Source organism: Pezoporus flaviventris, unplaced genomic scaffold, assembly GCF_033815535.1.
Source record: "Pezoporus flaviventris isolate CSIRO_AGI_PZ_B2104156 unplaced genomic scaffold, CSIRO_AGI_Pfla_v1 ptg000036l, whole genome shotgun sequence".
NCBI classification, from domain to species: domain Eukaryota; kingdom Metazoa; phylum Chordata; class Aves; order Psittaciformes; family Psittacidae; genus Pezoporus; species Pezoporus flaviventris.
This window is the reverse complement of record NW_026892584.1, coordinates 11,360,971-11,425,836: the sequence shown is the minus strand read 5'-3', so window position 1 is coordinate 11,425,836 and position 64,866 is coordinate 11,360,971. Positions and strand designations below refer to the sequence as shown.

General features: G+C 52.4%; 4 protein-coding genes and 1 long non-coding RNA gene across 5 annotated transcripts; 2 read left to right on the top strand and 3 right to left on the bottom strand.

The window, feature by feature from the left end:
* Positions 1 to 8,068: 8,068 nt before the first annotated feature.
* IFITM10 (interferon induced transmembrane protein 10) lies at positions 8,069 to 18,905 on the bottom strand. The gene is made up of 3 exons (XM_061463143.1): positions 18,204 to 18,905; positions 16,886 to 17,300; positions 8,069 to 8,338 (listed from the first exon to the last, which is right to left on the bottom strand). Exons 1-3 carry the CDS (start codon positions 18,227 to 18,229, stop codon positions 8,189 to 8,191), a joined length of 591 nt encoding a protein of 196 aa, XP_061319127.1. The 5' UTR covers positions 18,230 to 18,905; the 3' UTR covers positions 8,069 to 8,188.
* A 3,565-nt stretch (positions 18,906 to 22,470) lies between these two features.
* CTSD (cathepsin D) lies at positions 22,471 to 38,483 on the bottom strand. Its single transcript, XM_061463133.1, has 9 exons — positions 38,275 to 38,483; positions 37,648 to 37,804; positions 35,362 to 35,485; positions 33,610 to 33,728; positions 29,402 to 29,601; positions 28,130 to 28,252; positions 26,799 to 26,943; positions 25,783 to 25,881; positions 22,471 to 25,145 (listed from the first exon to the last, which is right to left on the bottom strand). Exons 1-9 carry the CDS (start codon positions 38,337 to 38,339, stop codon positions 24,984 to 24,986), a joined length of 1,194 nt encoding a protein of 397 aa, XP_061319117.1. The 5' UTR covers positions 38,340 to 38,483; the 3' UTR covers positions 22,471 to 24,983.
* Positions 38,484 to 38,520: 37 nt separating this feature from the next.
* LOC133274235 (uncharacterized) lies at positions 38,521 to 45,696 on the top strand. The gene is made up of 3 exons (XR_009745077.1): positions 38,521 to 38,661; positions 42,975 to 43,061; positions 43,335 to 45,696. It is a non-coding gene; the product is annotated as an uncharacterized LOC133274235 (long non-coding RNA).
* Positions 45,697 to 46,023: 327 nt separating this feature from the next.
* LOC133274704 (cytosolic 5'-nucleotidase 1A-like) lies at positions 46,024 to 51,106 on the bottom strand. The gene is made up of 6 exons (XM_061464241.1): positions 51,025 to 51,106; positions 50,677 to 50,906; positions 50,171 to 50,300; positions 49,504 to 49,626; positions 48,257 to 48,435; positions 46,024 to 47,724 (listed from the first exon to the last, which is right to left on the bottom strand). The coding sequence occupies exons 1-6, from the start codon at positions 51,104 to 51,106 to the stop codon at positions 47,422 to 47,424; spliced, it is 1,047 nt and encodes a 348-aa protein (XP_061320225.1). The 3' UTR covers positions 46,024 to 47,421.
* A 4,231-nt stretch (positions 51,107 to 55,337) lies between these two features.
* SYT8 (synaptotagmin 8) lies at positions 55,338 to 60,127 on the top strand. The gene is made up of 9 exons (XM_061463105.1): positions 55,338 to 55,556; positions 57,172 to 57,306; positions 57,672 to 57,829; positions 57,976 to 58,071; positions 58,316 to 58,483; positions 58,699 to 58,866; positions 59,049 to 59,166; positions 59,548 to 59,681; positions 59,771 to 60,127. Exons 1-9 carry the CDS (start codon positions 55,346 to 55,348, stop codon positions 60,002 to 60,004), a joined length of 1,422 nt encoding a protein of 473 aa, XP_061319089.1. The 5' UTR covers positions 55,338 to 55,345; the 3' UTR covers positions 60,005 to 60,127.
* The last annotated feature ends 4,739 nt before the right edge of the window (positions 60,128 to 64,866 follow it).

Genomic DNA, 64,866 nt, shown 5'->3' with positions numbered 1-64,866 from the left:
GAGAAGGACTCCTCTTGCCTCAGCTTAGGGCTGTTTCCTTCCCTGCTCAACACTCCTTTTCAGGGGTAAAATATTAAAAAAGAAGGGCAAAGGAATGAGTTTCAAAATCCCAAAGCTTCCTCGTAAAAGCTGTTATCTAGGCAGAGAGCCACGAGCTCTTGAAGCCTGCTGAAGGGAGAGGATTTAAACAGTTTCTTTCCAAACCCCAGTTAAAATCAATGTTTCCAACCATGGGCCTGGCATGCTGCTGCCAGATGAGCATCCCAGATTGGCTCTTAAGAAGATTGCTCCCTGGCTGGACGGTGGCATAGTGCAAGGGAGGAGTGTGAGGAAGGAGATGGGAGCAGGATCCTGGGCTGGCTATAGGCAAGGGATGGGGAAGTGGTGAGGAAGAGGCAGAGGATGAGGTGTCTTGAGGGACTGCCAGACACCTGCCTTGGACTGTTCATTCCAGAAAGAGGCCAAGCTGAGCTGCCTCTTGAGCCTTCATCTCCAGCAACGTCTCCTCAGCCACCCATACAGTTCCCCTGGTGCATCACTCTGTGATGGGGACACAGGAGAGTCAATCCATACAAAATCCCTAATGGCAGCAAACAGGAGGAGATGTTCCATCAGGACTGGGGATCAGTGTGATGCGGTTCTCATGGCTGGCGGTAGCAACTCCAGCCCACGATCCCGGCATCTCTCCCATGCCTGGTGCATCTGCACAAGGACTCACTGCAGCCAAGTGCCTGGTGGGGAGAAACCAAAACAAATGATTCACTGCAGTTAAACTGCTCCCAGGATTGCAGGGGATGGGAGCAGGTGGTGAGGGAAGCTTGCAAAACCTCACCTGCCTCCCAGCGCTGGGAGCTAACCCTATTTAGATCCCAATCCTGCTCAACCTGAAATTCTGGCACCTGGGTGTGGACCTGTGGCTACACGGAAGAGGGCAGCCAGCCTGAGCACGGGCAGAGCGGGGAGGACCCGCGCTTGGCTCTGGGTGGCTCGGGCGCACTGACTGGGCGAGCAACATCTCTGTTTGCCCAAGGGGAAATTAAGCAGGGACAGCCAGGGTGATGCTGTTACGGTCAGGCAGGCAGAACAAAGCAGCCTCATGCTCTAAGCTCCTATCTACCAGATGTGAATCTATTGTCTCAGCCCCAGGGCCAGCATCCTCCCCCTCCCCATTACAACCATCATGAACCAACCAAAAAATTATGCAGCAAGTGGCTTACTGCTACAGGAAAGTGCTTTATTTCAGGTAAAGCACTTAAAAAATAATTTGCCCTACTCTGTTTTTTCCTTTCCCAGATTTTAGGCACATCCAAAGATGGATTGCATCCCAGCTACATGTTTCAAACGCAAGTTACGCTTGTACACGTAATAGTTCTTTTTAAAACGTTTTCCAGACCCTTAATTGCCGTGGCAGGCCAAGTGCAGAAGAGCACAGTGGAGCCTCCTGCATCCTACAGGGATTAAAATCGGAGCCTAATCATGAAGGAAACTGAAACTAGGAAAAAGGAATTGCTGTCAAACCAACTTTCTTACCCGTCACAAAGGACAAACTTTTTGCTAAACTGCAATTACTTTAAATGGCCAAATAATTTTGATATTTAACCCTGCCTGATGTTCAGATGCAGTTGCTTGAGCTACCAGCTGAGCCAGTCTCCTGTCAGCCTTGAGCTGGCAGCACTGGCTGTGGCACAGGGCACTATATTCTCACTGAAGAGGATGCTGGCACCTTGAAACTGTGCTGATGGCTGATCCCAGCATCGAGACTTGGGCTGACATGGCTCCACTTCCACCAAGTGCAGTTGTTTCTGCCATGCATGTGTCTGTCACCCTTGTAGTAGCATCCTGGAGTGGGGCATGGTGAGGATGGTGTTTACCAGTCTCTGTATCACCCTGTTTGTAAAGAAACCTATTGACTATGGTGAACTGTGCATCCCACCGAAGGAAGGGATCACTTCCCTCTTTGGCTCCTGTCCATGCAGTCTCTGGGAGGCAGGTTTCCAGCTGTCCCACCCCAATGGCTGGGATGGAGCCCAGCAGATTCCTGGTGAATCCCAGCATGCCACCTTCCCCCTGCAAAGCCCAAAATGATGTCACTCCATTAGTGAAGAGAGCTGACGTGCTTGAGCAGGCAAAAGGCACTTGCAGCATCATCAGGCAGCTGTGTTTTTCACAGAAGGGGCTGCCCTGGATCTGTCTCCATTTTCTCAACAGAAATACCTGCCTGTGCACAGTGTGGCTCAGCACTCACACAGAGCTGCAGGGCACAGAGCTGCGCGTGCATGTCGCAAAAGCAGCTACCATGCAATTAATTGCAGAAGTAGCAGGCTGGAGGGCTGCGTGCTGTGCCATTCAGCTCAGCACATGCTGCAGAAGCATTCATTCTGGGGCTCTGACTGTGCCATGAAGAGCTCCTGCCAAAGGGAAAAAGGGAAGAAAAAACCCCGTCATACACTGAATAAAATCCCTCTGATTCCCTCTGCCCAGGGCAAGTCTGAAAAAAGCTAGGCAGGAGTATGGAGATGTGCCAGATGTGAGGCATGGCTGCTGAGTACCAACATGATGGGTCAAAGTCAGGGGACAGGAGGGGTGGAGGAGCAGGACCTTTGCACCAGCACGAAGTGATCACGCTGGAGGAGCTGAGGTCAACGGTAGCAGCTAAGCTGCGCAGAGGCTTTGCAGTAACACCCCTCAGGTGCAGGGAGTGTGCCTGCTTCTTCACCCCAGTGCTGAAACAGCATGTCATGTTGGCTCATATGCCGGTTTGCCCTGGGCAGTGAGGGTGGGCAAGTGGCTTTGCTGTGCTTAGAAGCCGTCTGGGGTCACATTCACTCCTTTGAAGGCAGTGGGAGGGGAACGAGAGAAAGGACAGGGGCAGGGGAAAGGGAGAGACACCAAAGGGTTTTGTTTCAGTGCATCCAAGTCTTCAGAAATAATCACTGCCCAGTGCTCTAGGATGAGGCACGGTCTTTCTTCTCCATATGTGAATTGAGGATGGGAAAACATTATCCTGGGCCAGAAGGCAGCACAGAGTTAGGCTCCATGCAAGGGTCCTTTCAGTCTAGACCCCTTTTCTCTACCCCTGTGCTGTTTTTTGTTAGGCTGCTCACCAGTTGCTAGGATTTTTTTTTTGTTTTGTTTTGGTTTGGTTTGTGTTTTGCTTCAATCATTTCCACTGATGAGAGCATCTGCTGCCATCTGTGCCTCCCTCTCCTCCCCCTGGCAGGGCTGCGCACTGCCGTGGTTTGCCTGCAGAGCCGGGCTCTCTTCTCTGCCCAGCCTGTGGCACGTATCCTGTACAGTCCTGACAGTGTGCAAGGATGGAGAGTAGGGGAGAAGCACCTCCAGCAGTGCCCTGCTCTTCGCCTGTATCCACTGATTGTATCTGTGCACTGCTGCAATTGCACCACTTGCAGGACCCCCATGGTGCCAAGGTCCCAAGCAAGCCCAAGACCTGGTGTCACTGAGCAAGACTGCAGTTCCTCCTCTGACAACCGATGAGACCGTTTTTGAGGGGAAAATATAGAGGAGAAAGGACTTTAGTAAGGTCACCCAGGACATAAGCACATGGGTGGGAAGAGGCCAAAGCTGCCACTTGCTGGCAGCGTGACTCTGCCTCCTGCTCCACGAAGTGCCTGGGAAGCAGGGTTTTGAGGCTACATCTCAGTGTTGGATTTTGCTGGTGGCTCACACGGCCCACAGAAGGATAGAGGTTGCCATTTACATCTCTAATTGTTAGTTTGGGTATCCAGGCTGAGTGCTGCTCCAGCCCTGACTCACCGTGCTTTGCCTGCAAGCCCTGCAGCTCACCCATGGCATGGGAACTGGTGAATACTGGTGCTGGGCTGGAAGGTTGTTACCTGAATTAACTCCAGCTCTCCATTACTCTTCCCCTAGACTAGGAAAGCTGCGGGGTTGCATTTACCGACCGAACAGAACCCGCCCACCCCCGTTGGGATTTCGTGCGCTGCTGTCTGAGAACTGGCTCGGCGGCGTCCCTGAGAGCTGCGGGGCAGCGGGTTTGCTCTCAAGCACGCCGACACCCGGCCCGCAGCCACCTCTCCCGGCCAGTGTGGAGGGTAAATGTGTAGCGGCGCCAGGCCCTTGCGTGATGCACGCATACCGGCTGGCATAAGGGGCACGTCCCTGCAGGAGGCTCTTGCCCCCACCTGCCTCTGGATAGTTTTAGGGTGCCGGAGCCAGCCTCACTCCACGCTGCCTCTTGCCCCGGGTAGGGGCTCCCATCTCCTCTGCGGTCGGGTTTGGTGGGGGGCGAGTGCCTGCTGCCCGGGACGGGCGGGGATGGACCACCGCTCCCGGCAAGGGACCAGAAGCTTTCTGGTCTGCCCAGAGGCCGCGGAGATGGGCTGGCGGCGTTGCGGCGAGCTGCTGGGTGCACTGGAGCAGTGTAAGGGGGCCCTCTGCCTGCCTCGCGCAGCAGGGCAGCTCAAGCTCGGAGCGGGCGTCCGACTCCTTCCTTTCCTCCCTAACCTTCTCCGAGGTGCTGGCGCTGCCGTGAAGGAACTCCGAAGCTCTTTCCTCGCCGGACTGAACGAGCCCCGCTCCCACCCCATCTCCTTCCCAGGCACGCGTGCCCCTCATCAAGCTCGGTGGCCTTTCACCGCGCCCACCCCGAACATCTTTCTTTACCAGGGGCACAAAACCAGCAGCAGTATTTTAGGCACAATCTCATAATGTCGACTAAAAGGGAACAATCACTTCCCCCTTCTCCATTTTTTCCCATCTACCTGAAGAAAAAGCAAACCGAAATCCTCGTCAAGCTGTCAAGATCAGTTTCCTGAAGGAATACAATTAAATCTCTATATGGCAACGTGACCGTCAGTTCTTCCCCATCAAAAGATGCTTCTCAAGCAGCGTTTGGCTGTTCCTCTCTTCCACCCCCTCCTCTCAGTTTTCCTTCCCGCCGTCGAGTGCAACAGAGGCTGTGGCTTCGCAGCCAAAAAAAGGTGTGATTTGGAGAGCGCTGCGTGACGTGAGTGGCAGAAGTGAAAAGGCAGAGAAGCAACCTTTGAAAGCCTGCCTTCTGCTGCATCGGGTGTCAGCCTTGGCAAAACCTGAGCTTCTGGAACCTTCTTGCAAAATTAAAAAAAAAAAAAGAAAAAAAGAGAAAAGGCAAAAAGCACAAAGCAGTCACAGGACCTGTCAAGATTCGGCTGCTGCTTTTCTTTCCATCATTTCTTCAGAATGAACAAAAGTTCATTCTTTCACGTAACAGCAAGGTTGGTGCAATCTGGGATGTACCTGCCTGACAGTATATGGAGATGCAGTTTTGCCATCTTAATTTGGGGTTATCAAACAATGGCAAGACTAAATGAATATTTGGAAATCTATCTTTCCCCCTCCCTTTTCCCCATTTGGGGGTGCTTTCCTACTGCATGATTTTGGAGGGACTCCATTAAAATGAAAGGGACAGGAGGGGAGAGCACAGGGGCTTTGCTGCTCCTGGCCCAGAGCTGCAGGTGGAGCTGAGGTGAGGGCTGTGGTGAAGCTGAGCAGCTGCCTGGAATCAATCATCCCATCCTCCAGCCAAGGGGTTACTGCATGCTCCTCTGCTACCCTCTTTGTGTCTAAGGCAGGTTTGGGTGGGCCTCTGACCTGCTACAACACAGCAATTTCAGCATTCACACCTCCTATAATGTGTGCAACAAATAATAAATGTGATTGTTACTAATACTAGCGCACCCTCTCCATCCCTGATGGTTTATGCATGCAAAAATGATGCAGAGTCAGTTCAGAATTCCCCCTGGTTCATTTACACAGCATCCATTTTCCTTGCAGATAAAGACGGTCCGTCGGGGGAAGGGATGATGGTAACTCATTTGTCACACTTGTTAAATGTAGGAAAGGCTGGCTTTGGGGTACTTCCAATTTTGTGTCAGCTCTGCCTTTAGCTGAGCAGACCTGTGCCTGCATGCCAAGCAGGGTGGCTCTCTCCTGTGTGGCACCATCCCTTCCAGATTTCATAGGTTCAGAGGGTCTCTGAGAACAAAAGTACTTGCTCATCCTACCAGGCTTGTATTTGGGCTGCAAAGCTTGCGAGGTACAGTGGGCATCTGGATGGTAAAGGACACTGAGAACAAGATTTTGGGAACTGCCAGTGTGAGCTCAGTGCAGGTACAGGGAAAAGGTGATGCAACCTCTCCGTGCTCCTCCTAACCCTTGGAGGATTTCGGGGTGACTAGTCTGGATCTTGCCTAAACTAGCACTGTCCCAGCAGGCTTTAATTTGCTCCAATCATCAGGTGCCAGCACAGGGTGGCAAGTCATTTTGGCTGCACCCTCTTTGGAGGCATTGCCATCGAGAGGCCACTTCCTTCTTCTGCTGTGGACAAGGACTGGATACATCCCCTAGAGGTGTTAAGATGGAAAAATGCTGATGGCTATGACCCTTCAGATCTTGTTTCAGGGAAGGGAACAAGAAATAACCAAGAGAAGTTGGGAAGAGTCTTGACCTCCAGATGGGTGATCATAGAGCAGTTCATGGTCGAGATACTTCGCTGATGGAGGACTCTTAAGTGCAAACCAGCCCCCTGATCTGGACTGGTATGGAAATGCCCTCCAGTGAGTGGGGAGTAGGTAGGACTGCAAGTCCTTCTGCCCATAACTTCCCCTATAAATTAAGCCCGGATGGGGTTAAGGTGTAGAGAGCTGGGCAGGAAGGGTGCTTTTAGGGAAGCATCCTTATGGTCTGTCCCCACAGCTTGCTGTGGCAGAGCCCAGACACAACACATTGATTTAACCTCACACCCAGCAGGGCATGAAGTGTCCTGTGACGGCCTGTCTGCATTCTGTATCTCTTGCTGCACCTCTGCTTTAGTGGTGGGCACAAAGGTGGGCCCAGTCTATGGCTGGTCTGCAGCAACTGGTCTCCATTGGCACAAGGTCATCATAGAGCTGGAAAAAGATGAGACAGCTGTTGCAGATGAGATGAAGCGAAGGGACAGAGGGGCTGAAAAGCTGTATTTTGGTCCTGGTCTTGCTATTCACTTGTTGTGTTTCCAAGCCAGGACGTGTTGATTTGCAGCACCGCAGACAGCTATCAGGAAGGGCTCTGAACTCCTGCCTTGTTTAGCAGCAAATGCGTGGTGCCTCTGAAACATGGCTTTCAGTAAAGACCCTGGGAGGTGCTGCAGTAGCAGCAGCTTCAGGCTGCAGCAATTCATTTCTATCTTCAGCGCTGGTCCTAGCAGGGGAGGGGGACCTGCCTGTTCAACTGCCTTTGACTCCTTGCCATTGATCAACCATTGCAGGAGTCGCTGAGGTCTCTGCTCTTAAATCTGGATCTGCACTGTCCTTCAGGGCTGCATGCTGCCCTGACCTGCAGCAGCATCCCTCACTCCTGCTTCAAATCTCTTCCAAGCAGGCACTGGTGACATTAGCATTTTCTCTTGTCAGCCTGTAGGGACCTGGAGCACAGCCCTCCTAAGGAAGAAATTAACCCAGCAGCACCAGTTAGCAGAGGTATCTTTTATTGACTGTTTACAGAATACTGTAATACAGAATCTGTTTAGGGGACTTAGGTGAGTTCTCCAGAAGGTGCCTTCCTTCTCAGCATTGCCAGGAGATCCTGAGGAGAAGCCTGCTCTGTAACATATTGGGGCTCCCTAGCATGAACTTCCTAGCACCCTCAGCTCTCCAGGGGTTGGGGGTTGTTTGAACATTGGATGAAATTCAAGAGAGGAAAAGGAAAAGAAACCCCCATACATCAGGAGGTGGTGGGGCAGTCTGAACACACCCGATATGTTGTGAGCCAGCCCTGCTGTGGAACCCATCCATTGCTGCACATGCCTCCTGCTTGACAAGACCCCCACTGCTCCCCAGAGCTCAGCTCTCTGCTGCTAGGCATGCGTGGCTCTGGGCTTTGCACACTCTTGTCACATGGCTTGTTGACCATAAAATAAATATTTCTTGGTCTATTTTTCTTCCTGTACATGTGTTAGAGACCCTTTCCTATAGCAGTTCACGTACTGTTTTTGGGAGCAGGAAGGGTACGCTCACCTGGGCTGATAAACTCTTTTCACTTTTATTTATGTATTTATTTGGCTCTTCTCTAATTTTTTGCAATCAAGGTGGAGTATTGTTTTTATTCTTTTGCGCCCTTACTACAAGAAACAACTGCAGACACTTCTGGCATAGAGGCATTTTGGCGGCGGCCACTGCTGTTGGCCTCACTCTTAGTAATCAGTGAGGGGGTATCGCAGGAAGATGAAGATAAGGATTATACAGAAAGTGGCAAGGGCTGAGCTGGTGATGTTAAAAAGACGGGCTGTCTTGGCATCTTCAACAGCTCCATTTAAGTCATTGAGGAGTTTCTTGTCCCGGACCTGAGATACACACACAAAAAATAATTAAATAAAAGAATTGGAAGACATACAAAAGACAAAGCGTTTCAAACAACACTCACAAAAAATCAATTCATTTGTAGGGCACCTGTATAGCAGATGAGGACTGAGCAGTGCCTCTTTTCATTTGGAAATGTTCAAAATGTTCAAAGCATTCAAGGATAAACACTTTAAAAGTGTTCAAAAACCATGTAGATTATGTGGATGAGGCCCTTAGTAACATGGTTTAGTGGTGCACTTGGCAGTCCTGAGGTAAAGGTTGGACCTGATGATCTTAAAGTTCTTTTCCAACCTTGCTTATTCTATGATTTGAATGCGTGGGGTGTCATAAAACACACCAAGGTGTGGTTTGCATTCCAGCTCTGCTATGGGTTGAGCCTGTGAAGCCAAGGATTGTAACACCTGTGGGATGGAAATCTCTGGAAGCAGAGAAGACCCATTGCTGTTACCAACCAGGCAAACCAGGTCCCTATGGCCTCTGGGGTGGGGCAGTGTCTTTTGAGCCTGAAGATGCATAAAGGAACTGAGATGCCATCATGCACCCCATGCACATGGGCACTCAAGCATCCTTCCCACCATGTCATAGCCCTCTGGCCCTGAAGCCCCAGAATTCACCTCACCCAGGCCACGAGCAAGAGGGCTGGCTGCAGTTCTGGTGTGCGTCCCCATGCCTCTGTCTGCACTGAGGGGCTGAGTGGGTGAGCGCTGGCAGAGTATCCTACTACAGCTCCAGGGCTGTGCACGAGCCTCCAGCATATTAAGCAGTCCTGGGTTAATGAGTTCCTTTTGCAGGTCTGATGCAGCTCGTGCAGCGCCTCTGCCACTGGCAGTTTTCAATCCTGACAGCGCATTCTGCTCTCTTCATTACCCTGAAGGCTGGGACATTCATGGGCTTGCTTTGGGGCAGCTCTGCAGTGGGTAAGGACTGTGCATGCCTGTGTCACTGGCCTGTCCCCGCCTCCTCCAGGCAGCCGTGGCACCAGCAGGCAGTGGATGGCACAGCTAGGCAGTGATGCTACTAGAAGGCAGCAATGGCATTGCCAGCAGTGGACGGCACTGCAACTCAGCGGATGGCAGAGCTGGGCAGTGCTTGGTATGGCTAGGCAGCAGATGGCACAGCTAGGCAGTGATGCCACTAGGAGGCAGTGGATAGCACAGCTGGACAGTGGATGGCACTCGCAGGCAGTGATGGCATCAGCAGATGGCACACCCAGGCAACTGATGGCACTGCCCACCAGCAGCACTTCATCTGCTTTTTGCTCAGGCTCCATCTCTTCCTAGTAGATATGTGTCCTTGTCCCCAAATTGCCCCTTCAGCCAGCACTCAGCAGACCCAGGCAGCTGGAGCCACAAGGGTTTTGGACAAAGGGACCGGGAGATTCGACCCCTCTTCCCTTTCCTGTATCCGAGTGGGGTACCCAGGGACCATATGGCACGGCACGGCAGCTCCTGCTATGCTGCCTGCTTTGTGGCCAGAGGGTCAAGGCTGCGGGCCCTGTCCTTTGGTGCACTGCCGGCAGGGCGAGCGCCACCAGAAGCTGCCGACCTAACACTAGATGTCGGTGTCAGGCTGGGAGAACCAGCCCCGGTGTCCTACCTAGAAATACTGAAAGGCTGTTAAGGACCAGGAAGCTTTCCAAAAAGACTGTGATGGATTCAGACCACGTCCTAATGACTTTTTCTCTCTCCCTTCTGCAGTGCTTACCCACGGGGCTGTCCTGAAAGCCTTCTGCTTGCTAGGTATTGGGAAGGGCTGATGAACCCCTTCATTTCCACTGAGCCATGCTGGTTCGTGGGGCCTCCAAAACCAGATCTCAGACCCTCAGGCAATGTCCTCTCCTCTCACACCAGTGAGGACCTCTGCACAAGCACCCTCTGCTCTTCACTAATCCTGGACTGTGGGTATGGAGGCTGCATCTGGCACGAGGCCTGCAGGAGCTGTCACTGGCAGGCACATAGGCAAGAATGAGAGCTCTGTTCTTCTCCTTGTATTAAATCCTGCAGTGCCATGTCCTTGGCCTCTGTTACATCCCATTCCTGGGAGCCTACAGCTGGAGCCAGGGCCATCCATATAGCTCCATGGCAGGCTTGGCTGTTGCTGCTAGCAGTGGGGATGACCCCTGGGAAGGCAGCAAGCTGTCAGCCTGGGAGCCTGCATGCCTTTCTGTGTCAGCTGTGTCCAGGGTGACGCACCTTTGAAATTATCCATTGGTTTAGCATCCTCCCAAAACCCCCGGGGCACAGGAGTGCCAGGCAGCTGGCACATCCTCACCCACTGAGAAGCACAGAGGTCCCTGCAGCCAGAGACCCACAGGCACTGGATTTGGGACAGAAATCCCAGCCGCTTCTCACAGAAGGCTCTTTAAAGCTCTCTCATGTGCTTTCCTCTTCTCGGTGGCTGCCAGAGGCAACTATGCAGAGCAAGTGCCTTTTGACCCTTCCTCCACTGTAAGCCACCCTGGAAGAGGTTGCTCTCTGCTGCAGGCAAGCCAGTGTTTGCCATCAAGTGTTTGCCAGGCAGACACAGGTTTCTCCAGCAGAGCAGCATAGCCAGAACACCAAGCTCTGCAACTCTTCCTGCAGTGAACCGCTTACTTTGCCTTTGCGGGGCCAGTTCCTCTTGGTCTCAGGAGCTCTCCTACTCCTCACCTCCTGCTCCTCCTGACCCCAGGGCACCCTGCCACCCTAATTTCCATGCCCTACCTTCTCCCAGCAGCCTCTTTCACCTGACAGTGGCTCACACTCGTGACCGATGTTGTAGCTCTTTCCCATGGCATGCTTCAGCAGCACCTGACCTACCCTTGGCCCCACTCCAGTCCTGCTGCTGATAAGCATCCCTAGCGAGGGGTGCCTGGAGCTGCCCCCTCCCCAGTGCCCCAGTTTTCTTCCCAGTTCCTTTTTTTTGTCCTTCCCATCTCTCCTTTTCCCTCCTGTTTGGGCCCAAATGATGGTTCAGACAGCCACCTTCCACTCCCACCAAAGGGCATCTAGCTGCCTCCTCTCTCTGCGCCACCAGCTGGTTCCACCTACCCCTGCCCAACCCTACATTACACGGAACTCTGTCTCTATCTCTCGTCTCCGGCAACCCCGTCCTTTACCTTTCCTAGCTCTCCTCTGTCTGCTCTGGCCTTGGCCACCAATTCCTTGGTCCCTTTCTTCTCCTCCCTTGCTATTTCCCCATACACATATAGCTTCAGAAGTCACCGTCATGCAAATCATCCGTTATTGTCCATTATCATTTATGTTGCAATGGGGCCTCTAAGCACCAGATAAGTGCCAGGGTCTCTGCAGCACACAAGAGCAACATAAAGGCGTTTCTCCTTCCAAACCACTCGCAGCCCCAGCCTCCCACATCTCTCCAGTGCATCCTCTCAAACTCTTGCCTCTCCTTGCACCCCCAGATGCTTCCAGACGTCTCCCTTTAATGTCCCACTGCAGCATCTGAGCCAGATTCTGGAGGAGGAGCTCTTCTGGAGAGCAGGTAAGTTTTCAATCTCTTTTCCTGCTTTGACCTAAAGGAGGTGCCACTGTCTCTCTCATAGCCCAGGCTCAGCTTTTCCTATATTCATGATTCCGTGGCCACCATTACCATAATGTGCTGGCAGCTGGTGCGCAATCCCAGGGAGCTGCTTCCTTCCACAGGTCTCCAAGGTCACCCCCTTACCCCAGACCCAGGTGTGGTGTTCCTTAGTTACAGACTCTGTTCCCATCATCACTTTGACCCTTCTCACCTTTCCTACAACTAGATGGGGGCTTTTGGCCCTGCTTTGCACTGAGATACCTGGTGTAAGGATAATTACATCTGCTGGCTGCAGGGCTTCCCACGCACCCCAAGCCTTGTGTGGTGGACCCTTTGGCAATTCCACCTTGGGCAGTGCAGAGCTTACCTCTGATCCAGCTTGGCAACTTCTACAGTTCCTTTCCTCTTCTGTGTCTGGCCTTCCATGAAACAGCCTGCTTTTGTGCTTTAATGTGCAAATCTTTCTTCCTTCCTGCACCAGCAATGGCCTTTCCTCCCTCCCTGCTTGCCTGTCACCTCCTGGCTGCTCACCTTGTCCTCCACCATCTCCAGCATGCTGATACCAAAGAATTCTTTCTCTCCTCCCTCTCACCACCATCACCTGTCCTTCCTCCCTTTGGGATTTTGCCTTCAGCTTTCCCTCCAAGCCTTCCCTACTGCCTGCTCCTTCACAGCTCCTTCCTCAGCAGCCACCTCCCCTCTCTCTGCTCTGGGGCTCAACCCCTCTCATTTTTAGGAATAGGGAACTTCTGTGAATAAAAAGTGCTGCCTCAGCTTGCAAGAGGAGACAAATGGTTTGTTGATAACGATCCTAATGAGGCTGTATTTAAGGCAGCCTGGCTTTTAGCATGCAGTCGACAGCTGCTTGTCTGTAAACTGATTTCTGTGCAGAGCTCAGTGTCCCTAACATAAGGAGCTCTGGAAGGCATCCTTGGGTTTATTTGCTCTGTGAATCGGTCAAGAGCTCTCCACCCTGCCTGTGCCCTTGTCATGGCGCTGTCACCCCTGCTTTTCACCCACCTCCATAAGCCATCGCTCCTCCTGAAAAGCAGGCTGAGAGCTTGCCTGAGAGGCCAGGTGCCACAGCTTCTCTGCTTCTCAGGGTTAATAAATAGCTATGGATCTGTGCCCGTCTGCTTCCTCTTGAAACAGGGAAGATCAACAAGTGGCAAGAGGGGAAGGCAAACAACCGTGCCCACAGCTCTGTGCTAAGGGCCAGGCAGAGAACAGGCAGGAGAGCTCATGTCTCCTGGGGTGCTATCACACTGTGTATTTCTGTGGCCTTGAGGGGCAGGAAAACTGGAAGCAGCCCTGCAGGCTGCTGGTGGGGCTTAAAAAGCCAGTGGAGCTTCGTGACATCTTTGTCTCCACACAGCTGCAGCAAGGCATCTATACCACTGCTTGTCTCAGATCCCAGCTCCTCTGGCATAATGGATACTGAAAAGGATTTGGATCTCCCCAGACTGGACCTCGTAATGACTGAAGTGAAATCTCCTGCCACCAAGCACTGATGCATCATTTGTTACTGCTTGGAGCTGGGAAAGAGAGAGGCAGAGAGCTGCCAAATATCAGGCCATGGCATTTACTCCTGATCAAAAGCAACCAAATCCAAAGCATTGCCATTGGAGCAATCATTGCACCTGTATTGGGCTGGGTTTAAGGTAACTTTAGAGTTTCTAACTTCCCTGGTCCTGCTATTTATCTCTTCTCCACCAGCACCAACACACTGTTATGGCTGGTTACATGTCTGTGCTCAGGCTGACCTTGAGAAGCCTGAGATGCCAGAAATCACCCCTGGGGGATATGTGAGTCAGTGTGACTCTGCTGCAGTCCCACAAGCTGCGTCTGCTGAGGATCTGGTTTAGCTACGAGTGTAAATGGAGATGCAGTGTGCCATTGCATTCTTACTCAGAGCACTTGGCTGGGATGTCTGTCACACAGAGTACCTGGCTTGGGTGTCACAGTCTCTGACTTCGTGTGTTTCTTTGAATAAGTGCATATAAATTCTTTGACTCTGGGGTGGGTTTTTGGTATTTTTTTAGTAAATGTTGGTCACCATGAAATAGCATTTCTTTGCAGAAGAGATCTAGAAGGCTGCAGCTCGTGCAAAAGGCCAGGCAGACATGGAGGCACTGAAGGGTCTAAAACCAATAAAAGTGAGCATGGGGAATGAGACAGCTTTACGGTAACATTCAAGTGTACCAAGGCATACATCTGTCTTCCAGTGTGGGCTTTATGCTGCCGAAACTGGTGGAGATACTACAGTGTGCTAAGATACTTCATGAAACCTCTCACGGACTCGGAGGACGAAGGATCTACTGTTTTATTAACAGCATGAATCTGGCAAAAGCAGATGACATTTATGGCGGGGTATCGAAAAAGCTATCTTTGATAATGAAATGATTCCTGAGGTTGCTAGATGCTTCAGTTATTTAAAGGAAATGTGAAAACCATAACCCAGGAACCTTTTGATGCCATCAGCACACTGATGGCCCTTCAGCCAGGAACCCTGTGCTAAACCAGTCAAGGACTCTGCAGTCAGACATCCCAGAACAGGCTCAGGGAAGGGAAGAGGCTGCTCCCCTCCTCTCCCTCCCACAGCACCTTACTCGGCCTCTGCAGAGCACAGGCATCTTTGGAAGGCTGCGACTTAAGTATCTGCTGCTCAATTGTCCTTTCATTTAATTACAGAAGAACAAGAAAAGTCTGTTTAAAGGGACATTTGTCCCAGGATGTTTCTTGCTTCTGCTTTCTCCGAAGTTCTGGGAGAAACCTCACTGACTATAGAAGAGATGAAAACAACAGGCTCCTGGAGGAATAACTCCAACATCCAGCCTAGCCAGGATGTTGTGAAGGTTTTTGCAGTAGCTATGAGTGAGGAAGGATCCTGTCTTTCTCAGCGTCCCAGTGGTTTTCCCCAGGGCAGATCTGCTGCTTCCCCAGCATCCCTGTTGCTTCCCACCACCGATCCTGATGGCAGCCCATGAAGGCACCTGCCATCCTTTCAGTCACTTGCTAGCTCTGTCCTGTGCCTCTGAGAGACATTTTGTTTCCATTTCCCCCACTGCCACAGGGTCACAGATACCGGGGAGCTCCAAGACCAGAGCAGGGTTATTTCTACCCGCTCAGCATTACATCTGTCTGGGTACCGCCATTATATCCAATCAGCTGCCACCACTGCAGTCCAAAAGCCAAGGCTGGGTTTTGACAGCCATCTTATATTTTCCTTTCTTGATTTGGAGCAAATTTGACCATTTGCCTTCCCTCACCACTGCTTCTTTTTTCACAGTGGAGTTTATATCCTCTAGACCTTTGCAGCCAGATGCTGAGTTCACGCCTCTGCCCTGGCGATCCCAGATTACTTCTGGGCTTTGTTCTTCCTTCCACCTCGTGTCAAGGGTAGTGAAGGGTCCAGCCTCTAAAAGCTTTGTAGGTGGTAGGCCCTACTTCATCCTGTCCCCTGGATATTGGATAAGTTTGGTCCTCAGGCTGTCCTGCCCCCCCTGCTAGCTGCAACTAAGGGACCACGTCTACCCAGATAATAGATATCTGCTGTAGCTACCGCCATGTCCTGGTGACATAACACTATTTCTTAGCCTGCTGCAACCATGCCTCTTGCACAGGAAAGATACTGACTGTATCTCAAAGGCAAATTCAGATGAGCAAAGACATGAAAAATATGGAGGAAGCCAGTTTCTTCCATAAAGGGCTGGAAGAGTGGGGGGGGTGTTAAGGGATTCTCCCTCCACTTGTGTTAGTCTGTCGCTGCCTGGATTTGCCCCTGGGTCAGTCCTGTTTGTGGTGATGCTCAATCCCAGTATGACTTAAGCTATTAAGGGACTTACCCAGGAAGCAAGGTCCAGTGAAGCCTGCTACATGGGTGGTGAATGTGTGCTCACCTCCCATCTTGGGGAGGGGGAAACTGAGGCAGACACCATAGTGCCAGTGCTGGGTTTGCCTAGCTCACGGGTCTGCAGACTTGTCCCTGAGCCTTTCTACCAGAAACCGTGATGGGCTCAGGAGCAGCCTCCTTGCAGCACTGGGCACTGGCTGTCCAGCTTGTGGGAGCTGGATGGGGTTAATTGATCTTCTGTGATGAAGCCCGTCTGCGCCCTTGCCTTCCTCTAAATGCTGCCTGCCAAAACAAATCAGCTCGCTCCTGTCGGGGCCACCCAACTGCCCCGGGCTCTCTGCACATCCATTCAGTCAGTTTTGCTTCTGTCAGGCCGGGAAGGGAAGGGCAGCCCTGGCCCTTCTCTCTGTCAGCCACCCAGCCTGTTTGCTGGGTGCCATCCCTACCGGGCTGCTCTGCCCTGCAGCTACCAGGAGTAACCTGTTCCTATTCCCATCATGGGCTGTGCTCCATGCCACCGCCATCAACACAGCTCTATTTCCCTCTAGATCTGATGCTCTGTGAAGACCCCCTGCACCCTCTTCCACCTCCTTGGCAACCTGAGGCTTGTTCTGATAATGCTGGCAGGTCTCCAGGGCTTGCTTTGGGATTTATAGGCGTCGGAAGTGGTGGGGGAAAGGAGCTGGCTGGTGTTTTAGTTAGGAAGAGGGCAAGAATTGAACAGGCAGGATTGCCCTGCACCCTGGCAGCTTCTCCCTTGCTGCAACTTGCCAGGCACCAGCTGATCACTGCCCTCTGCTTCTTACTGCTTCTGCCCGACCGTTTGATGCTGCTGGGTCCTACCCTGATGATCTCTAACTGACAAGGAAGGGACCGAGTTCTGGGATACCTGCGGGAGCAGCATGAGCCAAGCCAGCCCATCAACCTGCTATTGCAGTACAGAGGAAACTCCGAGGGTACCCGAGCAACTCAAAGCACCTCTTCCCCACTCGAAGCAGCATCCCTATCTCCAAAACACACCTCTGCTCTTCCCATCCCCAGCGAATGGGACCTCTCATTTGTGTGGCAAAAATGTGATTTACATCAGGCGTGACCACCAAACACTCCCCCGCTCCTCCAGCCACCCATTACCCTGTGCTGCATGCTCAGTACTCACTTTCAGTGAATAGGCCAAGGCGATGAAGCCGAGGCAGCAGAAGTTGAGGTATACAAAGTTGAAGATGGACCAGAGATAGTAGTCGTTCACCTCGGTGGTGTCAGGGTAGATTTCAATGACAGTGGTGGGGTTGGTCATCGTCTTTTTCTCCACCGAGTGCTTGCAAGGGACCGCCGGTCGCAGGCTGTCCCCTTTGCAGCTCTTGCTCTCCATGAGATAAACGGCAGAAGAAGGAGACAGGACCGGCGAAGCTTGCCGGAGAGCCGGGGGCTTGGCGATGCAGGCAAAGCAGCCCTGCGGGGGGTCCTGGGGGTGGCGCGGGGTCCAGGCCACCCCTTCGAAGGGGCACGGCGGGCCCAAGGGGGGATCCTGTGTCCTCTCCGTGGTGGCTGCCGCGGAGTCACCGCGCTCTGCCCTGGCAAAGCAAACCCCCTCCGTAAAAAATGGGGTTGAGGGGATGGAGAGGCGCGGGGGAGTGGGGGTGAGGAGAGAAAGAGGGGGTAAGAAGTGGAAAACGAAAGACGCAGGGGGGAAGGCAGGAGAAAGCGGGACAGGGAGACAGAGGAGAAAGCAGGGAGAGGAGCGAGGGAGTGGGGAGAGGAGTGGCGGAAGGAGCACCGCTGAGTCCGGGGACCACGGAGCCGCCGCCACAGAGCGGAGCTGCCGCGGGGCGGCTGAGGAGCGGGCAGCATCCCTCCGCCTCTCCTGCGGCCTCCCTCCTCCGCTGCCCGCTGTCCTGCGTGACCCGCCGCCGAGCCATGAGTGAGGAAATAAACAAAAACAACATAACGGAAAGAAATACAAGCAGAAGGAAACACTTGGGAAGAGCCGGGGGGGCTCCGCGGGAGTTGCCGGCTGAAACCGGGCTGCACCCCCAGCAAGCCCTCTGTGTCCGCCTGTCTGTCGGTCGGTCTGTCTGCCGGGGCCTCCGGCTTTCTGTCCCATGTAGGGATAGGAGCGGGTCTCCCGGTGCGGCAGAGCAGCCCGGCCCCTCGCTCTCCCTCCTTCCGTCCCTTCTAGGGGGATTTTTTTTTTTTTGAGGGATTTCCCCTCCTTTTCGTTTTTTCCTTTTGGCCGAGTCTCTGCGGGATTCCAGGTGGGATTGCATTTCCCGAGTCCTTCCACCTGCCAGCAGGTTTCATTCCCGCCACCCCGTCCCCTTATTTTTGAAGGGGAGAATATCGTGCCCGGAGAGGAGGAGAAGGAGGGGTAAGAGGAGATGAAGACAGAGGATGGGGAAGGGGATGTGGGAAGATGTCGTGTGCCCCCCCCCCCCCCCCCTTCCCGCCAGCTTTGCAAATAGGAAAGACTAGTCCACCTCTGGCTGCTCGTCCGTCCGTCCATCCGTCTCCTCCGAAGGCATCAAGAGGAGCGAGGGATACTCACAAGGAGGGATGCGGGAAGTCGCTGCATATCCGGCTCAGCACTGCCTCCGGCTCGGCTTCCTCGGCGCCGGAGTTGCGGAAGGAGGGGGGGAGGGAGGGCACCCATGGACTAGCGGTGGGCAGTGGGGGTGTTAGGGAATGGGAAGATCAGCCTGCAGCCCCTTTCCTCCCCCCAGAACATGCTCCACGCAGGAGAGCTCCTCCGTGTCTCAGCCCCACCGGGACGTCACCTCCTGCTTGGAGCATCCTGGTAATGCCTTACTGGAGAAGGGCATCTTCTGGGCCCCGGCCGAGCGGCTTCCCTGGTCTTCTGGAGGGGATGCTCTGCCCGACTGTCTCCTGCGTCACTCACAGAGACCTTTGCAGTGGGGACTCGCTGCGTGTTTGTTCCCATAGGCTCGGTGAAAACCTAAAGGAAGAGTGGCACGGGCGTGTGGGGACGATTGGGACTGCGCGACAAGGGGAGGTGACAGCAGCACAGCGGTCGTGGGGGATGAATGGAAAGGGGATAAATCCTGCGTGTGGTGTGATAAATCCTGTCTGCACTGAACAAATCCCAGTGTGGGCAGGGGCGGGAGCACCCTGGAAGCAGGATGCAGGGCATGCGGCTGCTTTAGGGGAGGGAGGTGGGGATGTCATGAAGGATGGACAAGCGCAGGAGGATTTGGCCGTGCCTGGGCTTGGCACAGGATCAGGGAAGTGCTTGCTGCCTCCCTTTGCCAGCTACTCTGGGAGCTGCATGGAAATGCAATTCTGGGGTGCTGTGGTAGCATTCCCCCATGGGATGTGATGCTGGAGAGCAGCTGGTGCCACGCAGGGAGAGCTTGCAGGTCATTCAGGAGGATGCAGCTGTGGCACCGGGAGGGTGAGGATGTGAGGACACGCTGTGTCATGCAAGTGGCAGAGCCCGGCCCAGCTCAGGTGGCCTTGAGGCAGCAGCTGGTTCTGCTGTGGTTCTAAGGAAGGGGAGCAGGGGAGTCCCAGAGCACTGGAAGCAGGCTGGGTCAAACAGAAGTTCGTGCAAGCAGTACCTGCAGGGGAAGGGAAATCCTCTGGCATTGCCTTAAGACTACCCACAAAGTGCTGACCTAAGAAATAAAGATGGTAATTTATTCAGCTGTTCACAGGCAGGTTTGGCTCCTGTGTAGGTGCACACACCCTGTGTTTATCCCCATGGGTTGGTGTGATGCGAGGGGACTTCTTGCACATCCGCAGCACGCCCAGACTGGAGAGGGTCCAGTCTCTACAAGGCCGGTTTAATCCCGCTGTCCTTTAACCAACCTGTGCTGGTTAGAAAAGGACAAATTGCATCTGGTTCAGGATTTATCACTGCTGAAGTGCTGCTGGGTTCTGCCAAAGTAAAGAGGGTTTTATTATCTGCCTGTGACAAGACCCAGGTTTCTCTCCAAGAAGCTTCTAAGAAGCAGAAGCAGTGCTGGGGTGAGAATGATGCTCCTGTGGGATTAAGAGGTTTGCAGGAGAGGCAGAACTGCAGCCAGCTGCCACCAGCTTTTCTGAAGGGCTTGGACAATCCCAGGCAACTCGCACCTGTGCAGAGCTGGTTCAGGAGGAGCAACGAAACTCCTTGGATGCAGATTGGTGCCTATCATAGGAGCTACTGATGAGCCTGCTGTTCATTTGCCTGGGGAAAGTTGTGTAGGTAGGGCTCCTCCTCTTCTTAACATCAGGCAGGGATGGAGAGTGAGCAGAGGAAAAGGTCAAAGAGGGCTTCTGGAGGAGGCAAGAGGAGGCAGCAGGGTGGTGTAGGGGATTGTCAGATCAACAGAGGTGGACACATTTCCTGCTGCGCAGCAGACAAAGTTCAGGGAGGCTGCATGGCTGCTTTTTCTCTTCTCCACGTACCAGGTCAGCCCTATAGTTTGCAGAGTGCTTTTGGGTCTTTGGGTTGGTAATTCATCATCTTTCTTGATGTGAAGTGTGAGCAATGAGAGATTTATTACTGTGTATCACAATAGCATATATCACCATACATCACCAGTTCTAAAACCATTCATATGACTCTTCAAAATCAGGCAATAGGCTTAAAAAAAATGGCTCAATGAATAAAACCCCTCAATATTCTGTATTGTTTTAACACTCCTCCAATTTTCTGGGAGTCCTTCAAGGTCATGCATGCAAGCCCTCAACCATAAGGTTTAGGACCACTTTCCTTTCAAATAAAAGCTGGAGTGACTATGAATAGTCATCTGTATTACTGTGGTGTCAAGGCCCACATCCCTTTGTGCTAAGCATGAGACAAATAGAACATAAGGGTGTTTCCTGCCCCAAAGCAATTCTCCTGTAATCTTGTTAGAGACATGTGGGCTGTAGCATAACCAAGTGCTGTAAGACCCGTGAGAAAGTCTTCCATATGAAAGCCTGCTCCAGCTCTCTGGGAAACCATTACTAGGACTTGACCCTGTGTTTTTCTGATGGAGAAAGCCCACAGCCTCCTGAATGTTCTTTCCTATACCTCCTATAAAATTCCTCAGTGTGTTGCTAAGCCCTATAAGCAGTAAGGTAGCCTGAGGCTTGCAGGGGAAAAACCCATCTCCCCACTCTCCCTTGATCTCTGTCTCCTGTCCTCTAAGCTTCCAGTCTGCGCTCCACTTCTTTTCCTTCCCAAAGGAACCTAAAAATAAATAAATCCAAGAAAGAGCAGAAAAAGAAAAAAGCCACCAGCACCCAAACCAATGTGCTTAGTCATTCATGGTGAGTAAAAATAGTTTTCCAAATGAACGTACTGCTGAGGCAACCAAATGAGCAAGTCATCTCCATAAGAGAGGGGTCTCATTCTCCCTCTACCTGGGCAGGTCCTTGTCTAGATGGGCTTTTAGCAAAGCAGAGCTGGTTGGAGAAGGATCAGACCCATGAAGACAGACCTGAGGGTCAGGGCCAGGTGCCCTACTATTCAAGGGGACATGTCATGAAAATCTTCTTTGCATCAGTGGAGACATTTAGCAGAGTGACTTACCGAACTGTCTTGTGCATGGGGTTCTGCAGAGATTGTGCAATAAATGGTGTCAACCTGAGGATCTGCTTGGTAAGATAATGTGGGGCTGTCTGCAGGCTGCTCATGGGGTGGGTTGTGCCTTGCTCCCTGCTGGAAAAGCATGGATGGACAATCCTGGCTCTTGGCTTCTCCAGCTCTTGGCCAAGACCAAGCCTGTGGCTGTTCTCACTGAGACATAATGTTCAGTACTCATGGCATGATTAAGGGCTTAAGTACAATCCCCCCACATTCCCCCCAGCAGAAACAACACTCTCATATTCCGGTAGATAAATATTTGGCAGTGGATGACTTGTTCTACCCTTGGGCTATTGAGGAACAGTGGACTGCATGACTGGTTTCCAGGACCCAGCCAGCCCTTTTGGGTTAAGTAATTTCCTTAACCTTGGAGAACAGCTGATTGTGGTATTAAGGCATCCTGGGGGAGCAGAAGCTTGGGACATGCCCATGTGCTTAGATCTAGGCTCAGAAGACTGGATGGGACTTGCCTGCATCTGCCTTGCTTATGCAGATGATGCTTTTTTCAAAGAAGGGATTAGCTCTTATCTTATACCTGGCACATGGGGCCTTCATTCTGCCTGGAGTCTCCAGCTCCCGTACAGCAGCACTAGGGCTAAAAAAATCACATAGCAAGGCAAAAGGGATGGATTTTTCTTACATTAAAAAAAAAAATCCAAACCCTGTGCTCCTCATCACCAGGCTCTGGGAGCATGAACTCCACATCCTAGTTGGTTTTAGGCTGGACTTAGAAACTGGAGTCCCACTTTGGCTGTTGCAGGACCACTCTGTAGCTCAAGTCAAGTAGGAGCTAGTTTTGGCTGGCCCAGAGGAGCCCCTGTTGGAGGACTAGCCTTCGCAATACTCAGCCAGGAGATGTGGCCCCAGGAGAAGGCTGTAGGCTAGGACAGATGCTGGGAGTGCCTGCTGCACCAGTAGCACTGGGTCAGGCTGGTAACACTGCTATGTCACCCTGCAGAGGCTGGGTTATGTTTTAATACATTGAAAAAGACAAACCCAACAAGCTCCCAGCACAGTTCCTTAGCAGAGGGAAGGATGGCCTTCTGCAGCACATATGAGTCTACATGAGTGGGGGACTAGACATACTGGAACATCAGGTTGAGGAGACAGTCTCTGGCCACTGAGGAGGAGTTTGGCATCCCAAGCTGCTTAAGAAAAGACCACTGCCAGAGTTAAGGGGGGAAATACTGTATTTTCTTTTCAATTTTCTACAATGAGACAGTAATTCTGACAGCAAATTAGATTTAAAAAATACAGTCATGTGGTTAGAGTTTGGTTTAAAAATGCAAATAAAAGAACAAGGGGAGGAGGCCCATTCAGGGAAGACTACAATGAACTGCTCCTCCAGCCTATCTGAAGGTATGTCACTCAGGGAATCACTTTGGGCTGTGCTCATTCTCTAGGCAGCAGCCTCCTGCCTGCCCTGCAACAGACATAGCTCAGCCTTGGGTTACTGTGGAGGCTATGACTCAGACAACATAAGGCATTGCAGTGCACCAGAGCTGCAGCCCAATGGCTTGTTCTGGGGCTGTGCTGCACGTCCTGCTTGGATGTGATGCTGAAGACATTCAAAACCCACTGCCAGCTCCATGTCAGACTTCCCTGCCCCACATTAGGTCTTGATTAGCGGGTACCCAAGAGGCTATCTCTTGTCTCGCCATGCTGAAGAAATCCTGCAGCTGGGAAATGATGCAGCAGGGCTTGGAGGCGCTCTGGGCACTTTAATTGGTGTGGAGCTGGGGCTCTCTGGAGAGGTGCTGAATATCGGCTGATTTTCAAGTACCATTGATGATTTCTTTTTTTGGTAACATGCCACTGTTCTCTAGCCTGTCTGCAACAGATGTCCTTCGGCACCCAGATGCAGGTGAAGATTATAAGCCAACAGAAGCAAGGTTTGGGAGCAGCATTTGTCACATCCAAGGTCGCAGGGGACAATGCATGTGTCCCAGGTGCGCCCAGGCCTGACTGCACTGCTCACTCCAGACCGCTCCAAGGTGTGTGGCACGGTTATAAAGCCAAGCTGCAGTGTGTGGGGACAGGGGATCCATAAACTACATACGCACTGTTCAACCACAGTGCATACGTACCTTAGGACCTCTTCCCCAGTGGTGCCTCTGATGCTTGTGGAGAATTCAATATTGGGGATGATGTATATCCATTTTACCAGGCATAACCTATTCACCCACTGTCAAAGACCTTTCCTGGGAACTTCCTTGACCCCACTGGTACTGCTGGCAGGATTATCAGTGAATTCTGGGAAGCCAGGATTTTACTATCACTTTTGCCTAGTCTGGGGTCACAGCCATGGCTGATCTGGTCCCCTTGCCACTCCCAGCTTTACCCCTCACCTGCTGCCACTCCCTAACTTCAGGACCTTATCCAACACACTAGGAAAGTTAAATCAGCTACAACCTCTCTGAAGCAGGACTGTGCCTCACTTCATGTGCAACACAGGGTGGACATGAACAGGGCTCTCACCAGCACTAGTAAGGTGGAAAACAGGTTAAAGGCAGTTGGATTTCACAATGGGGTGGCAGGAACAGTGAATGCAAGCCCAGCAGCTGCCACAGCACCCTCCTGCACAGGAGGCTTGCTGGCTCTGCCAACTGTCTGGTTTTGGGCAGTTCAAAATGCTGAGAATAATGTTTCCAAAAGGTCCTATGTGGCTGACAAACACCTACAGAGTTTATCCATGTGATTTAGGCTTGTAGATCACTTAACTGCTTTAGGAAACATTATTCTCAGCTCACTGGCTGCAGATGAGGCTGGGGAGATCTGCAGTTTGCAGAAGCTGGCAGAAGTTCACCAAACTAGAGAGAACCTTTGTCAAGTGACTTTGCTCAGCAGAAAGCCAGGCCTTTGTGGCTATGAGTTCAAGTGACCTCTACTAGATCCTATCTTGACCCCCTTTATATTTGTACTCCCTAAAGATTCCCACTGGCTGGAGCTCCCCTTCAAATTCCTGTCCTGCAAGGTCAGGCATGGGGACGTCACATCTCCAGCTCTCTCACTACTGTCATCACTACACAAAAGCACACAACCAGAGCCCTTGGGCATGGTACCACAATCCCCCATTGCTCCAGCACGGGACACGTTCTTTTAGGACCAAGCCAGTACAAACCCATTGAGAAATGACCTTGCTGTCGCTGCCTGAATCTGTCATGGAGGCGTGATGAAGCCATCCACTCCCCCACTTCAACAGTGATAAAGCACAAAGTAGTAAATCACTTGCCAGCAGCCTGCCCTGTCCCTCTCCCCCAGCTCAGAAGCCCAAACCCAAGAGCAGCTGCACAGCCTCTCTGCAGGAACAGAGGTGTCAGGGGCTGGCTCCAGCCAGCTGCCCCCCAGGAAGGAGACCAGGGCTGGGAGACATGAGAGGGCCTTGTTCAGCTCTGAGAATCAGTCTTAAAAACAGATACTGGAAGACCTAGCAGTAAAGCGAGGGGCTACTCCAGCTGGAGTCATCAACTAGAGACCTCCCAGCACCACCTACTCAACAGAGGGGAAAACATGGCCAGCAGGACACTAATGACTATTTTCCATGTAATTTTAAACCTAGTTCCATTTCTTTTTTTTTTTTTCTTTCCACTCCCTGGATTTCTAATCGTGGTAATCTTTCTCCATGGCTCCTGTGCATGTGTGGAAGTGTGTGTGTGGCAGAGGCAGTGGGAGGTGGGTCAGGCGTTTAGGCACATTTGGCAAAGCCAACAGAGTCATTATCACGGTCAAATACAGTGTAGTAGGGACCGATGAAGACATCTCCCAGGATCCAGAGTGGGCCCCCAGGGGGTGGGACGTCCAGGCCTGAAAAGCCGCTCAGGCAGATGGTCTCTCCTTGTACAGAAACCTAGACAGAAGGTTGAAAGCTTCAGTCTCCCTTGGTCTTCCATTTCCCTCACCCTCGCAGGCTTAGCAGTAACACCTGACAACGCTGGCTGTGCTTCAGCCTCTCCCACCTTGAGATCGAGTGCTTGTTGTGAAAGTAACTCCCAAACCACTGTTCTCTTGGCTCCAAACCCAGCTCCCCCTCCCACAGTGCTTATCGCAGCAAAGCATCAGGTAAACCTGCATGTGCCCATAAACTTCCCAGCCTATGCAATGCTGAATTAGAGCCATCACTGAAATTCTGCACAAGTTGATTCTGATGGCTTAAATGCCAGGCTGGTGGCCTCTGCTACGATAAGCTTCATGGCACCATAATCCAACAAGAAAGAGCAAAATATTTATAGAAAGTGATGCAACAGTTTGCCTACCCTCCCTCTCCCATCCTCCCATCCCTCATGAGCATCACGCAGGGATCTCATTCCTGCAGGACTTTGGTGAGGTTGCCTGGCTCCATCAGCAGTGCCACCTCCCCAACATTTCAGACTTTTTCCACAAGTCACTGCCCTTGTGTTTTAGATTTCATGGTTGATGACTGAGTGGAGGCAAAAGTTAGGCCTTAGAGGAGAAGCACAGGGCTGGAAAAAGCTGCCTGGACATACCTTGAAGACATACTGCTCTCCAGTGAGCTGGTAGGGCTTCCCTCCTAGCGTTAGTGTGATGACAGGCAGAGATGACACTTTATCACAGGGAATCACATACTGAAATAGTAACAGTAAAGGCTTTAGATGGCAGCTCCCACACCCTCAGGAAAGGTCTTCCTCGGATACAATCACATCTTTGCTGTAGTTTTCCCCCAAAACCAGCTCATCATGCAGAAGAGGCTTGAGATGGGGTAAGCAGGTTGCTCCCTGCCCAGGGCTGCAAGCTGAGGGGTCAGAAGGTTTTAGGGACAGAGATGGAGCCAAAGGTTCAGCTTTTGGCTCTGCTGAGCACCAGGGCTTAGCATCCGATGCGGCAAGGCTGGGGGTCTTGCCACAGAAGGCAGAGACACGGCTCAATACAGCCTAGAGACATAGACAGGGTGTGATAAACAGACAAAGCCAGTTTAATTAACACTGGCAAATCTTGCAGAGGTGACAGGTCTAACTTACTGCAGCATGAAGCAACACTGCAGAAAAGACCTACAAGTGCTCATGGCTCTGTGATTTGGGAAGGGTTTTGGAGAACAGAATCTTTCCTAGAGGCACCATGAATCCCTGTTTCAAGGAGGAGAGATGACCTTGTGAGATTAGCTGCGATGGTTAAAAACTTGGCAGGGAAGGGTTGTCATTTGCATTAAATAAAGCGCCTTTGGACTCACATTAACAGAAATCCTTGACCTCAGCTGCAACTTAGACCCATTGTCCCCTGCCTGCCAGGGATGGGTGGCAGAGGTGACCCAAAGCCTTCCAAAGTTCATGGAACCTGGCACTCTGACAGCATGGGCAGGAAGGTGAACACTACATGGGCTCAAAAGACAGAGGGCTTCCTGCTATGCCAGGGGCTTTTGTATGAGCACAGGCTGGGAACGGCAAGCAGAGGGAGTAGAAGACCAGGGTCTGTAGAAGGATCTGGGTGCAAAGCAGTGTGGATGACATAATGACCATGGACTCCCACTTTCCCAGCCTGACCTCACCTGGCCTTTGATGAGTGGTTTTGCACCAATGGCTGTCTGCAGCTCCTTCACTTCCTTAGTGGGGCCAGTGATGAGTGAAGTTCCTGTGTCCACGATGGCCTCGCAGCCCCCTTTGCACAGGGTCAGCCCATTGGCAACATCCACCCTGGGGAGAGGTGCCCAGATAGAAGACAACTGTTAAGAGTCATCCCAAAAAAAGGCTGTGGGAAGCAGAAGGCAAAGAGTTGAAGATGATTGAGTCTAGGCAGTATGGAGGCATGGAGTGGAGGGCTGCCACAGATGCCCAGGAAGGACAGATGCTCAGAAATACTGATGCAGCACCAACTTAGTGCACAGAACCCCTAGCTTCCCCCTGCCTGCTCCCAACTGAGCAGGTGCCTTGAGGTGTTACTGCACTTCTGCAGAGAGCCTGGACTGCTGCCTCTGTATCCTGCCTGCCACCTCCGCTCCAGAGCGAGCATCACAGATAATGGGCACATGAGCGAGCTCAGGGCAATGCATTAGGGAATTGTATTACCTGTGCTACTGCAAAAAGCAAAGGGTTAAAGGGGTGGTGTGACAGCTGAGTGGGTCACAGGCAAGGGAAGGGTTCTTGTACGTCAAAGAGGCAAGACAGGAGCTACTTGGCTTCCTCTCCTGCATCGTTTTTCGCAGCAGTGCAGATGGATAAAACCTTCCAGCCAAAGGTCTGCCAGGCTTTGCCAACAAGGCAGGGCTGGGGGAAGATGAGAACTCAAACGCCGTGCTGGGGTGGGATGCAGTCCCTGGGAGAAAGACACACTCTGATCACAGGCTGCTTTTAAGTTCCTATCACGTGAGAGAGCTCAGAATAGACCGTGGGGCTGCTGGCCAGCAGATCAGCCCGCTCTCCTCCCCTCTGCCTCCAACAATGCACACTGATTGCCGCGCCATGCCCTTCAGTCAAGGGCTGGCTTCCTGAGGCCTCATCCTGCTTCTCCAGAGTGTGCAAGTGAGCCTATAGATCAGGCCTTGCTGAAAGCTAAGGAAAACTGGGATTTAACCCGTGGGGCTCATCCTGACTGCAAGGATGACATGCTAGTGTTTTATTCCTGCTTTGCAAGGATGCAGCAGGCATTTTCAAGGGTCAAAGATCAACAAGAGGGAAAGATTTTGCAGAACATCTCCTGGTGTTTTCTGCCTCTTCTCCCCTTCCAGCAACAGCTTTAGGGTGGGATTTTAATCTGTTTTTTGGTGTGGATGTGTTTCAGGGATAGAGATGATTCCTTTTTGGGGAGGGCCTCAGCCCAACCCCAAGTGTGAGCTTTCTGCACATGTCCTCACGCATGTAGCCGGGTGGAGGAGGGACTTACGCATCCATGTGGACCTGCCAGTAAGCCTTGCGTGTGACATTGACCCAGCTGAAGTCGCCACTGTAATACTTGGGGTCGGTGCCCCCCAGGAGCAGCTCGCCACCAGGCTGAGCAGCAGGATCTCTGAAAAATAAAACAACCAAACCTGTGAACATCAGGGTCAGGGTGGGAACAACCCCCTCTGCATGCCCCCAGACTACATGCCCAGGTGCTTAGTGGTGAAGCACAGTGTTAGCAGCATTGGAGACAGATGATTTACATTGCACTATTATACGTCAATATAAGGACGGATACTGTGAGATAGGCTGGGGTGAGGAAATGGGAATTTTTTTTACCCAAAGCATCCTGCAGCTTTTTTGACTAATGCTTTCTCACAGACACCTGCAGAAACTTGCTGTAGAGAAGTAGGACAGAGAAGGGGAATGGCAAATGGGAACTGAGCACTGACACAAGGGACCCCTCAAATAATCAGCTTGTAACAAGCACCCGTGCCAGGGCTGGACATGGCTGATACAGCATTAGGTTATCTTCACTCAACTCCGTGCCAGCCAGGAGCCTCAGAAATGAATCCTCAAGGTTACTGTCAGATAAAAGCTCACTGCCAAGCAGATGGGAAGAAATATGGTGATGGGGGAGGGCTGGCTTTGAACAGGTCAGAGCAGCCTCTCTGCTGTCCCTGCTCCTGGTGTGCTACTTTTTGGGCTGAAGTACTTCAGAGTCCCCCCTGTGGTGCCAGGAGGGTTATGTGGTGTCCTGGGGGAGCAGCAGTGGGTGGGAAGGCACTGGGAGGCACAAAGGATGATCTCCCTGTGGGTGAGAGAGTGTTAGCCCCATCATTAGTGATGACTGGTGTGGGGCATGCTTGCCTGGGAGGTGACACTGCGGTGGCCATGTGTGTCATGGATTTTGACAACAGACTGGGGCTAACGGGAACTGCACTAGCAGCATGCAATCTCTTGATCACAACCCTGCTTATTTTCATTTCCCTTTCCTCTGAAAACAGCCCCTGTCTCTTCATCAGTTAAGAGATCCAGTAGCAGATCTACCCAGCTTTTTATCAGTAAACTTCTACTTCCCTTCTTGTTTCAAAGCAGACAGCAGAAGAGATTTTGGCCTGACCGCTCTAGCATGGAGACCTTACTGGAATCTCCCCTGTGGTGCTGGCCAGGGTGTGAACTGGCACATGGCAAGAGATGCTACCAGAAGACACAGAAAAATGCCCATCTTGGCTTGCCCTCGAAATGATAGGTCTGCCACCAAACCAAACACTACCTGTTTAGGTAGAAAGAGAAGATGTTTTTCTCAATCAGCTTCTGTTCCATGATGTTATCGAAGAAAGGGGTGACCTTGTCCACAGAGATCCTTGGGAATGCCATGCCCAGGATTCCGTCAAACTTGGCTGCAATGAATGTGATGCCTGGCTGTTTCACAGCTTCTCCAAAGATCTGGTTCTTGATTTTCAAGTTGCCAAGCTGAGGGGAGATAGGGAAGGAAGGGAAAAGCAGATTATAAAGAAAACTGACTCGGGGGACCAGGGCGGAAATGGGATCTCACTGAACGCAGGCTATAGTGTGTCCCTCAATGCACTGCCACACTCCTGCCTGCTTTTACCCTTCCATTTGTAGGCAGCTGCAGAAATCAGATACCCTGGTGGCACTCTCCTTGCGGGGAGAGGTGGGAGGGGTGTGGAGGGCAGGACACAGGCTGCACAATGGCACCTTCTGCATTCCTGCAAAGCCCAGCATACCCCTAAGGACTGGAGCCTCCCTCTCCTCTGCCTGCTTCACTCAGCCCTTTCAGCCTTTAGCTGGGTTCAGGCACTAGCCATGCCATCTTTCAGCTCCTCCTCTTTGCACAGAGGGACCTATATCATTTTGTCCCCTCTACATCCCTTCCCCTATTGCCTACTTCATCCTATCCTCCCAGCCTGAAATACTCTTGTGCTGTGCCTTTAATCCTCAACATTTTCAAAGTCATCTCTGTGCCCTACCTCCTCGGGTGTTGCACCCATTCCCAGCTGGGAGTGCAAATGCTTCTCATGTCTGCCAACAACCCCTGTGATCTCCCCTACATAAGAAACATCCCCAGGATATTGCTGCATCTCCCAGAAGAGCCACCAGCCTGCAGAGACCTCCTATAGGAGGGGAGAAGACCCAGCTGGGAAAGCAAGGTTGAGCCGAGAGCACTAAAATAGCAAGTGGAGTACTGTGGATGCAAAGGTCACCTCTCTTGCCAGCCATGAGAGGGACTGGTGTTCCGTGCTGAAAGCTGAAATGCCTCAGAAGGGCAGATCCCCAGAAAGGAGATCGCAGAAAGCAGGATAGCTGGGCTGACAGGGAGCAGGAGCTGGGTCCTGGCTATAGCAGTTCAGAAGGTTTCTGAGCTTCTGGCTGACCACAGGCAGTGTCATCATCTGCACAATTTCAGTCTCCCAGCCTGCAGCTAGCAGCACTGTAGCGAACAGGGCTGGATTGAAAAGCTGGTGTCTCCTACCTGATGGCAGATAACGATCACTGTAAATTACTAATATCCCCCCAGGGTTAGACAGTGCAAGGCTGGGATGCTGGCTTTAATGGTATCTGGAGGCTTGTGCTAGGAAAAGATGATCGAGCCTTGCAAAAGCTAAAAGCCACAGAGCAGGATGTGGGGTAAAACAGCTTAGAGCAATGTATCTGCTCAACGCTGTGCATGTGGCAAGTACCCCACTTGTATGCCACAGGTTTACAAAAGCCACAACTCCACCATGCAGCACCACTGGTCCTGCTGCAGCTCAGGAAGTTCAATAAAGCTTCCACTTAAAAAAATTAAAGTGCAATGGACTGATAAAACTGAGCACCAGGTTTGTCTGAGTATTACCCTGGTGGCACATCCCAAGAGGAAGGCAGGTACCTGCCCAGTGGTTGGGGTGCCACTCTGCAGATGCCACCACTGCAGACTCTGCCCACGCTTGGACCTCAGCAGGACCAAACCCCAAGAGCACCTCTAGCAGAGTGCTAGTGCAAGGAGACAGATCCTTTGTGTTTGCCCCTCACTAGACAAAGAGCAAACAAAAATCATGACCAGTGGATGGCTGCGTAGCAGCCACTCCTCTGCTCTCTGCAGGCAGGAGTCAGCACACTGCAGTTCACCTGGCCTCCTTGTTAGCACTCTCAGCCAAGTGGGCAAGCACTGGATGGTAAAGGCAGACTAAAGGCGAGAGCCTCCACGGCACAGTTTGGTAGCAGGGCTTGAGGGTCCCCTCTGCAGAGGCACAGGGGAGAGGTGAAGAGGGCCACTTCCTGTGGGGTGTATCTGCACTGCAGCCTTGGGAGAGACCTTGGCCCCATGGCCAGTGACATTTCCTCTACTGCCCTTGAAGGACATCCCAAGGTCAGGCTGTGCTAAAGGGAAGAGATGCTCTAGCAGCAGAGGGCTGGTTGAACCTGCTGGTCTTTGAAGAATGAGCAGCAGCAGGGAGCGCAGTGCTGCAGGGCATCATTCCTCCACAGAAGGAGAAAGGATGCTTGAGCTTGTCACCCTCTCCAAAAAAAGTTCAGGGCTGAGGGACTCTGGACCACCTGGCAAACAGCATCTTTTGGTCAGATGTCACTGCTACCACAGGCTGCTGTGGCTACTTCCACTCTTTGGGATGGCTGGAGCCAAGAGGGTCACCCTGAAGGCTGTTTTAATGTCTGTATTTCCAGACTACAACCAACTGGGAGGCTGCCTATAGGATAATGTACAGCAGAGGAAATATTCTGGTGTCCAAGCTGAAGGTCCCTGACCCTCTGAGTCATCCCTGCTCCTGTGTCCTGCACAGGCTCCATGCAAGAGGTTTCTCTTGCTTCTGCCCAGGCAGAAACCAAATGCTACAAGCTGTGCTGGCTACCAAGAGCCATCCCTGCTTCCTGAACAAGCTCAGGCACAAACTCCTTTCTCTGAGCCATGGGGAAGTGGAGAGCCAGCTAGCAAGCAGGCATTAGGGTGATAATTACAAACAAACAAAAAAAAAGCTGTGATTTTCCTTCTGACTCACTTTCAGCCCCTGCATTAAGCCAGAAAGTGCCTAAACCAGCCCACACTTTCACAGCACAATCAAGTTCACTGTTTGCGTTGCTGTCCCGCTCCATTACTGGGATGAATACAGATGCCTCCACCTGCTCTGTATTTTGCCTACCTAATGTAAGAGAATACATTAATGCTACATACATGGTGCCTTCATGCAGTGAGAGCTGTGGGAAGGCTCAGTTGGGTGGCCTTTTTGCGGTGGGGTGTTTATAAGCAAGCTGAGGGACGCAGGAAATAAATGGCATGAAACAAACCTGAAAATCCAAAGCTTCATAGGCTGCAGAAGGCAAAACCAGAGGTGCAAAGCTGCTGGAGGAGACCTGTTGCTCTCCCCCACAGCCTTGTCTGCACCCATTTTCAGGGTACACTAAGCCCATCAAAACTCCTCTCCCCCAAAACAGGGTCCCGCAATCAGAATGAGCTGCCAGCATCTTTGCAGTGCAGAGGCAATGGCTGGTGCTTCCAGGCTAGCCTGAAATTTTCATGCTATAAGGACAGGCAGAAGAGTGCTCCTTGCGTGAGCCACCCAATTTGGGCTCCTCTTGGATATTTTTCTTCTGATCCCAATATAATTGATAATCCAGTACTTTTCAGCTGAACCTAACACAGAAAACCCCAAATCCCTAGATTTATGTGCTTATTCAAAACTTTTGCTTTGTTTCCCTGCCACAAAGCAAACACATGCTCTTATCCCTGCCAGGAGACCAAGTGATCTGGGAGCACATGTCACTGATGTTTGGCAGCTGGCAAGCTCTCATGAGCATCTGTACCTGTGAAGCAGTCATGAAAGGTGCCTGCCCTTCGCAGGAAACTCAGCCTTTGCTTGCTGAATAGGAAACGATGAGAAGCAACCACCAGCAACATGACTACCCCAAAGCTGCATCCTGAATGCTGCTGGTGACCCATCCTCCAAGGTATTACACAGCCTTTGCAAACATAAGCACCAGTTCTGGACATGAGACCAGGATGGGATTGAAAAGAGCCCATTTGTGGCCAGTGTTTCAGCAGCTGCCTGAGTGGATGCCCACTACCGCACTGATATTGGCCAAGAACAAGCTGTGCACCACCAGCCACCTGTGGTGGTGCTGGTGTGCATTTGGGCTGGGAAATTTCCAGGGTAAGGAGGAAGAGGGTTGGAGAGATGGCCAGAGACAGCGTTTGCAGGCAACAATGCATGTGGTCCACACTCTGCTGACCTGCTGATTAATACCTTCCCCCTTCTCTGCTTGCTTTAGTCATTGTCACTTCCTCAGTCATCATCACCACCTTGTTTGCATCACGACCTCGCTTCAAAGCGCTTGGAAACACCGTGCTAAAGCACACTCTATATGAGTAGGACACTCAAGAAGGGAGGCCCGTTTAAATCAAACAGCTTCTAGTGGTTTTACAAAAGTAGGATTGGGCAGCTCAGGGCAAGGGCAGTTGTTACTCACCGTGACAGTGTCCTGGCTGAGGAACCCAGAGAGGCTCCCTGTCCCATAGTGGATGGCAAACTCGGTGCCGTTCTCCACATAGGTGCTGGATTTAGAGGCATCGTACTTGTGGTGCAGCACTGCAACCAGGGAGGAGAACATGGGGACATAAAACGTTAGTGCTCCTTGATACCTAGGGTTTGCCAACACCTAACCCCACACCACCCAGCTCATCTGGACAGACACTCAATGATGTGAAGACAGGACTGAACCCAGCATTTGCCAAGGCCAGGTTCCTTAACAAAGTGTTTCCAACGTCTGGGGAATTACGTGAGCAGATCCAATTTGGCTGTTAAATCGGATTTTGCCACTGGGTATTAAAAGCCTAGAGACTACATGGCTGGTGTTTCAGGGTGTGTTAAGACAGCAGAGCAAAATGCATCCCCCTGTGCCATAGAGAACCAGAATGGCTTTAAACATAGCCTGCTCTGGGCATGAACGTTTTCACTTGTGGATTTCTATGTTTCTTTTACTAAGACTGGCTGGATTTTTTTTTTTATATGGTCATTGTTTTTTGCACAGAGAGGCCTCAAAATATTTTTTTTATTTGCAAAGGAAAAGGACTTTCCCTCAATGTAGGCTGCTTTTCCCTTGGAAAGGTTGAGAACTGTAAGATATCCCTGTTTTTACAGCTAGGTAGATTCCTCCTCCACAGATTCCTCCTGAGTCAGGAGGTGGGCAGTGGTGTGTAGCAAGCTTGGCCAGCCCAGCTCCATGGCTGCTTGCTGAGTGGGGCAGACAGCAGATGGGGACAGACCAGCTGAGCCCTGCAGAAACCAACACGCTATACAGGGACTTCCATAGCTGGACTGTCTGGATGCCAGCCTGGCAGGAGGCTGGGCTCATTGCATACTTGTGATTGCATACCCTTTGATCCCAGCACCTCCTGCACCACTGCCTTGAGAAACCCGCCCCCTGCTACAGATCAGGAACATCCAAGAGAGACCAAGTCTGGACCTCACCACCCTACCAGTGTCCTAAATCTCATTCACATATGCAAAAAGAAGGTCTGCCTTCTCTCTGGGCAACACAGGACCATACAAGAAGCCCAAATTTCCTCCTACTCCCAATGAGCACTTTGGGCCACCTCCCATGGTTGCATTTGTTGGCTCCACAGGTTTCTCTGCTCTGCTTAAGCAGCACAGCCAGTACTTTTAAATGGCATTTTGCCATCACCGGGTTTGACACCTTTGGCTGTGGAAGTGTATTGCATAGGAATGCCACAGAGCAAAAAACCTTGTAGTTCCTAAGACATTCTCATCTCATTGTGCCTACCTGGCTCTCATTAATTATAAAACCATAAACATGCATGCACATGCTCCTTGCAGTAACAGAGCAGAAACTAGGGTGGTTTGTATCAGATCTGGCAAGTGCCTGATTTTTTTCACCAGCCTTGCACAATGGGGCAACAGCAGCATCAGTCTGTAATTTGGGGAGAAACATCACAACCTACGATGCTGCTCCCCGGCTGCAGGGCTGAGGCTGTTAGGGAATGTCTGAAGCTGTGTGTGGGCGACTTGGAGTGGAAAAAACAGGAAGGGAGTAATGAAGGATGGATGCAATTCTAATTCCAACTCTGACCCTAAAGAGTCTGTCAGCTTTTGGCAAGCCCTTTCACACTGCTGCCTGAGTTTCCGCGCTTGCAATGCCAGGATCTGCATTTTGTAGGGAAGGAGAAGATACTGAGCTGTGGCTGGCACCAGTGACACTTACAACAGGCGATGTCCAGCAGGTGACAGTGCACAGATGGCACCCAGAGGTTGGAGGAGCCAGTGTCAAAGACCACAGTGAACTTTTGTGGTGGGGTTCCGATGCCAATCTCACCATAATACTGGGCCTGCAGAGGAGGAGAAGGGAGCCATGAGTGGAGGCAGCTGGTAAAAGAAGGGATTAAAGACTAAAAAATCTCTTGGGATTGACATCAGCTTCTTATCTGGACACTGCCTTCCTCTTGTTTTAGACTGTGATGGGCACCCAGTCTTTGTTTTTTGGAAGGGATGATCCCCTTCAGTGTTCATACCACATTACAGCAGGTGTGAAAAGGATAAACTGGGGAGGAGAAGTGGGATGGGTGTTTGCGGAGGAGGGCTTTTGGGGCAGGGACACAGGGCAGAAAAGAACTGGAAAGGTCTGCAGGCTTGCATGTGGCTCAGTATAGGGAAGAAAAAAAAAAGATGGGAAGAAGCCAAGCAAAACACCTGTGTTACTGAAAAGCTGAAACTGTCTGGGAAGCTGCTTCACTAGTAAGTTTGCAGAGGAACTGCAGCCTTGCAGCAGCTCTGCTGCCATGGGTGGAGGTACAGCTGCCAAAGCTTTTGGTACATGTTGGCAAGTCCCTGGGATGGGAAGGAATAAACAAATGCTCAGTTGCAGGTTTTGGTAGACTTAGGAGGAACTGGATGGAACACTGCCAGAGAGGGATTTAAGGCTGTTGGGTGAGAGTTTGGGAGGATGACTGGGGAATGCTCAGCAGGTCCTGGATGGACCCATTTTTCCCCAGCCCTCCCAAAAGGGCAGAGGGCTGTGAAATGCCCAGTGAGCAGCCAGATCAGGGTCTGGAGAGAAGGCTGTAGCAAAGGAAGTCAGACTGTAGTCTTTCAAAGCCTCCACATGTACTTAATTAGAGGAAGGGAAGTTGGGAGAAAACAGGATTATCAAAGCTCCTGCGCGCTTAGTTTGCAAGGGCTGCTCACTGAGTAATTACTAATCCATTACAATTAGCCATAATGGGGAGGCAGCACTTGCTTCCAGTGATTCTGTAGTTGTTGCTGGGCCTTGAAAATTAACCCCCAGTCTGTATACATCACATATACAGACCCATGAGGGGTACCAGGGGCTGGTGGGACCGTGTGGGACAGACTAAGGGAGGTGGCACCTTTCATCCCAACATCCCCTCAGGCAGCTAGAGTTTTCAGCCAGGCCGGGAGGGATGCAGCAGTCCCTTATCTCCCACTACAGGCTGGGCTGTTCCCCCCTGTGCCAATGGAGCAGAGTCCTTCCCTGAGGGCAGCCTGAGCTGTGGTCGCAAGAGACAAGGCCATGGTGCAACTGCTGGTACCCTGGCTTTCGACACCACCGATTAAAACACCGGCAGCCCTTCCCTGCCCAGCCCTGGCAGGGCCGTGTTGGCTGGGTGTCAAGAGCCCCTGGGAAAAAGGGAGGAGGGGGAAACTTTCTGAATTAATGTCCAAATAGGCAGCGGCAGCTTTATTCTGCTGGCCAGTGTGCACTTCCCCACCATCCCAAGAGCTGTGAGGGTACCCAGTGGGGAGCCCAGAAACAAGAAACACCACATGTATCTGGCAGCTGGGGAAGGGCAAACCTCATGTCCTTTATGTGGCTTCTCCTTTCATCTCCATTTCCACCACGAAGGTCCCTTTGCTCCCTAAGCTGCTAAGAAGAAGGTGGAGGTGCAGGGTGGCTTTTCCCAAGGCCATGCAGAAGATGAAGGATAGCAGGAGGAAGGGTCAGACTCACAGACTCACAAGCAATCTGATGCCCTTTCTGAGCTCTCTTTTCCTGCCCCATGCTTGCTCTTTTATATTCAACTCCTCAACGAGTGGAGCATGATCTTTATGCCCCCCAACTTGCAGAAAGGCCAGAAGATGCTAGGAAGGACAGCAAGCGATCAGACCCCTATTTACAATAATTAATTAGTGACAAAGGGGAAAAGAAATAGGTCACGGAAGCTGCAAAACTCCCACTTGGGTGGCAGTAGATTGTTTGTTATTATTATAATTATCAGTATTAGAATTTTTAGTTTAGCAATTACGGAAGCAACTTTCTGCAACCACCCACTGAGCCGTGGGGGTGCATGAATCTGTCCTATGGGATTAACACCTCTCTCTCCTTCACTTTCCCAGCTGTGGTGGGATGGCACGGCTGGCATTCCCCACCATCCCCTTGGGATGGGTAGCCCCAGAAGTGACAGCCTCCTGGCTGGCATCATGCTGGGGTCTGCTGCAGTGGAGGGGTGGTGGGCAGAGGAGTGCTACTCACATCCATGTAGTTCTTCAGGATCTCTGGAGTGGGCTCAGCCACCTCACTGAAGCCAAGCTTGAACTTGAGGAGCTGGGTCAGAGCATTCATGTCTGGGATCTCACTGTTCACCTCGTTCAGGACCCGCCGCATGGAAGGGAACTTGGTCAGAGGGATCCTGTGAGGGGAGGCCATTATTAATGGGGGTGGGGGGCTTCTGGAGAGGGGAGCAGCACAGCTCCACCAAAACCAGGGGGACTACCAGCATGGGCTAGATCACGTGTGGGCTCCTGCCGGCACTCCATGTTGGATCCTCCTTGCTGTGGTCCGTGCTTTTCCCAAAACCAGAGGTTTGGGGGGGGGTTCGGGGAGGGGGGGGGGGGGGTGGTAAGGGGGAGAGGGAAAGGAAGGGCAGCAGGTGACTACCAAGGTTCACCGGGAATAGGAAAAATTGGGGCAAGCCCCTTCCATCAGCCCTGAATTCTCATCTGTGGGGGGTTCCAGCGCTTCTCTCCTCTGCTTTGATGGTGGCGGAGCAGCCCCGCGTGGGGGTGCCTGCGAGAGGAGCCCAGAGGCCACCACTGCATGAGCACTTGGGCTGCATGCCCCATGTCCCCACCCGGTCCCCATGGGACCCCCCCGGCTCACCTGATGAGGGCCGCGCAGGGCCCGGCCAGCGTGAGCAGCAGGAGGAGGAGGCTGCGGGGCGCCATGCTGGCGCTGCGGTGTCTGTGGGACGCAGAGGGAGCCGCGGACGAGAGACCACACGCGGCCCTTGCCGCTCGCCTTCCCTGTTTTTGTAGGAGCGGCGGCCCCTCTCCGGGGATCGCTCCCAGTCAGCTGACGGGATAAAATTGCAACCGGCAGCGTCACGTGAGGGCGGGCCGGGGCTGGGCACCCGCGGGGTGCGGGGACCCGCCTCACGGCGTGTGTGCCCTTCCCCCTTTTCCCGGTCCCCAGGCCTGACCCCCGGCACTGGGCCCGTGACTCAGCCTCCGGGAAAAGGGGAATAAACAGCTACAAACGCATCACGAGGTGCCGTGTGCTACCCTCTGTCGCGTCTTTAACTTCTTTTTTTGCCGGCACATTTCGTTAGGATTATTTTGTTATGTTCTTTACGTGTTTTATGGCTTTTCTCCTCTGCCCTGGAGGTGGGGGGCACCCGCAGCCAGGATTCCCCCACCAGCCTGACATGGTGGTGGCTCAGCCCCCTAGAAGCCCATGGACTTCAGGCACCTTTCCTGCGGTCACCAGTGGTGACATGCAGCCAGGCTCACAAGGATGTCTGTACCCCTTGGCCAAGGGGCTATGTCAGCTCCCCAGGTCCATGCTTCGCCCTGACCCCCAGTTTGGTGGGAATCATCCCTTTAGTCTGGGGTACTTTGAAGGAAATGGGCATAACCTTGTTTGGGAGGGGCCAGACAGGTGCCAGGCCAGATTCCAGCATCAGGGAGCAGCAGGGTGGGCTCTTTGCCATCACTGGGGTGTCAAGGCAGGGCTCAAAGGTGCCACCCTGCTGGCTTGGGAGGCAGTGGACAGAGCTAATCTTTGCCCAGTTCTTCCTGACCAAGCTCTTGCAGAGCCACAAGACCAGCTAGAGAAAAAGAAAAATGAAATAAAATCAGATTCACGGGCACTTTGGCTTCCAAGTCCTGAGAGGCAGGGGTGTTGGTTTGCTGCTGCTGGTGCTTCAGGATGAGAGAGCAGCAGCCCCTGGCATGAGATGGGCACTGCTGAAGTGGAGTACCCATGGCTTCGTGGTAGGATCCCTGTCCCTTGCCTGCCTCCTTCATAAAAGTTCTGGGAAATTGATGGGTCATGTCACTGGCACCTAGCTTGTGCCCTCCTTCCCTGAGCCTCTTCCATCCTCCTGTGGCCTCACGCAGCATCCCGCTGCCCCAGGTCTGTGCCAGCCACCCCCTGACTGCAGTCTGTGCTGAGTGGTTGTAGGGTGTACTTCTGACCTAGGCTGCATCTCCTCTCACTAGCTCACCAAATGCCTTGGTCAAGCCAGGGATATCAGGAAACACGCAGCTTCCCCATGGGACATGGCACATAACGGAATGAGGTTTTCAGAAGCGAAGGCTGGAGGCATTGAGTGAGCCTGACGGGTCCTGTTACTTCGGCCAGCCCCCGCTTCCCTCCTGCCCCTGCGGGCACGTGGTCAGCTCGAATGCCACTGACCCTGAGTCAGCAAAACCCTGGCCCCGCGGCGCTGCGTGACTCAGCAAAACCCTGTGTGGTTCTTCTTGGGCTAGAGGCCAAGGAGTGACTGCTCCCCAGCATCTGTAGCCTGACCCCAAAGGCTTCACTGCTGCCACAGGCTTCAGCTCAGGTGTATCCTCCTCTTGTTCCCCTGGGTACAGGCAGCCCCAGTGCTGAGTGTTGGCAGGCAGGAGTGGGTCAGGCATAAACTAACCCAACTGTGGTCCCACCCAAGCAAACCCATCCTTCGCAAGGGCTCGGAACCCCCTTGCAAATGTGCTTTGCAGATAAAAAGGATAGCCCTGACGCCAGGCTTGGGGCTCCTCTGCACCTTTTCAGGCTCTTCTGGAGCCCATGAGGTACCAGCCCTCCTCCCTTCTCATTGATGTGGTCAGGAAACAGCAGCTGGCTGGGCAACAAACACCTGGCCTCCGGGCTGAGGCACCTGTGGCAGCTCCTCCAGGAGTGTTTCCAGTCCAGCCAGTCTCCCCCAGCATTCCGTGGCTACGGAGCAGGCTCCAGCATGCAGGGATGGGCTGGTGAAAACAGCACACCATGCTAGCCCCATACCACCATGTAGTGCAGAGAAAAGCTTTTTGGCAGGGTCAAGCAGACTGGATCCAGTCTGTGCCTGGCTTTTAAGCTCCAAGGGATTAAGGGCAAGCCTTTGCTTGGGCTTCATGGTAACAGATCTTGTGCCTGCATCCAGAGCTGCTCTCATCAGTGCAAGAGGTTTGCTGCTTTTAGACATGCTGCTCTGACTTACATGTCCATTGCACTGGTGAGCCCAGACACCAGTGAAAAGGAGGACAGGATTGCATCAGGGAATGTTACAATACTGATCCTCTTCTGGGTGCTCGCAAGATGGGAAGGGACCAGGAGGCTTATCCCCATAGTGTTTAATTTGGTACCAGCCCTTGGCACCAGTGGTTTCGGAGCTGACACCGGTGTGCCTGTGTGCAGGACCATGGAGCAGTGGCTCCAGCAAGGAGCTAGGATTCAGGCTCCCTCAGCACCTCTGTGGGATGTTTGCCCTGATGTCAAGGTCTTGAGAGGCACAGCAGGGGTGTTTGACCAGGAGCTAAGTGCACATCTGGGTATTTATAGGCTGGGACTGTGAGAGTTGCACTGTTTATCGTCAAAAGATAGACTGGCATGAGCCTGGGCTTGGACGTTTTACACATTTTCCCTTGTTTGCGGAGCAGGACCCAGAGTGCCGTGCTGGGGTGCCTGGAGCAGGCAGAGATCTGTGAGAGGTGGCCAAGGGGCCTGTCCCTCCTTGCTCCTATTTTCTGATTTGTGGATGAACCCCTTTACTTGCTGGTTTGGCTGCCCGGCTCCCCTCATCCCCCTGGCTCCGCGAGGTGAGCTGGAGTGCTGTTCCGGGCAGCCATGGCAGTAGGCGTGGGGTGACGCACCCCTGGGAGCGGGCCACACTTTTGCAACCTCTGTCCCTGCTGGAGAGGATTCCCAAGGGGAGGTCGAATGACTCAGCCCCAGTGGCTCCCATAGGGAGGAGCAACCCAGCCCCAACCCTGGAAGACTGGAGTCCCACCTGCCCTTTGCCACTGGGGCAGGGACCTGATGCTGCTTGGTTTCAAAGCTCTCGCTGCTCCCCTGTCTGCAGTCTGGCAGCACTCTGGCAAGCCTCTTTCTCCTTACATATGGCCATGTGTTTGCCTTCACGCTTTCCATGATTTTTTTTAAATTTATTATTTATCACAGTGGTAGCCAATGCCCCGAACTGCAATGACAAAAGGGCAAAGAAAGCTTCAGTTCAGAAATGTCTGGTATTTTATGTCCAAGAGGTGTCAAACACAAAGCTGTGTGAGTTTTTCAAATACAGAAAGGTTTGGGATTTTGCATCTCATTACTAAAGGACAGAAAAAGACTATTCTGCTTGGTCTGAGCCAAGCAGAGCCTACAGGTGTACAAGCCTGGGCAGGTCTGGTTGCAAACACCATGACTCCAACTCAAGGTCTCATCCCCATGCAGCATAAAGCTGCTGGATGCAGCTAACTGGCAGAATTAGAGCCTGATTCACCAGACTGGAGCCCTCGAGCAAAGCAGAGGTAAATTTTTCCCAGCACAGTGCCAGGACCTCACCCACTCCCAGTGTCGTTTCCTAAATTCACAAGGTGAGAACATTTTCCAGTGGCACTGGCACGTCCCAAATTACACCCTTTTAGTGGGTGATACCTGCAAAACCCAACCTGAGGGTGCTTTAGAAGCAGTTCCAGCTGATGGGACACCTGGGAGCAGGAGAGGAGTTACACTGAGCATGCAAAGGGACTCATCCAGGCCCTGGCCACCATGTCACAGTGCTGTGGGCACTGTGGGAGATGTCCTGGGCATCATGGGCAGTGGAAATTCCCCATCCATCAGTGCCAGCTGGATTGAACTGGGACTGTCTGAGCTGGTTTGGAGGCAGGGCTGGCCAGCTGCCTGCTTAAACATTTTTCGCATGCTAGCATGGGCTGAAGCGATCTTGGGGAGACACTAAGCGGAGTTGCAAAAGGCTTAGACTGGGTGGTAATTCTTCCCTTGGTACCTCTCATGCTGCAAACCCTGATCCCAGTGGTGGGTGATGGTGACTTTTCAGCGGTTGGGTGGCATGGCTGGGTGGCATGATGGTCAGGAGCCCTGAATATGGCTCCATCTCCATCAAAGCTGTTTGCAGCAGCTTTTGAGCATGGGGTGCTTTCACCCCAATGGACCTTCTCTATCAGATCTTGCTCTTCCCCACTTTGCCCTAGCTATTACATAAAAAAAAGCCTTTATGCAGCGAAATGCTTATGGTCTTCAAGCCTGCAAGCTGCCCTGGTGTCTTCACTAGATTTTACTTATACACCATCTTGCCTTACTGGGCTGCTGCCAAACTCGTCATCACCCATCCCCATGTCCCACGCATTCTGTGGCCCTGCCCAAATTCCTGCCACCCCTGTGCCACCTATCCGCGCCTGGCCCTGCTCAGCATTGGACATCCTTCCACATCCCCTTGCCTGTCTTCTCCTGCAGCTGGATGTGGACATGCTTGCACCCACCCTGGGGAGGAGGGTATCTGTCTCACCCTGTCTGCTGGCCCTGTTTGCCCCTCGGGGCAGGGATCTCATGATGTCTGCCTCACCCAAGTTATTTTGCAGTAGTCTGAAATTGCTGGGGATGGACAACAACAACCCTGGCAGGCACCGGCAGCAGGCAGTGTGACTGGCAGCTGACGGGATGGGGTGGTAAGTGGCAACAATGGCATCAAATCATTGCCTCCCACGCCAGGATGTGATAGGGAACACCGGGACCCGACTCACCTTGTCGCCTGACTTGAGCAATCCCTGCTGTGGCCCCCAGGGCCATGCCAGCTGGATTGGGGCAGAAAGGTATCGGCTCACCGGTGGGGTTTCCATGTACAAAGCAGAGATGTGCCTCAGCCACATCCAAGCACATCATCCACCTCATTTTCTTCACCAGCACTAGATGCCATTTAATTATTTCCTTTTCACTTTCAGCTGAAGCTGCCCCGAGGAGACCATCATTTATGCAATCACGACTACAATGTAACAAAACAACGGAAGAAATTGAGCCTTCTGGTCCTGACAGCAGTGTGGGCTTAGAAAGAGGACGCTCAGCACCCCATGGTGACCCAAGGATTGGCTTAAAATTGCAATGTTCCTTGGAGTGGGAGCAACCACCCAACTTCCACTGGTGATTTGGTGAATCAGTCCCAACCCCTGGATCAGCTGCTGCTGTGTGAATATATAAGGCTCTAAATTCCTACCTATTTACTGTCGCCTTACTCCTAAACTCCAGCTTCACTTGCTGCCGCAGCCAGCACTTTCCAACTTGCCTGCCTGGAGTTAAGATCTTGAACCCACATTTAAGCACCTTGGCAAACACAGTCTGAGGGTTTGCACACCCTCTATCTGAGCTTTTGCATGCAAAACACCCTGTTAATAATTATCTGCAGCATGGGAGTTGGCATCTCTGTCTCTCTGGATGTGAACCCCTGAGTGTTTTCCAAGGAGCTCTGCAACCAGGGTGGCTTAGGGTCAGGGTTATGGTCAAAAATGTGAAGATGCTTTGCCCTGTGCTGGCAGCCAAAGGTGCTCATAGATTATGCATGGAGGTAGATGTGGGAGCACTCCAGGCAGACACTGCAGCTGCACCCGGGTCCTGCAGCCTCCAGCACCTTCTGCTACAACCAGAAATCAATAATCCAAACTGCTTGGACACTGCCAATGCAGATGTCTTAGCAGCTAAATACCTTCCAGTCATCCCTCCCTGCAGCGCCACCACTGAAGGAAAAATTCCTTTCTCATAGTGCTAAATATCCTTATTTCTTAGCATTGCAGCTCTAAATTGACAGGTGCTGGGGGGGTGGGGTGGGTGGGATTAAGGGCACGCTCCTGGGCAAAGGTCTCCTGCAAACTCCTTAGGGCCAGCTGGCTACAGGCTCTGATCCCTGGGGTCACGCGCTCCCCTCCAAAACAAGGGCCACTTGTTTGGCACCACAGTTAGGGCTGGGCTCGGTGCAGGAGGCAGCCGGCTGCCTTCAGCCGAGTGGAGCTCCCTGCACTGGGAGGGTGTTCTGGGGGTGTCCCAAGCAGTCAGTGCCAGAGGGGACCCCAACACCAGGCAGCTCTGGCTGGTGTGACACATGGTTTCTGGACAGCAATGGCCAAAATCAAGTGCAGGTCCTCGAAACCCCCTTTGCATTTCTGAATTTATTTTCACAGAGTGAAAAGGCAGGGCTCAAAGGGAGCCTGTCCTTGTGAGTGGCATGGTGGTATGACCTGTTCCTGCCTTGCCCTAGCCCCCAAAACCTGAGATCAAAGGTTATCAAAGAAGCATCCTACAACCAGCCCCAGTAGCTAAACCCCCTTCAAGCTGTAGCAGCAGTGGAAAACTGCTGGGTACCAGCAACCCCTTGAAGGAGGGAAGATTAAAATCCCTCAGAAAGCCCAGAGCTGAGGGGCACCCCAAGCATTAAAGAGCTTATTGCAGATGCCCCTAAGACAGAAACAAGTTTACCCTTACAACAGGAGGTGAAACTGCAGCAGTACTTGCTGAAAGGTGTTTTTGATGCTCCGCCTTTGGAGCAGGGCAGAAGAGAGCAGTTTTTTGATGACACATCTTTGGAGCAAAGCAGTAAGTCAGTTTTCATGCTACATGTTCGAGCCATGGCTGGAAGAAGCTGCACTTGGCCCGATATGATGCAATCCCGTGAACCCTGAGTTTCCTTCCTTTTTCCCATTTTGGGCACATTTTGCTTTGTCATCTCCTGCTGTGCTGACAGTGCTGGAGGAAGGCACGTGGCACCTACCCCCTGCCTCAGCAGCTTGCACCCTGCAATGGCTCACGTGGGCCTGTCCCCACTACCCCTGACTTAGATAATTTCCTCTCACTCAAGGCATCTGACCAAGTTCCTGCTGGCACTGTCCAGGCAATGGCCAAGGTGATGGGTTGGAGTGGCAGAGTGTCTAGAACCACCAACACAACCGTCACCACATCCTTGTCCCCACCACCAGCTGCCACCGAAGCAGCCAGCTGTGCACAGTGAGCGGGGCTGGAGGTGGGTGCTTGGATCCCCACACCAAGCTGGGTGGTATCTGGCCTGCATAAAAGTGGGATGAACAGCTGTACCTGCTTACCAGATGTGTTGAGCATCCCATAATTAATGTTTCCTCAGCAATTGTGGCTAATGGGTGCTTAGTGTTATTAGCCAATGACGAGTAGCTGATGTTGTTGATGTTGCTACCTCAAAACATTTAATTTCAGCATCTGGATTAAGCAAAAGGGCCAGGGGCCAGACTGGCAGTGCCAAGACCCTGCTGAGCATTGTCTTTGGAGGTGGCTTCCTACCAAAGCCCTTCATACAGGCATCCCTGCCATGCTGCGGCATTTCCTGAGTTGGGACCCGCATGGTGCTTATGGTGGCAGAGTGGGGCCAGCAGCTCCCCTTGCTAGGACGAGATGTGCAGAGCCCCCAAGCCTGGGGAAACAGGAGTGGGCTTGGGGACATGGATGCAAGAAGATATTCAGGGGTTTAATCCAAAGCCCACTGAAGATTTCTCATGTACTTAACCCATTTTGACGCACGCGTATAAGACCAGATAAAAGAACTGAATGTCTGCAGAGGAGCAGTGAGTTATCCCAGCCCTCCTCCCACACTGCTGAACATGGGGTGTGACAGACAAGTGCTTGCACGGAGGTGCCTATTTGTTTTTTTTGGGGGGAGGGAAAGCATTGGTGAGAGTGACACTTGTGAAGCCATACTGCCCCCCTCTTTGTGATTAAGCTAAGATTTAAAAAACTAAGCTATTGTCATTTATCTGCCCTGCCCATAATTCTGTTGCCACCCAGGAGGCACACTGCCCTGAGTTTATGTGTTTTTACCAGGCTGTTCTGGGGAGTTCACAGGGATTTGGGGTGCCATGCATCCACGCAGCACAGTGGCCTCTAGTGGCAACCGCTCACATCTAGCACTGGAGAAAGAAACCTGCCAACGAATCCTGAGGGGCTGCTAGCTCCCCAGGACAATTAGGAGCATGGTCTGCCTTGCCAGAGGAGAGGCATCCCTGCACGAGGGCAGCGCTTTGGTGCCAGGCAGGGTCCTGAGCACACCCAGGGCCCCCATCTACCCTGAGAAATCACATCTGAGCCCCCCAACCATGGCCCTGGAGATCCATTTAAGCTCAGGCTCAGGACCTAGTTCTGCTTTGGCCCCTGCAGCCCTGGCCCTGCATGGCTTGTGCTGTAGGCAGCTCAACTCCAGTGCCCTCTCCTGGTGGAGCATCAGAGCTATATGGCAGCTGTGTCTCTTGGATGTACCTCAGAGCTGGGTTGCAGCCTCGTCCCATTCTCCTGCAGTTCTGTAAGCTGCGTGTCCTGCAGGTGTGGGTCTCCTAAGGGCACTCTGTGAGGAGCCTGCATGCCGAAGGAAAGGTGACTTATGCTGTAATCTTTTTTATAAGGGGGAATAGCTGGGCTTTCTTCAACCTGGTCACCCGTTTCTAAAAAGTTTATAGGTCCTTTAGAGCTTTGGAGTCTTTTCCCCTCTGCTGAGTTTGGCTGGAGCTGCCTGAACTTACTAGTTTATCAGCTTCTTCAGTAAAACAAGTTGAGCACGTCTGGGAAGGTAGGGTCTCGAAGGCTTCCTTTGGGCAGAGGTCCTGGAAATAAATTTTTAAGACTGCCTGAACACAGCCAAAGCTAATGTTTTTATGGCTTGGTTTTATGCTTCTTTTAGCTCATGTGTGTGGCAATAGGTTCATTTATTTCTTTGCAGAAAGGTCCCCAGATCCTACAGGGCAGGTAGGTGGTAGTTCTCAGTCTCATGGTAAAAGTGTCCTTCCTTTGTGGAGTAGTTGCATCTTTTGGCTTTATCCTAAGACTTCAAGGACCTCATATGAAGAGCAGAAATGAGCACCAAGTCTCGCCTGGTTGTCCATGCTCTCATGCAATGGTCTTGCCCCTTTCCCTGAGGTTTGCTTGGTGCAGGTTAGGAAATTCTCCCCTCTCCATCCCAGAAGGTGTGTCTTCAATTGGCCCAGTTCCCTGTGCTGCTAGGAAGGAGGGCAGCTGGCCTGCAGCCCATCAGCAGCAGGAGGGGACCCAGGCAGAGGGTACACCCACGTTCTGAGCTCCCTGAATGTTATGAAGCCCATCGTCAAAGAAAATGTGGGGCTGGATCTGGGCAAGGATAGGGCCCTTGGGAGCCCCATCCATAAAGAAAGCCTCGTCAATTTCCAGACCCCATTCCTGCAGTGTCTTGATGGCTCGGATGCCCATGTCCCGGCCACTGCGGGCAGTCACCAGGTAGGTGCGGATGGGGGATTTTTCCTGGCTGAATTTCTTGCGCATCTTCCCAAGGTGCATGGCAAAAGCCTTCAGGGGACCCTGGCAGCACAGCAAGGCATTTAAGAGTGGCTGAGAAATAAGGAGATATCTACTCTGCCTTTACAAGCCATTTGTCCCTCTTCTTGGGGCTCTGCAGAGCACAGGATGACTGCAGGGTGCAGGTTTAGGCAATGCTGGGACTGGTCCTGTGCACTGGGGTGCTTGGGAGGAAGGTGGGTGTTGTGATCTTCCTAATCCCAAATCAATCAGGAAGGTACATCCCAGGGAGCAGTGCCTCTGGGTCTGAGTCCTGCAGGGACTTGCATAGCAAGAGGTCCCACCCTACAAAAGGTGATGTTCAGGGTCACTACAACCCTGGATACTGGGGAGCTGGTGCTCACTTATAGGAGACATGAGGCCAGATCCGTCTCCAGTGGGACTCCAGATCAGGCCCACACTAGGGACCAAGTGGTAGATGCAAAGGGAACCTGGAAGGTTTATCTGGCTACTCATAACAAAGCCCTAGCAGGGGAGATGCTCATGGTGGGCACAGAGCCTGTGGGCGTCCATGAAAGTGAGGTGGCTTGCTCACCTCTCCCATGGGCACATCCTCCATTGCTTGCTCATACTGCACTGCCTCCTCCAGCCCCTGCTCTTGGAAGATCTGGTCTGTCTCGTTGGAGAAGAGCACAGCATCCCCGTCAAACACCACACGGAGCGGGATGCTGGGGGCCTGCACCTCCTGCTGGAAGACGAGCGCTGCTGAGACACCTGCGGGACAGGGCAAGGTGGGCTCAGGAGGGACACCCCTCCTGGGGGGTAGCTCTCATGCATGGACAGATTATCCCTGCACCTCTGCCATGACCCCATCCCACATTGCGATACTGAGATCTCCAAGGCTTTCTGTGGAGGTCAGTCCAGCCTTTCTAGGGCTGTGTTATTCCCTAATAGGCATGGGTGAGAAAGCACTGTTGATCAGACTGATGAGATACCGAGATCTGCTAAAGGGTGATGGGTGGCTGTGTAGGCATGAGGAGTCGTCCTCCTGGTGCTTGTTCACCCTGCCAAACCTGACTTTAATGCCCAGATTTAGCACTCTGTGCTGCGAGTAATAGGGACTGGCACCTCCACTTGATTGGGGTAATTGGCTTAATTACAGGTCTCCTCCTACATCTGTTCCCTGTCTGCCCTCTTTGTGGACCCAGATCCCTCGATGAGAGACACTTGTCAGAGCAATGATCCTGTTCAGTGAAGCTTCAGGAATGTGCTGCTCAGAGTAGGGAAGCCCAGGCTGTAGATGGCTTTCTCCTGACCTTGAAGGAACTTAGCCAGCTGATGTGCTTATACCCAAGCAAAGTGCTAAGGAGGTGATCAACCCCACTAGAGCTGCTGTGCACTAGAGTGCACTCCCTCTGATCCAGGTCAAGCATGTGTTTACATCTATCACTGAGCACATGATAACTCTGCATGTGCCAAGAAAGCAAAATTCTATAGCATACTCACAAGCCCTGGGGGTTGCCAATGCACTCTCACTGATGCAGAGAGCAGCCATGGGCAGCATCTTTGGGTAGAAGGGCTTAAATGCCAGGCAGGGAATGACTAGACTGTGGCCAGAATTGTGCATAAAGCTCCTGGTGACTTGTGAAGGCATCTTAAGAAAGCCTGGTGTGTTTGCAGGCTACTGGTAGGGACAGAGGGGGAGACCGAACTATTCAGGACCAGACAGGTAATCAATGTGCCATTCAATCCCTTGCCCCCGTGAGAGCATGGGATCTGGCATTACCTCTTGGTACTGAGCTGCTTGGGATAAATGTGGTGGGTTTGAAGGGGAGAACACACCTCTCTGGAGGGCATTGCAGACATCTGTCCTGTCAGCTGAGAGAAAGAGCTTGACCCCATGGGACTTCAGGTATTGCGTAGAGTCTTCATTGCTGACAAAGCAGAACTTGGAGATTTCCAGGCCTTTGGGTCAGGGGATATAAGCAAAGTCTGTTATGGAGCAACATTCTCCTCACAGATGCCCCTTCCCCAAGACTCTGTGTGCTTTACTGCAGAGCTTGGGGCAACTAACATTTCAGTGCTGTGTGAGGAGCCTGCCCATTCTGCATCTTCTTGCCCTGTTGCTTCTATGAAACTACAGAGTGCAGTTAAATATTCCCTTCATCCCCTACCCCTCTTAAATGAGCCTTCCTGACAGCATGCTGGGATTTAGGGTTTTTAAGAACTCTTGATTCTTCAGTAGCTGCCAAAGGATGCCTTGGCTATTCAAAATGCTGCCATATCCCCTGGTGTGAAGGATGCGGTTGAAGGGAGCCAGGAGCCTGTACCCCGAGTGTTTTCCAGCACCCTGGGCAAGCTGCAGGAGTTGGGCTTGTTCCCAAAATAACCCCTTCCCCTTGTACTCCCTGGCTCTGCATTTGCCACTGATGCTCCACAATGGTACCTTATCTGCTTTGCATCCTCCCTGGGAGGAAGTAGGCACCACCGAGGACAGGATCCCCCTTACCATAGTGCTTGGCACTGTTGATGATGCACACACCACTCTCAGGGCTGTTGTTCGAGAGCACCAGGATATCAAAGAGGTCCTTCTCTGCTGGGTTGCCCTCCAGGATCTTCTTGTTCACATGCTGCACTGCCTGCAAGGAGATGATGAGGCTGCTTGGAGGGGGCACGACTGCAATGGCTTTGCTGGGACTCTTTTTTTCAGTTAGTGAGTTTTGCTACATCTGTCAGCTAGGGCAAGGCAGGCATGTTATGGAGAACCAGACAGAGCAACCATCCTGCAAAAGCCATTGCCAGGAGAGTAGGGAGCAGGATATTCCACTAGGGGAGAGGTGGACATGTGGGGCTGGTGAAGAGCATAGGTCTCAATGCACTGCAATAGGGCCAAGAGGCCAGAGCAGGCATATCTGTGCCCTGCGATGGGAGCTGAGACCCAAGGCCAGGAAAGCTGAGCTTTCACCCCATCCTGTGAGTGTCTGCATGTGTCCCTGGCCAGCGGGGGGGGCTCACCTGGATGAAGGCAAAGGCTGTGCCTGGTGGCAGGGGCTTGTCCTGGTTGGCCTGCTGGTGCCTTGTGTACTCCTCCTTGCCCTTCTCTAGGTAGAGCCTGTGCTCCTCCTCCAGGCTGAAGATGGCCCTGGTGGTCACTGCAATGATGAGTGCCTCACTGAGATCTTTCTGCAGGATGTGGAGGAAAGACTGGTTAGGGGACAGCCAAGAAGGAGCTTGTGGAGGTGGGGCTGTGAGAGAAACAGCCCTGTTTTCGCATAGTTAGGGATGAGGGGGTTGGGGAGAGGGGTCTCCTTACCAGGGTGGTGGGATTGGATGTGGGAGGCATCACAGTTCCTGATGCCAGACTGACTTTGAAGAAGAGGTGCCACCAGGCCTCTTCCAGGGGCAGGCAGTTGTGAAACCCTAACCTGTCTGGTAAGTGCCACATGGTCTGAGGACAACTTACACCAGAGGGGATTGCTTCATAATTTTGCTGTTTGTGGGCACAGTACAGCCATGATCATGTTTGTGCTGAGCTGGGCACTGCTAGGTGTCTTTGTGCATACTGCTGGTTTTACCCTTTATTTGTGTCTTCTGAAGAGTCTAATAAAATCTCTGTGTATGTAGAGGGTCTTCCAACATTCAAGTGTGAGCAAATGTCCATGCAACTAGAGCCCTACAACCTCTTCCCATGTGGAAATCACATAGACCTCACTGGGACCAGGTGCCCAGCAGGCCTGGAATAAGCCACTTCTGCTGAAACCTAGGCACAAGCAATTCAGGCCACCACATCTTTGGGTTGTGGTGTGTGTCTTCTCCTGCGGTGGCATTTCAAAACTTGCTTTAGAAATACAGGATGTGTTTTGTAATGAACACCCTCTTACCTGTTTCACATCAGTGTTTATGACTGTGCTTTCAGGATCTGCCATCTTTGACTTTCAGCCTTAGAGAGAAAATATGCAATTAAGCTGATATATTATAGCCATTCTAGAGAGGGGGGAGAGGGAGATAGGGGACATCCTACTTGCCAAGTGGAGCAGCCCAAATAAACCTGCTTATGCTGACAACAGCTCTGCTCCTGGAAAACCCTGTCGAATAGTTCCAATTAAATATGATGGAAAAGTAGCTTTTCACCCACAGATTCCCCCCACCCCCCCAAAAGTATTTTCCTCTGGGGGAACTGCTGAAGGCAGTTGTGGAACTCTTTTCAAGCAAAGTAAGTCTGGTTTTAAAAGCCAAAATTAGTCAGATTTTATGGATAGCCTTCTAGTTCACATACTTCTTGCTACTTTTGCTTGAATGGTGACTCTGTATCCACAAATAAGCAAGTTCACTGTGTGTGCAGCTGTAAAAGGAAAAGGTCTGGGTAAGAAGAGATGTATGGTGTGGGCTTGGGTGCAGGATGGGATCCCCCTTGATGGGGCTGGTCTGCTCCTGCACAGGCCTGTGAGCCAACTAGCCCCTGCACTGAAGGCCTCTGTGCAGGCTGTACTAACCCAGCTCTGGCAGACAAAAGGCTTGTGGTGGTTACGTGGTCTGCCTGTGCCTAGCAGCTGAATCATAAACCCCATTATTTTTGTACACCCAGGTCCTGTGGTTTCTGTAACAACTATGCTGTACACTGCATTTATATGTACTAGACTTTTAGGATTCAGCCTGTGGGACGGGAACTGTTCCCATTCCCACCAAGTAGGATCCCATGGTGATTATTTCCACTCAGTGGCTCCTACAAGTACACTGCAGGGTTTATCTGGGGAGCAAAGGCACCAAAGACTGTTCTACACTGATGTGCTGGGAATGCCAATGGGGTTAAAATCTCATTTACCAGTTCATGTCCCACCTGATTACTGGGTAATCAGTACTGATCTGTGCAAGCACAGACCAAAGCCAGTGTAAAGGGCAAGTTAGGGTCTTCAGGGAGACCTTCAATTTTGCCCAGTTTTCTTAATTAATTATTATTCAGGGATTGCAAACTGTTGCCTAGGCTGATAGGAAATACACTTGGCTCATATGAGTCCCGAGAACCAGAGTCTTACCACGGGGGCTGAATGCTTGAGTGTGCACTCCCTGACTGCCCCTAGGGTGGAAAGCTGTGCTGGCAGGACTGCTCCACCAGACAAGGGGGCCCTGGAAAGCCAGGAGATGCTGAATATCTGTCTGGTCCTCCACCCATATTCCATGCTGGGAAGGGGTCTCCTCCCAGAGAGCTGGGCACAGGGTGGGAGAAACCATCCTCTGACAGAATTTCAGCCAAGTACTTTTCCAAAAGTGACAACCAAAGGAGATGAGGCAGTGGAACCGAGCAGCCGTTCCCGGAGAGAGAACACCTACCTCTCACATCTGCCCTGTTCTTCCAAGCGCTGCAAGCCGAGCCTGACTTCTCCATTCCATCTCCCTGCCGCTAATAACGGCAGCATTGTCTGCCTACAGATACGCATATATGCGCACATTCCCGTTACGAGCAACCCCTATATATGCGATGCCAGACACACAGAAAGGCATTCCCTTGGGTGCTCGCTGGTCCCGCCGCTCACCCTAGAGCCGCGCAGCACGGAGCAGACAGCACCCCACCACACACAGCCGGGATTCGGCTAGAGAGGAAAGCACGGACTCACCGTGAGCGTTGCCGCTGCTCCCGGAGCAGCCTGTCCCGAGACAACACCCCACTTCTGCCCAAGACGCTGCTGTTTATATTTCCCCCCTCGCCGTGCTGGCCGGAAGCAGACAGGCGCTGGGCTGGGACGCAGCTCCGTTCCCTGGCGTGCTGGGATTTGTAGGCAGTAGGACCAGACTGCATTTCCCAGCCGGCACTGCACAGGCCGCTCAAGGCTGCCGAGGCTTCGCCATGGCCGCAGCGGGGCAGTGCTGGCAGCTGTGATCCTGTTTTTTGGCTCCCTTGGAACTTGAGCTCAGTCGCCACTCGCTGACCACAAGCACTGCAGCGATGTCTGTTTCTGTAGGGAGGTATTTACAGTGTGCCTCCAGACCTCTCATTTCCCAGCCCTTGAACACGTGATGGTTGTGGTTTTTACTGGAAAATACAGGGGTACGTGTTGAAGATCGGCTTGCAGCGTATGCAGTCAGATGTAGGGAGCTGGGCCTGGGAGAAAGGCTGATGCAGTGCGGTTGTGGGGCTCACCACATACACATTTTTGCTGTAATGTTTTATGCCCTTTTCCCTTCTTTTCTGAAAGCTGCCTCTTACATACTGCTCTCTGCAAGAGTGATTTTTGGGCTGGGATCTTGCTTTTCCAGGTTGGCTGTGCAGCACCCAGCCCTGTGAGGCTCATGATGCCAAGGTGTTTCAACACCCCCTTTCTGTCCAAGAGTGAGATTTGGGGCAGGGGGATAGGGGCTGAACAGAGGAGATGCTGCTGTACTGCAGCTTTTCCCTCCCCCAGCCGGGGCATGTCCCTGCCCTGCCAGTGGAAGTTGATCCAGCAACAGCGTCCCCAGCCTGGGTCCTGCCAAGGAGACCAAACTCACCTGCGTTAAGGCCAAGCAGCTGTCTCCCTGCATAGCACCAGGTTATCACTAGCATTACCAAAGTGTGAGCTGCAGTCAGAGTCCTGTGCAGCTTGACTTCACCAAGATGCTTCTCTCTAGCAAACAGCCCGTTGAAAAGACTGCTGATAATGCTCAGCTTTTAGCATGCATAGACAAACTCCCTTTCCCCAAGTGATTTTACTGGGCATTTCCCTCTTACCGCTGCTCCCCTTATGCATTTCTCCCATGCATTCTTTGCGACTGCCAAATTAGAGCAAAAAGTGTTTGGACGTCTGTGTGCTGCCCCCCCCTCCCCCTCCCCTCCCCCCGAGCTTTGCTGCAGCATTCTCACAGCATCTCCTGCTCCTGAAGATGATGCTTCTCTAAGCAGCAGTAGTGGAGGGCACTTGTGAGCAGGGCTGTATTTTGGGTGGCTGAGGTGAAGCCTCAGCACTTCTCCTGAGGCCAGACTCCTGCTGTGGCAATGCCCTGGTGGTCATGTGAAAATCTGGCAGGACTGGTCACCTGGGCTGGCCAGGCAGTGCTGGGAAGGGTCTGGTTTCTGGGGCCTCTCCCCTGTGTCAGCCATCAGGCACCAGTGGTACCTCTCCTTGCTTACAGCACCGCCCCAAATATCTGTGGTGAGAAGGTGGGTTTTGGGCTAGCATGGCTGAACCGGCAGCAAGGGAATGAGTGTGCAAGCATAAATTTAATACGACAGGGATGCTGGTGAAGTTACTCCTGGCCATGTGCCTGGTGCTGCTCCTGTTGGTGCTGGGGAATGGAGCCACCCAATCAGTATTCCCTTGCTCTGTCCTGTGTTGGAGTGGAACATCCTTGTTCATCCCTGCTGCCACATGCATTTCACAGACCCTCGCATGGTGTGCCATGTGTGCCCCTATGGGCCAAAGAGCTGGGCTCCCCAAGTGCAGAGCTCACCAGGGATGGATGCAGCATGTCACTCATCCCCTTGCAGGTATCTGTCCCCTTGTGCTAAGTGCCTGCAGCCACGTGAGCCAGCGTAGCATTGCTGCAGGGATAACTTGGAGAAGCAAATCTGCTGTGGCACAGAGCCGGGCAGTGATGCCCACAGGCTTCTTACAGGCAGGAGGGCAGCTTTTACTTCCTGGTCTGTCAGGGAGTTCCCCTCTGGCTTTTCACCTGCGTGAGCAGTGCTCGGGTCAGCAGTGAGGTGGGGCTGATGGTGCTGCTGGGGCCGCCTGTTTCCTGGGCTGGCAAAGCAGACTTTCCAGTTTCGTCCGTGCCGTGCAGCCACCATCCTCGCTGCACACTCTGCTTTGCACCCAGTTGGGACCCATCTCACCTGCAGCATGCCCCTGCTGCACGCATTGGCTGTGCCCAGAGCCTGCGCATCAGGGAAGAGAGACTGAGGCTGGGAAGGAGACTTGTTGGTAAGTCTGGTTTCAGGAATCGAGTCAGCACCAGGTGGGAGGGAGAAGCAAGGCTCCTCAAACCCGTTTTCCAGGGATGCTCGATGCTCCCTGCAAGGCCCACTGAGGCTGCGCTGCCTCTTCTGGTCCACAGCAGCACTGTCCCCATCGCCCTGAAATTGACGTGGCTCAATTCATGCCATGGGGCTGGGATGAGCTTGTTTTAAACCAGGGCCAATGTCACACCAATGTGACACAGTCCATGGGGGGGCCTGGCAGGGAGAATGTGCTGAGACACCTAATTCTGTGCTGGGTGGGTGCCTGCTTGCCTGCGCTGTTGTGTCCACCCATATCCACAGCCTGAAGCCACAGCCTGGCACCTCCTAAATACCACAGGCACGTCACCAGCCACCGCTTTCCACATGCAGGGGCAGGAGAAACTGATCATTAAAGCTGCTGGTGGTGAAGCTGTAAGTAGAGCTTGGGTGTCCAATGGCACAGACCTCCCCGGTGGCCCTGGGCAAGTCACTTAACATGCCCTTTATTGCCCCAGTGATGATGCTGCAGGGATGACAGCAATTCTTGTGTCCTTCCAACCCTATGCCTGCATGTGGCAAAGCCCATTGTTGGAAAAATTAAAGGCTTTGGCTGGCTTCACGGACTCAGTGGAGGGAAGTGCAGAAATGGTTTCTTCCTGTACGATCCCTCTGCAAGGGAGGGATCCATGTCCCCGTGGGGTGGGCAGAGCACAGGCAGAGCAAGTTGGTGTTGGCTGCTTGGGCAGGGACCCACGGGGATGTGGGGCAGGCAGCTGGTACAGCCAGGGCAAACAGGCACATACCTGCCAGCCTCAGTCATGGCACTGGGACCAGGTGCCACCAGTGCCATGATAGCTGCAGATCTGCTGGCTGCTCCTGGCACACCTCTCCTGCTGCGGCTCCTCACATGAAAGGAGGCAAGAAGGAAGTCTTGGCTATGAGGAAGTGTTCATGCTAGAGTAAGAGCCTTGCTGTGCAGAGAGCAGTAGTGGAAAACCATTCTGCTTTAAATTGAAGCCTCCCTTAAGCTGCGTCAGTGTTGCCATGTGCACAGGTCAAGCTTACGCAGTTTTCCAGACAGCATGACCCCAGCCTGGAGGCATCACTGTCACCTGCAGTGAAGGCATGAGCCCTTCTGCAAGCCCAGGAGCAAATCCTCCCATTCCTCAGCCCTGTGAGAGGGTGGGAAATAGTGGGAAAAGGGTGTTAGCTAATGGTGGGGCTGAGCAAACCCTTCACGTGCCTGGCCAGGGAGGAGCTGACATAAAACAGCTACTTTTTTTTTTTCCCTACAGCCTGGTGATCCCTTTTCTGAAGACCAAAGGAAAACTCCATTATCCAGTTACCCGCTCCCTTCCCTTTCTGAAGGCAGGTTTACAAGGATATAAATAAGGCTGTGGGCAAGGGGCTGTCTGGCCCAGAACCCTCCCTGCCCATGGCTCCCTCTGGCTCCATTTCACACCTCATTGCCAAAGTGGCCAAGCCCTAAATGCTTACACTGGCCTCTATGTTTTAATTGTGTTTCCTCTCATTAGAGCTCTGGGCCACTGGTACCAGAAGGGAAATCCCCACCCTGTTAATTTTGCTTGTGTCCCCAGGTCACCCCAGCTTAGCCATGGCACTGGCAGCCAGCAAAAGCAGAGCGACAGCCTCCACACTCACTGGCAGCCCCGTGGCCACCACCACCATGGTCCAGCCAGGCTTCCTGAGTGGCTGGCTTAGCCGCATCCCACGTGAGTATGATGGTGCTTGCCCTGCTCTCTCAGGCAGTGTTGTCTGGCAGGACTCCTGTGCTCTGAGGCTGTGTATCTACTTCTTCCTCCCTCCAAATCTCTTTTTCCAGAGGGGTCCGTCAGGGAGGGGATGCTGCAGAGTGGTGCTGCAGTGCTTCAGGATTACAGGGCATCCTTGATGCCCATTTGGGGAATGGTCTCCAGCCACAGCCTCCCTGCATGGGCCTTGTCCAGGATTATAGGGGCAGTTTTCAAGGTGTAGGTCCTTAATGCTGGAGCACCAGGAAGGGATTTAAATGCACTTGATACGTTTTTGCTCGGTTTTAACTCTTCTGTCCATCTCTGCTCCCTAAATCTCACACCAGTACCCAAATGGGCACTCATCGCTGTGGCTGTGGCAGCGGCCATTCTCCTCCTCCTCTTCCTCATCTGCATCATCAGGTGCTGCTGTGGCAAGAAGAAGCCCAAGAAGAAGGAGAGAGTCAGCTTGCACGCTGTCAGCAGCTCCACCACGGCCAGCCTTGTGTGTCCTGCTTTCCCCTCTCCCCCACCTCCCTCCTCCCTGAGGGGTTTGCTGCCATGCTGCCTGGTCCCAAGGATGATGGGAGCATGGCGTGGCCAAGGATGTAGCTGAGCACATCATAAGGGTAGTCCTGCTCTCTGCCACAGGTCCAGCCTGAGATGGAGGACCTGGAGCGGGGTGTGGAGCAGACAGGGCGAGGAAAGCTGCAGTACTCCCTGGAGTACATCTTCCGTGCACAGGAGGTGGGGATGCTCATGGCCACAGCTCAGCAGTGAAAAGGCTTTATTCTCGCATGGTCCCTCTTTGCTGCCTACTGAGGTGCACTCTACCCTCTTGCACCCCTTCCCCTGCCTGTAGCCTGCTGGCTCTCACACCTGTGTGACATGTAGGCATCCTCCCTTCTGCATTCACTTGCTTTCACCAAGCCCCCAGTCATCTGGCCCCATCCTCCTCCACCTGGTGACCTCATGCATCACTCCTTTTAAGTTGAAGGTTGGCGTGAAGCAGGCAGCTGAGCTGAAGGCCATGGACAGTGGAGGCACATCCGATCCATATGTGATCGTCTACCTGACATCCAATACAAAGAAGAGGTATGAGACCAAGGTTTACCGCAAGACTCTCAACCCTGTCTTCAATGAGAGCTTCACTTTCCAGGTAGGAAACTACAGCTGAGCATGTGTTTTTGTCACATCAAGAGTGTTGCATGAGCACTGCTCCCTGGGCAAAAACCTCTCCAGGCAGGGAGGTGCCTTTGAAATCAGGATTGGGAAGCATCAGAGAGAAAGACCTTTTATTGCATCTGCTGCTTTGTCCCATGGGGCAGGGCTGCCACCAAGGAGTGAGTCCAGGCTTTCGGGTCTTCCCGTCAGGTACCCCAGGCAGAGGTGCCCGAATCTACGCTGGTGATGCAGATCTATGACTTCAACCGTTTTACCAAGCACAACATCATTGGTGAGGTCCGGCTGCCCCTGGCCACTGTCAGCCTGCAGCATGTCATTGAGCAGTGGAGTGACCTGGTGGCAGCCAGTAAAGTGGAGGTTGGTCCTGGTGGGTAGGAAACCACCACTGTTGCTTCTCTTGCTACCATCCTGAGAAACAGGCTCTTAAGAGCAAATATGAGGGTGAGGGAGACCCAGGAAACCTGAGGCCAGCCTGGTGCTGTAGCCTCAGGTGAGCTGGCTCCTCTGCTGGGTTCACATCACTGGCATCTCTCCATCAGGAAGAACAGCTGGGCGAGATCTGCTTCTCTCTGCGCTATGTCCCCAGCACTGGCAAGCTGACAGTGCTCATCCTGGAAGCCAAGAACCTGAAGCAGATGGATTCTCATGGGCTCTCAGGTCAGTAGAGGCTGCTCATGCTCAAATCTACCTACTCCTTAACGCTGGCGCCCACAGCTGCAAAGCCTTCAAAGCTTTTTGTGCCAAGACCTGCTTCCTGCTGCCACGACCGTGCTCAGCTCTTGCCCAGCTCCGATGCTCCAGCTTCTGGCAAAGCTGGAGGTATCTGCCAGGAGGAGATGTCATGACTGGATGGTATTGTGGCAGGAGGAAATGAGCTCTGGGGTGGCTGGCAAGGGAAAGAGGGGTGGATGGTCAGCGTGAGGAGTGACAAATGGGATGCCATGCTCTTTCTGGGAATAGCCCAAGGAAGCTGTTTCATGGCTGAGCTCCTCAGTCAAAAATTGTCACTTGTGCCAGCTGTGTCCTCTCTCTTCTCAGATCCTTTTGTGAAGGTGCATCTCATCCTGAACAGGAAGAAATGGAAGAAGAAGACCACAAGTGTGAAGAAAAACACTTTAAGCCCTTACTTCAATGAGGTGTTTGTTTTTGAGGTGCCTTTCAATCAGATCCAGGTGGGTTTCCCTACTGTGCCCAGTGCTGAGCGGGTCTCCACTGTCGTGAGAACCTCCCACTGACTCTCTTTCTTGTGCCCCCCCTACAGAACGTGGATGTGGTCATCTCCGTCTGGGATCACGACAAAGTGAGCAGGAATGAGCCCATTGGCAAGCTCTTCCTGGGCTGCCGAGCCACGGGCAACCAGCTGCGGCACTGGTCCGACATGCTGTCCAACCCCCGCCAGCCTCTCGCCCAGTGGCACAGCCTGCAGCCCCCCGATGTGGTCGACAAAGCCCTGGGGCTGAAGTCCCACCTCAAGCTGCCTCTGCCCCCCAGATAGTGTGGGTCCCCTCCTCCACCTGGGGGGCAGGGCACAGGGCTTGCAGGCAGGTGGGAGGCTTCTGTTTAGCAACATCTGGATAAGTTTTCCCTGTTCAGTATCAGCAAAGAGGGGCCTGGAGGCTCTTTTTTGGCCAAGAGGTGATCTTGGTGCTGGTACCCTGTGTGATGCCCGGAGCAGGGCTTGGCACCCAGGGCAAGGCTGAAGTGGAGCAGAGGATACTGGAAGGGACTGTGTGGGTGCAGGAGCCAGACAGGGGGATAAATACACAGAGCTTCAAGCACATGCAAAATCAGAGTCCATTGATATTTTTCAAGTGGAGGATTAATATGCCAGCAGCCTGTGGTGGGCAGTTTCTTTGGTTGTGAATAAATTGGCAAGAGGTGAGTGTTTGGGAAGGCTTTATGTGTCCTATGAAGGCTTTTAAGCAAGACTAAGGTCTTGAAGCTCCCTAAGAGGCTAAAAGGATAGAAAGAGGACAGGCTAATGAAGAAGGTGTTGGAGATACAGGACTAGTTCTTTAATGCCTCTGCAATATGTGTGCTCTGTGTTCTGGCTAAAGGCTGAATGAGACAGCAGAGTCAGCCGCTGTTTGTCCACATCGCTTCACTCTTAGTCCATTTCCAGCCCATGCTAACCTGTGCTGGCAAGGTGTGACTCAGGGTATGGGATTCATCAGCAAGCATCTCCATGGACCATGCAGATGAGGATACCCAGCCTCAGCTCCATCCACCTTACATGGTCCCACAGTACTAGTGCAGCAAGGTTTGCTGGAGCTGCTGCCAGGGTGGAGGGGCTGAGGCTCTCACTTTCATGTCATGATCACACTACCCTGATGAGGGCTTGGTTGCAGACCTTGTGTCACTTCTGAGCAGGTTGCATGTAATCTGGGAGGTTTTTGTGGCCACATGTCCTGCCCTGACCTGCTTTATGGGACCTTGGGGTGAGACCTGTGTAGTAAAGAGCCTTCCTAGAAGGATGGGGGCGTTGGAGAGGTGCCACCTTCTCTATCTGTCCTTGAGTACACTCTAGTTTGGTGTGGCTTGAGAGCAGCTCCCCTGAGCCACCTGCAGGAGGAAGCTCACTGCATTGGGCTGGACGAAGGAATCACCCTTGCTCTGAAATACTTCAGCTACAAAGCAGCCACAGCACCAGAAGATTTGGGTTCATATCATGTAATTGCAGCCAAAAAGACAAAAGTAATTTGCACCATGGGAAGCTGTGGGCACAACTCTAATAGCTGTTGCCTGAGCTCTGGAGGAGAGAGTGCCTGGTGCATTAATGAAGAGCTATTAATATTGGAAAGCAGTTAATCTGCAATTACCTGGAGCTCCATGGAGCGACCATCTGAGAGTTAAACAAACATAGTGAAGCTGAGGAAGATTATGAAAACTCTTGATAGAGATTAATGGCCTGAGCTTAACCATAAAAAGCTGCTGTGTCTGCTTCTTGATAAATATTGTCCAGGCTTCTCCATGGCCATGATGAGAGAAGAAATGACAGGGTGGTTTTGAGTCGGCTATAACAAGTGGAGTATGCCTTCTGCTGGAGAAATAGCATCTGCTGGCAGCTGCTAATGAGATGAAGGAGGAAATCAGTCACCTGAGAAAGATGTGTAAATGGATGCTTTAAAGCCTCAACCTTCAGCCTCAGCCTTAAATCAGGCTGGAAAAGGCTGTGCAGAAGGGAGCATTTCTGAATTGGGTTTGGGGTCCCAAATCCATTGCCAGGTTGTTTTTTGGTGATGCTGTGTGATGATTTAGGGCCATGCAGGACCCAGAAGGGCTTTAGGAACAGGCATTTTTTATTTGTGTGTGTTTTTTTCCAGCTCCCTTTTCTGAAGTCATGGCCTTGAGGTTCACTGCATAATTTATGCGGCCAGGCATAAAAGCACATGGTTGTTAGTCCCAAAATGGACATGGCAGAAGAAGGTGCAGGGATGTCCCCTCCTTGAGAAATGTTACCCCCAGTACCAGTGCCCATTGCTCCTCTCTGCAGCTTTGGCTCTGCTTGGAGGCCAAATCACCAGTGCAGTCCCATGGACAAGGGAAGCCCATGGTACATTTAGGAGGGAAGCCAGGGAAACTAGGGCTGAGCACCTCCCTGGTCTGGCTCTGGACAGCCTGGAGCAAGCCTTCATGTGGTAAAACTCAGCAGACCCATTAGTTTGCTGAAGAGGGAGGGGTGAGCAGATGGGCCCAGCTCCAGTTTCTAATGCACTGCCAAGGCTGCTTTCTTCCCTCCTCATTGCTTTTCCTTCTCAATCTGCCTTGTGTTCTTGTAACAGGGCTTTAAGCACTCTCCTCCTCTGGCAGGATCCTCTTAGCATCTGGTGGTAGCTGTTTGAAGCAGCGGTGGTGGAGCTGGGCTTTGTTTGGGTGAAATAAGCCATGGCCTTTCAGTTCTTAAAAGGGGCCTATATGAAAGATGGGGAGAGACTTTTTAGCAGGGGCTGTGGCTGTTGTGATAGGTGAAGGGTAATAGCTTTAAACTAAAAGAGGGGAGATTTAGGCTGGATGTGAGGAGAAATTTCTTTATAATGAGGATGGTAAAACACTGGCACAGGTTGCCCAGAGAGGCTGTATAAGCCCCATCCCTGGAGACATTCAAGGCCAGGCTGGATGTGGCTCTGGGCAACATGTTCTAGTTCAAGATGTCGCTGCTCATTGCACGGGGTTGGACTAGATGACATTTGAAAGTCCTTTCCAACCTGAACTATTCTGTGATTCTATTCTATGGTTCTTCTATGATTCTATGAAAGTGAGCACAGCTGGCTCGTGAGCCTATTCACAGGGAGGGGGACAGCTGTGTCTTGCGTGCAAGCGTCTCCTTTTCACCTCCTTTTGCCTTGGTAAGGTTAGTTGTCCCTCATCTACCAAGCACCTTTTGCCTGACCAATGCTCCTCGTGTACTTGGAGGGTCCTGCAGCAGGAGGATTCCCTGGTGGAAGGTGCGACAAGAGAAATTAAAAGAAGGGGAAAATCAACTCCTCAGTTTATGTCTGTGCTGGATTCCCACGTCTGCATCTAGAGGGCAGGGCAGGTACATGCTGTGAGCTGGGTCTCGATGTCATCTGGTCTGTGGCCTCGTTAGAGCCTCCCCAGCAAGGATTTCTTCTGTAGATGGGAGTGTCGGGGAGAGGGAGAGCAAGCTGCGATGCTGTGGTGCAAGAACGTTCCCATTGCCACAGAGCCATTGGCAGCCGTTCAGTGATGCTGAGGGAGTCCAAGGTAGGCTTTTCCAGGAGGCAGGAGCCAGCCCTTGCCTGATCCTGCACTGCCAGGGTAAAGGAGGTTTTGCTGGTGGGTTAATGGGGTCAAAAGCAAGTATCCAAAGCCAGTCTGCACCGTGCAAGGTACCTGAGTGCTGGGTGAGGTGCTTGTTCCTCTGCTTCACACAAGGGACAGTCCCTCTGCATTTAATTAGCAGCTTTGCAGTGCAGTAGCAAGAGGAAAAGCAGTGCTTGAGCCAGGCAGAGGTCTGTTAAAGGAAGCAAGAAGTACTGACAATTGAGATGTTTTTCATTAAGATTTATAATCTCCATTATTTACATCCAGATCCAAGACTCCTGACCTCCTGAAGTCCCTCCCAAAGCAAATTATTCCCCTGTTCAGTGATTTTTATGATATTTGTCCCTGCACTTCAGGAGATCAAGTGAGAGTGCTGCACCAGGAGAAGGCTGAGCCTTATACCTGCTTGTCACCAGTCGCCTGCCGTGAGACAGAAACGATTATGGGCTGTCATCTTTCAGCCTGGGTATGGGCTGGCTGTCCTCCAGCCACAGATTTTTTGGCTAGTCTCACAGTTTTTGAGAGCTGGAGAGTATCTAAGCTCTACTCACCAGCAGCACGTGTGCCTGTTTTGTAAATATTCGTTAGCTAGCATCATTACATCTTGCCATTTTATAGGCAAAACGTGTACTTTGCCATACATGGGTTTCTCTTTTAAAATCTCCAGCTTCTGGATTTGTCATGTGCAGGTTTGCACCTCTTTCTTTGAAAGAACACTTTTATCCTTTGTGGGTGAGAAGGTACCTGAGGGTCTCTTCCAGCTCAAAACCCAGAAGAAAAGTGAGAGGATGGTGGATGCTGGATCCAGCATCCTGCCGTTACCTACAGTAAAGCACTGTGGTGGGGGGGGGAAAGCTTGCTGAGGGTCCTGTGCAGTGCAGGGCCGGAGGGATGGCTGCTCTCAGCCAATTGGCCTTTGGGAAACTCCAGTGGGAAAGAGGGGTGCTGGGAAAGCCACCCTACTGGGTGCCAATGGTAGAGGGTGGACTGGAGAGGTTGTGCCTGGGTGCTGGAGTCTCCAAGGGGGGTGCATGGGTAAGAGTGGAGGGGGGAATGGGAGGTGGGCTGTGGGTTGATGCTGACCTTGGAAGAGATCTGTGATTTATCACTCTGTTTCTAAAGCTCCTGGCCCCTTTTTGGTTTTGTTTTTAACTGACACCATGTTCTCACTGCTGCTTTGTTTTGGCACTGAGAGCCTGAAGGATCCTTTGAGAGCAGAGACATGTTGCAATAGTACTCTTTTGAGCACTCAGAGGTCTCAGCCTGTTCTCCAGACATGTTCTGGGTCATGTCCTGGTCTTTAGCAGGTTTTGAGGATGTGCAGACACATGGAAGATTGTGATCAGGTGTCAGGTCACTGTGGTAATACTATCCAGGGCAGGCTTGGTGTGAATGCCAGAGGGATCACCTCCTGGATGCATCAGCTGCTGGGCACAGAACAGCATTGGGCAGAAGTTCTGGCTTTTCAAATGGCCTTCCAGGTCAGCCTGCGGCCATGGAGACAGGGCCATGCTGTTTTAGGGTCTGAGGCACCTTCGGTGTCAAGTGTACTGCGTTGAAGTGCGAAAAGCT

Bases quoted from the DNA above. Each gene is read 5' to 3' on its own strand.
- IFITM10 (XM_061463143.1), bottom strand. From the start codon at position 18,229: ATGGACGGACGGACGAGCAGCCAGAG. The intron at 17,301-18,203 runs GTGGACTAGTCT...TTGCTTTGCCAG, and splicing joins GGACGGACGAGCAGCCAGAG to GGCAGAGCGCGGTGACTCCG. The intron at 8,339-16,885 runs GTGAGTACTGAG...TGTGTATCTCAG, and splicing joins CCTTGGCCTATTCACTGAAA to GTCCGGGACAAGAAACTCCT.
- CTSD (XM_061463133.1), bottom strand. From the start codon at position 38,339: ATGGCGCCCCGCAGCCTCCTCCTCCTGCTGCTCACGCTGGCCGGGCCC. The intron at 35,486-37,647 runs GTGAGTAGCACT...CCTCCTCTGCAG, and splicing joins TCCTGAAGAACTACATGGAT to GCCCAGTATTATGGTGAGAT. The intron at 29,602-33,609 runs GTGAGTAACAAC...ATCTCCCCTCAG, and splicing joins TCAGCCAGGACACTGTCACG to CTTGGCAACTTGAAAATCAA.
- LOC133274704 (XM_061464241.1), bottom strand. From the start codon at position 51,106: ATGTGGCACTTACCAGACAGGTTAGGGTTTCACAACTGCCTGCCCCTG. The intron at 50,301-50,676 runs GTGAGCCCCCCC...ATCTCCTTGCAG, and splicing joins CAGCCTTTGCCTTCATCCAG to GCAGTGCAGCATGTGAACAA. The intron at 47,725-48,256 runs GTGAGCAAGCCA...CTGTGCTGCCAG, and splicing joins AGGATGTGCCCATGGGAGAG to GGTCCCCTGAAGGCTTTTGC.
- SYT8 (XM_061463105.1), top strand. From the start codon at position 55,346: ATGGTGCTGCTGGGGCCGCCTGTTTCCTGGGCTGGCAAAGCAGACTTT. The intron at 57,830-57,975 runs GTGTGTCCTGCT...TCTCTGCCACAG, and splicing joins GCTCCACCACGGCCAGCCTT to GTCCAGCCTGAGATGGAGGA. The intron at 58,072-58,315 runs GTGGGGATGCTC...ACTCCTTTTAAG, and splicing joins ACATCTTCCGTGCACAGGAG to TTGAAGGTTGGCGTGAAGCA.